At 40.4% G+C, this 70335-nt stretch overlaps 8 protein-coding genes across 8 annotated transcripts in view; 3 read left to right on the top strand and 5 right to left on the bottom strand.

Annotated features, from left to right (window-relative positions):
* The window catches only part of hrob (homologous recombination factor with OB-fold), a gene marked incomplete at its 3' end in the record, with an annotated part of 9544 nt that extends 4426 nt beyond the window's left edge, over positions 1-5118 (bottom strand). Inside the window, exons 1-7 of the mRNA XM_083895865.1 lie at positions 5085-5118; positions 4868-4918; positions 4704-4779; positions 3865-4628; positions 3495-3578; positions 2442-2576; positions 741-849 (exon numbers count right to left, since the gene is read on the bottom strand). Coding sequence (XP_083751991.1) covers positions 741-849; positions 2442-2576; positions 3495-3578; positions 3865-4628; positions 4704-4779; positions 4868-4918; positions 5085-5096 — 1231 coding nt within the window. The 5' untranslated portion in view covers positions 5097-5118. The remainder of the gene's footprint in view (positions 1-740; positions 850-2441; positions 2577-3494; positions 3579-3864; positions 4629-4703; positions 4780-4867; positions 4919-5084) is intronic.
* Positions 5119-7817: 2699 nt separating this feature from the next.
* On the top strand, positions 7818-10828 carry asb16 (ankyrin repeat and SOCS box containing 16). Its single transcript, XM_083896655.1, has 7 exons — positions 7818-7957; positions 8122-8466; positions 8571-8838; positions 9193-9601; positions 9726-9809; positions 10122-10232; positions 10324-10828. Exons 2-7 carry the CDS (start codon positions 8127-8129, stop codon positions 10507-10509), a joined length of 1398 nt encoding a protein of 465 aa, XP_083752781.1. The 5' UTR covers positions 7818-7957; positions 8122-8126; the 3' UTR covers positions 10510-10828.
* Positions 10829-11469: 641 nt separating this feature from the next.
* tmub2 (transmembrane and ubiquitin-like domain containing 2) lies at positions 11470-15578 on the top strand. The gene is made up of 3 exons (XM_083896592.1): positions 11470-11563; positions 13405-14051; positions 14465-15578. Exons 2-3 carry the CDS (start codon positions 13423-13425, stop codon positions 14841-14843), a joined length of 1008 nt encoding a protein of 335 aa, XP_083752718.1. The 5' UTR covers positions 11470-11563; positions 13405-13422; the 3' UTR covers positions 14844-15578.
* Positions 15579-17492: 1914 nt separating this feature from the next.
* Positions 17493-25303, bottom strand: atxn7l3a (ataxin 7 like 3a). Its single transcript, XM_083897037.1, has 14 exons — positions 25214-25303; positions 24192-24231; positions 23959-24058; positions 23257-23389; positions 22475-22646; positions 22299-22396; positions 22172-22194; positions 22044-22089; positions 21891-21928; positions 21716-21784; positions 21551-21594; positions 20840-20911; positions 19486-19625; positions 17493-19040 (listed from the first exon to the last, which is right to left on the bottom strand). Exons 3-14 carry the CDS (start codon positions 24007-24009, stop codon positions 18814-18816), a joined length of 1113 nt encoding a protein of 370 aa, XP_083753163.1. The 5' UTR covers positions 24010-24058; positions 24192-24231; positions 25214-25303; the 3' UTR covers positions 17493-18813.
* A 2614-nt stretch (positions 25304-27917) lies between these two features.
* ubtf (upstream binding transcription factor) lies at positions 27918-35751 on the bottom strand. Its single transcript, XM_083895923.1, has 21 exons — positions 35123-35751; positions 33270-33328; positions 32390-32565; positions 32215-32298; positions 31973-32128; positions 31830-31894; positions 31612-31738; positions 31409-31519; positions 31181-31314; positions 30957-31098; positions 30835-30876; positions 30599-30709; positions 30327-30482; positions 30075-30221; positions 29803-29913; positions 29631-29722; positions 29346-29535; positions 29207-29254; positions 29063-29116; positions 28875-28970; positions 27918-28778 (listed from the first exon to the last, which is right to left on the bottom strand). Exons 2-21 carry the CDS (start codon positions 33304-33306, stop codon positions 28659-28661), a joined length of 2199 nt encoding a protein of 732 aa, XP_083752049.1. The 5' UTR covers positions 33307-33328; positions 35123-35751; the 3' UTR covers positions 27918-28658.
* A 2673-nt stretch (positions 35752-38424) lies between these two features.
* slc4a1a (solute carrier family 4 member 1a (Diego blood group)) lies at positions 38425-47270 on the bottom strand (the record flags this gene model as incomplete). The annotated part of the gene is made up of 21 exons (XM_083895864.1): positions 47193-47270; positions 46121-46192; positions 45749-45804; positions 44877-44938; positions 44744-44790; positions 44481-44646; positions 44228-44363; positions 44079-44148; positions 43918-43960; positions 43650-43834; positions 43342-43549; positions 42044-42247; positions 41800-41948; positions 41507-41701; positions 41161-41400; positions 40946-41035; positions 40177-40343; positions 39808-40049; positions 39549-39718; positions 38596-38769; positions 38425-38502 (listed from the first exon to the last, which is right to left on the bottom strand). The coding sequence occupies exons 2-21, from the start codon at positions 46145-46147 to the stop codon at positions 38425-38427; spliced, it is 2709 nt and encodes a 902-aa protein (XP_083751990.1). The 5' UTR covers positions 46148-46192; positions 47193-47270.
* A 4924-nt stretch (positions 47271-52194) lies between these two features.
* On the bottom strand, positions 52195-55774 carry LOC310933185 (migration and invasion enhancer 1-like). The gene is made up of 4 exons (XM_083896610.1): positions 55725-55774; positions 54527-54624; positions 53781-53857; positions 52195-53692 (listed from the first exon to the last, which is right to left on the bottom strand). The coding sequence occupies exons 1-4, from the start codon at positions 55751-55753 to the stop codon at positions 53609-53611; spliced, it is 288 nt and encodes a 95-aa protein (XP_083752736.1). The 5' UTR covers positions 55754-55774; the 3' UTR covers positions 52195-53608.
* A 2727-nt stretch (positions 55775-58501) lies between these two features.
* On the top strand, positions 58502-62978 carry LOC310932536 (uncharacterized protein; the record flags this gene model as incomplete). Its single annotated transcript, XM_083895862.1, has 5 exons — positions 58502-58526; positions 58868-59554; positions 60369-61073; positions 61206-61844; positions 62212-62978. 5 exons carry the CDS (start codon positions 58502-58504, stop codon positions 62976-62978), a joined length of 2823 nt encoding a protein of 940 aa, XP_083751988.1.
* Between the last annotated feature and the right edge of the window lie 7357 nt (positions 62979-70335).

Here is a 70335-nt window from a genome sequence, read left to right as displayed (position 1 = left end):
ATGTTTAGTGTGTGTACATGTATATTTATGATCCTGTTTGTGTAATTGAGCATATTGTGCTTTCACACAACGGGGGAGCTCAATCTTTTCCTTGACACGTCTCACATGTAACCTGTTCTGTGTTTTCAGAGAGCTGTTTCAAATGTATGCATGTGCGCACAGGCCCGAGGTTCTGTTCATACTATTACAAGAGTCTGTGTCAGTCTGGCTTTGCATAATTGCTTAGTTGAAATTCCACTCCAGCAGTGGGAAATTCTCAGCAACCCTCACGTGTGCGTGTCCTTTTTGAGTGATGGGTACATGTGTGGGTACTGGACGACCTCACATAACCTCAAGCAGGTATCTCCATAGTTACCGTCTTCTTCATTGTCTCTTATTTATTGCCATCCCACCAACTGGACTGTTATTCTACAGGAAGCATGCGCTGTTATGGTCCATTAGGGCTCATACAGTCTGTGCAGATATCAAACTGGATGTGTGGTCGTGTACGTCCATGTAGGGGAGTGCAGGCCATCATAAAGACGGGCAGATGGCAAAATGTACGCCATGTGGACCCTAGCAGACACCCAAATACAGAAAGTATGACCTAAGCCTAAAGCTAACACCACTAACATCTCACAGTTTTTTTTGTCTTTTCTTTACAAGAGCTCACAGCTCGAGTCTGGAATGTTTTTTAATCAGCTTCAAGATTTCATTATTTCTCCTTTTTTGTAGACTTATTTGTGTGTGTTGTGTAATACCTGTTGGGTCTTTGAATACAGCCTTGGCATCGGCATGTGTGAGGATGATGCTCTTCAGAATCACAGCCATGTTAGGCACTTTGTTTTTTGCCAGCTGTTTCAGTGCAGCCTGAGAATGAGACACACATTACCTTCTTTAGTTAAAACCTAGTCATATACAATGCAAAAAACAGCATAAATGGTGATTTTGGACTGATCAAATAAACAAATAAGTAAATTCAATACTTTAATTTGAGTGCTCTCAGACATTATTATGTGCATTTTATAACTATTTGTAGATAAAGCAGCTATTTGATGGCTGTCACTGCACCATAAAACTATTTATTCAAGTTGGAATAACGTGACTCAATCAATAATCCTGTAGGCAATTACTGATGTTTTCAGACATGAACTATGTCCAAAACAAAACAAATAAAGGTTCTGCTCTCACGTCAGCATCTGAGCAATAACAAAGCCGTTAGCCATCATCATGAGGCATAGTTATACTAAGCTTTTACTTAATTTATAAAACTTGTTTCAAGTTGATTCAATCACAAGAAAACAGAAAAATATACCCATCTCTATCAATAATACTCTCCTCATGCAGCTACCTTTTTAAATAATTCAATCACCTCAGCCTCAAATCTCACCACTCTCACTTTTGGCTTAGGGTTGTGGAGATTTACTAATGTCAACAAATAAACAGCGAACAGCAGTATTTACTGTCGAGATCATTCTCTCTCCGTCTCTCTACTGCATTAGATGATCTGCGTGATTGTTCAATCAACAGAAACAGGGAAAGCCTCTGTGACGGGGAATTTTCGAGCTCGATGTTCACGTAAACAGCTTAACCTGACGGGGCTAAGCCAGAGTCCTGCCAGTGAGTGTGTGCATGTAAATGCAGCAGGTGACAGGTCAGCATGACATAAAGCCAACATGTGTAAGCCTCCAACACGACTTCCATTCTACATCACTGATAAGTTATTCAGCCGAGGTTGAGCAGATTAACAGCAGAGTCTCCATTACAGTGATTCATTAATGATCTCACTGTTTATAATTACAAAACACCTCCAGTAGAAGGAGTCATTTGTCCTGATTATGTCAGCAGACTTCAGGTAGTGAGCCACAATCTGTTATGATGGTGGGAGAGATAATTAAAGAAAAGTGCTTTACCTAAATATCAGTAAAATCAATCAATAAATGTTTTCTTAATCACAATCAAATACAGCATTTCAGTAGTTGAGCATGATTATTCATATTTTTAAAAAGTCTTTACAGTATAAAGCATTTTTACCAATGTATCTCCATTTGAGATTTAAATTACTGCAAATAAAGCTACTTAATGAACTTGTCCTATTTGATTATTGCAATGAGTGCAATGAGGTTACACAATGTCTACTTCTCATCTCTCAGCAGAGCTGCTCTTTCATTTATTTATTTATTCACTTCAAGTCAAGAAACTGTTTTCCACTTTTCTTAGTTGCATACATCACACAACGGTCACCAGCCATTTAAAAAAAAAAAATTTTTTTCTCTCTCTGAGCGAGCAGCTCCAAAAACACTCAGTGTGTGAAGAACATACTGTACGTGTGAAACACCACACACAATGCATGCGATCAAAAGTTGGCCCTTAATAAAGCACCATCAGCTAATTAGTTGAATGTATTTTCTATCCTAACAACAACAATGAAAAAAGACATGTGGTGGCAGTGGAGGGATTACCTTTCGAAGCACCATGACCACGCTGTAGGAGGACAAGAAGCATGATGGGTTCCTCTCATCCAATCCCATCTCAGTCTTCATCGCTGCCCAGGCGCCGCCACTGAACTCGTCCTCCTCCGTTTGTGAGATGGAAACCTTCAAATCAAAGAGAAAGAGATTAAATGACCACCTGCTTGGCTAACGGAACTCTAGACTTGGGGTTCGTGCGATGTAATGACGTCGCACTGCTCTGAGCCCACAGCTGTCATTTTCTAAGGCATTTCCTGTCATTACAGTTTTCACATGGCCAGTTTGATTCTGATGTGATCAGATCGGGTGAAAATTAATTTCACGCACTGCAGGCCGGATATCCTCGCTGTCTGGGTTTGAAGATACAACAAGCATATAAGAAAAACTAATCAAAATAAAAACTTAAACCCAAGCATACTTTGAAGTGTATGCCAACATGATGTTAAGAGTCAATCATAAAATCCAGATATTTCAATGAGCGTTTAATGGTTTCCCATTAAAAGCTCATAATTATTACTTACTGCCTCTGTGTTCTGCTCACAAAAAAGCATCATTCATTTCTATTTTTATAATAATTGCACAAAAACATCAACTCTGTAAATGCAAATTGATCATGTTTTATTATTTGCTCCACTTTCCTGTTGTGCACTGTGAATTCATAAAGCTTCTCCGAACATTCGCTCTGCGAGAGGCAGTGTAGTGGGTTAATGTCTAAATGCCTCTCCTCTGTTAACTCGCTGGGAAAAAATTTAAATGAATCACATCTGCTACATTTACACCTGCTGTAAAAATCTGAGAAGTATGGAAACTCCACTGACCCCTATTTCAGTTTTTAAAACCTTGTGCGTTCTATGAAAAACAATCAATGGCAGTTACCATAGTAGTATGAATGCAGCCTTTCAGACACTCGAATACCTGGGCTTAGGCTTTAGGAAATTTTGCCCCTATACTCTTATTTTCCAACTAAACTATTTTTTGACTAATCGAGAAAATCATCAAAAGATACATTTCCAAAATTAGTTGCAAATCTAGTCATTTGATTACCTGGCTTGGCAACCGGGCCACAACACCGTGAGCAGGAGTGTGAGGGACAGAAACCACAATGTCGTCCAGGCTGTGACCCTGCGGCTGAGAGAGAGAAATTCAATTATCACATGGCACCATGGTGGAAAAACAAACACATAAATGTTGGATTTCTTTGGCAGTTATTTCATTAGAGCTTACATGACAAATCTACAGAGCAGAGGCTCAAATTCAGACTGTAGCAAACACTGAGTCAGTACAGATTTTATTCGATTGCTCCGATACTTTTATCTGAAAAGTGATAACATTAAGGCACAGCAATCAGGAGGATACAAACAGACATATTTCATCTGTATGACAGAGGAGGAGCACCAGGTCTGGAGACACTTACCTGCTGTGGCAGGAGTCCAGCAGGACCAGGGAACCGTCGTGTCCTGGGTATTAGAGGCTCAGAGCGAGGCCTCTTCTTGGGAAGCTTATTTGAGGCAGACACCAGCTGGACCAGGCGGTTAGTGAGGAAAGGGGTGTGAAGGGGATGAGGGCTCAGGATGGAGGAGTTCACAGACGACGAGGAGGGTGATGGGGAGATGGTCTCAAAGATGCCACGTGGGTGAGGTGACGGTCCTGGAGTTGACATCAGTCTCTGTGGGTGCTGGGGCCTGATGAGTGTCCTGGAAATGGGGCTCATGGTGGGAGAGGTCGCAGTGCGGCCAGGAAAAACACAAGGACTCTGTGGAGGGGCTAAGGGAAGAGTGGGGCAGGGAACTGCAGGTCGCACGGGAGCAGCCGAAAGGGTCCGAGGAGGTAAGTTATGAGTCCGATTAGGTTGTGTCTGAATCCCTCCACATGTTGGGGGTCGAAGTGCTTTGGTTGAAAATGCAGGTGGAGTGGGAGGAGCTTGAAGCGGTGGTGCCATTTGACATTCACTCTCATCCAGGTCTGCCAGGTCAACGTCCCAATCATCAAAATCATCCTGAGACACACAGGGCTTCACTGATGCCCCAGTGTTGGCATGACTCTGTAATGTAACTACATTAACCTTAGTGTTTTTCAGTGTGGAGGGAGACTGTGAGGCAGAAGAAGAGGAGGATGAGGAGAGCTGTCTCAAACCAGGAGTGTCCCTGTTTCTTAATGCCGTGTCTTCACACAGAGCAGCTGATCCCTGTGCACTTTGCTGGAGGCATTTTCTCTCTGGCTCTCTGTGGACTACAGAAGAAGGTCGCAGCACACAGGAGGGCCCATCAGCTACCGCAACATCGGCTCCTCCAGACGCCGGGGGGACGGTCCAGTCAGTTCCGAGCAGGTCCTGGGAAACACACGGATGGTCGTTACTGTATGTCACAGAATGAGAGCAGTTAAATGACTGATAAGAGCAGGTGTGCGCTGAGACTCACCTCATCATCAAAGTCCTCTCCTGTGCTGAACAGACCGTTTATTTTACAGCTCTGTAATAAAAATGACACACGCATGACGATCAAGTGCAGATGGTATAATGCAGAAATTCGTTCAAATAATCAAAAACTATAGTGTTGCAAACTGTAAACAAACATTTCTTTAGCTCATGATATGTTAGCCTAGTTAGCTTACACTGGTTTTAGTTTCCTGATTTACCATCGTAGACATTGGATATCGCGATGAAAGTCGCCCGTGATCACGTATAGCAGCAGACCGACTGCCATTCAACAAACATGTGAAAATATTTGGTTGTCTTTTCTGACAAATTTGTTTTTTTTTCCTGCACAAACAAACTCCGGAGCTGAACAGGGAGAAGTTGTTTTGCATCGGGTGCTGCTCGTTAACCCCGCCGCCACGTTCAAACACGACGTAACGACGTAACTACGTACATACGACCGTGTATACAAAGAGTATTAAAACAGATTAAGATGGTTCACTCCTCCACCTTTTTTGAAAAGCCCGTTGCTGACTTTGCTCGACCTGCTTACGCCACTGCATTTTAACGTTGGCGATTAACGGTGTTGACATTAACGGATGTCAGTATTTTCTCAGGTGGTACTTGGTATAAAAAGTGTGAGAAGTACTGCATTCTCTTGTAAAAATAAGAGTTGAAATATACACTATTGAAGGTTTTTCTTGCAAGATAAAAAGCACTGCATAACAGTCCCTGGTGGTCTAGTGGTTAGGATTCGGCGCTCTCACCGCCGCGGCCCGGGTTCGATTCCCGGTCAGGGAACACCTTTTAGACAGCACCTGCAACACGCGTTTATGTGCGTGTTCGCTACTGGTGTAGAATAAGTTAAATGCACAGGGTAAATCACGATCACCACGAGGTGTATACAGTAGAAAATAACACTTACAAAATGAAATTTGAAGCCACTGAACAGAAAGTACAGCTGACGTTCTGCGATGAGCTGATAACTGAGATCGAAGGATATGACATCCTTGTTCCCCGGGTCCATAGGACCTTTTATTATTAGTATTAGTATTATTATTATTATTCTAATAATCCTGCGTCGGTATTTTGGACAGCTCCATCATTACCTGACGCATCAAACAAAGAAAACTATGGACTATGGATGGATTAGCGGATCATCAAACGGCTTGTTAGTCCCAGTCCGTCCCTGATTTCATCTGTGTTAATTAAAGGCCGAGTTTCCATTACGCGTGCCTACAGCCTTTGATCTGACATCAGAGGCGACGGGACAATCGATATAGATGATATATCTATAGCTGATTCAGATAGTTACATTAAATAGTGATTGTTGTGATTATTTATTGCATTTAAATGTGCCCGGAACTGTGGGAACCTGCCTGTGAGGTTTTGGTGACGTTTGCGCACTGTGCCACCTGCGCTTCGCCGTGCACCGAGAGTAGACCAGGTTAGAGCTGGACCCATTATGGTAAAGCGGGGTTCCCCGTTCCTCCGGTCTTAACCGGGGAACAAAGGTGCGACTCCTCCTTGGACCACAAACTGCAGACCAAGGTAAGCCCATACCAGTACAAACACACATTTCTCCTCTGGATATCTATATTTAAGTTTTTCATATATACCAAATAAGAAATGAATCTGCGTCATCTGTGAACGCGTAGTTGAACATGCTCTGGAAAAGCGTAATTTCCTGATTTACAAAAAGTATTTTTGCTTATGGATTTCTCAGAGAATATGTGCGTAACCGCAGCCATGTGTGCGCACCGCTGTGCCAGTTAAGACCTGCCTTTCAAACGTGTTAAATATAGACGCAAAAATAAGCACCGCAATCATTTTCAGGTTTGATAAATCACTTTGCGCATGCTAAAATAACATATTTACATTTTGTCCTCCCAACGCACGTAAAATTGCGTGTAAACGACCCACATTGCATATGCATTAAGACAAGAACGCTACATGGGCTGCGTGCTATTTTGCCCGTGTGAGGGACACACTCCTAGTTGCGCCCTGTTAGTAGATCAGCATCAACGCAAATGTGCGTGTGCAATCCAGTTTGCGCAAGTTTTTGCACATTCACACCAAACTGGGTAATGCCCACACGGAAATAATTTACTAATCTTACTGTTCCTGAGACCCAAGGCCATATTTCTCCTTTCACAGGCGCCTTTTGTGTGCTACACAGATAAGTTCATGATGTGAGAACCGGCTATAAAACTATGTATCTTTCTCTGTGTGTCAGAGCCATCTTCACTCTCTCTTTGCAAAGAAATCCTCAACAATCCATTTAACACTCAAGCTTTTATGTCCTCATCAGACATCTTAAGACACATTTTCCCACAACAGTGTGTGTGCAAAAATGCCTAATTCTAAATACAGGATTTTCTTTGGTCTGATAGAACATGTAACAAGGGCAACACATTAAATGTTAATTAATAGAAGTAATGTCAACAAATTATGATCATTGTCATATATTGTCTGTTGGGTCTATTTTAAGGTCTACTGGATGTTATGAATTGTTGCTATACAAATACAATGTAATTGAAAAGTGATTAAATTTTTCCCCATATGGAATGATTTTCATCCATCCATCCATTTTCCACCATATTTTCCTCCACATGAGGGCCTCACAGTGAAAGGCAGGGTACACTCTGCTCCGAGTTGTATCATTTATCAATTTAAATCAAAACCCTGTCATCTTATATGCTAAAGCACAATGTAACACAGCATTATAATTGAAAATACTCCATTAAGCTTGATTTTAGATGGGTGTTGTGTAACATTTCTTTGGTGCAGGTGATTTGCTTTTGAGCAGATAAATGCTGGAGCAACGTTGCCATCTAGTGGCTAAACTGGAGAAGTCAAGTGTCAGCTTGCATTCTGATCTATAAATAACAAGTGCTGAAGTTGAGACTGAGCCACAGACTTGTGAGCGTGCTCACAGAGGAAGGACGTAACATTTTGAGGGTTGTTGTTGTTGTTTTTTGATATGCTTTAACTTGAATAAGGAACACAGTTGGTTTCTGTTGTAAAGGGAAAGTAAAAGTCTTTACTTGACCTTTGCTCATACAGTTGTGACTCACTGCATTTCCAGTAAGGGGTGAGTAGTAGTTGTAGACTGCTCTTTCTTCACACAGTATTGCTCAGCAAGACCATTTGTTTCATTGCTTAACTTAATGTATGGAGTAAAGCATTACTTTTAAACCAGGTGTAAAAAAAAAATAAAAACAATTCTAATTTTTTTTTTCTTGTGCTGACTCCAAGGTGTAATGTCAAGGGAGACATTTCCGTTCACTTCTACGACACTGCGCTCTCTGAGAGTGGAGCAGGAGTTTCAGGAATGGGAGGATGCTCGACGAGCGTTGGCCCAGAGGAGAGCTTTGACCAGGATCCCGCTGCCTCGAGCTCCAAGGCTTCCACCCAGGCAGCAGCGGCATCTTCAGGAGGTCCGGGCTCCTCCACCCCAGATGCGATGTAGGGACACATCTGTCCACAACACCTTCATGTGTGGAGACATGAGAGGAGTGTATGCAGTGCTGAAGGACCCAGCGATGGTGAACGCACTGATGGAAACAGTGCATGAGGAGATGGCATATGCTCCAGAGATGGGTAAGACTTCCAAAACGTCTTTTTTTAAAATTATTAATATTATTATTATTATCTTACATTAATGTTTTTTTGTTGATATTTAACAATCGCCATTCCTCTGTCAGGCATGTGGACACTGAGCTCCAAGGTGAAACAAAGCTCAGCTTTACGTCTGGCTGCCAGCAGAGGACATTCAGGATGTGTGGAGGAACTGCTGTTTCGTGGAGCTGAGGTGAACGCAGACCCTGGAGGCAACACAGCTCTCCACGACGCCTGCATAGGTGGCGATGCTGTCTGCGTCGGGCTGCTTCTCTCCCACGGAGCAGACGTTGAACTGCTGACCGCAGATGGTAGTGCCGCTCTTCACCTCTGCACATCTGCACAGTCCTTCCAGTGAGTTATCAAGAAGCTGAGATCGCCGTTAAAGGTTCATCTTAAAGGTCCGGTGTGTCACATTTAAGAGGGTTTATTGGCAGCATATAATGTACTTCACAGAGGCATTCATTCTTGTTCTGCCATGTTTCTAGTGGATGAGTCAAACCAGCTAGAGCATGCATCTTGTGTATGTGTCACTAAATCTTACACACTGGACCTTTAATGTTGTAATCTTGGTCTGCCAAAAATATAAGAAAATTTAATATTTCCTAAAGGCTTTTTAAATACAAAACCTTGGATCATGCACCACACACTTTTTGTATTGTCAGTAATTGTGCATGGCTTGATTCGAAAACTGGTACCTTGTTTCAGCTGTGCCGAGTTGCTCTTAGAAGGAGATGCCGAGGTCAACGTGAGGATGAAGGAGTCGAGGCTCACACCTCTGCACGTGGCGGCTCGGCGAGGCCTGGAGGAGCATGTGGAGCTCTTCCTGAGCCATGGGGCAGACGTGTTGGCCACAAATCGGGAAGGGGAGACTCCTCTGAACACTGCTTGCTCTGGAGCCGAGAGGCCGTCGGAATCCGGCCACTACCTCAGAGTGATTCAGATGCTGCTGGGTGCAGGAGCCGACCCCAAAACTGCAGGCAGGAAGAAGCACACCCCACTGCACAACGCCTGTGCAAACTGCTGCTCCAGGATCGTAGACATCCTCCTGCAGCACGGAGCAAAGGCCGATGTCGCAAACTGTATCGGATACACACCAATGGACTGCCTGTTACAGGTAGTAAATAAGGGCTGGGTGAAATTTAAGTAAGGGCAGTTAATTTTAGTATTTTAAAGGGCAGTTGTAAAATATAGATTTATGACCATGAATATTATAATATTTTCTTCCCTTGTGTCTTAAGGTGGTGGAAGACTATCTGGACCAGCAACCTGAAGAAGTAGCACGGTTGCTTTTGAACTATGGAGCCAAGTCTGTTTTGCCAAAGGTCTGGAAGAGAATATGTTAACACGTACATGTAAAATTAAAGGTCCAGTGTGTGATATTTAGGATTTAGGATTCAAATTAAATTTGCTACCCATTTGTATGATTGTATGAGGTGTAAAAATTGCTTTTTTGACTTTTATACCCTTATAATGAGTCTTTTTTTATGAGCCTATTTACCATCTTCTTCCAGAATCAGGAAACTGAAATAATTTTTTTGCAGTACATCAAACAGTTGACTGTTTGATGTACTTTAAATGTATTTTATCTTATTTAAGTGCATAAGTTGATGGATTTGTTCATGTCCTCTGTACAGACGCTAAAGCAGTGCATCCTCTCTCCTGCCACTCTGGAGGTGATGCTGAACTCATATACATGTGTTCCTCCCTGTGACTGGATGGACTCTCTTCCTGCTGAGATAAATGAGGTATACAGTATGAGTTATCTGCTGCGTTAAACCACTTCCTGTTTGGTTGTTCTTTATAACCAGTGCCTCGGTTTCTTCCTCTCTACCTCAGGAGCATCAGGCTTTCTTTGACTTGGTGCGTCAGCGCAGTGGACAGCCTCGCTCTCTGCAGCATCTCTGCCGATATGCGTTACGCCTGCACCTCGGAGCCCGGTGTCACTCAGCAGTCAATAAACTGGACATTCCCACTTCTGTGAGGGATTATGTGCTGCTGCGTAATGATGGAACACTCCAGTGACTGTTAGTTCTATAGAAGAGCAGCAACGATTTTATCGCAATCGATTAATCTGTAGATTACTTTCTCGATTAATAAGGTACTTATTTGGTCCATAATGTCAGAAAATGTTGATTGGTGTTTACCAAACCTGGAAATGATGAGGCTCTTGATTGTCTTGTTTTGCCCACAAACCAAAATGATTCACTTTTAATGATTTATTTGTCACACAGAGCAAAAACCCCCAGAAATGATTCACATTTAAGAAAAAGAGGACGATTGATTTAGTTATATATTAACAATCAATTAATCGAATAATGGTTGCAGCCCAAGTGTTGTTGCAGGGTGGTGCTTGTTCAGAAATATTGTCTGAATTGTCTGATATAAAATATATATCTTCATTTTCTTCATTCTGTTTATTTTTCACTTGTTTTTGCAAACTTTAAAGTATTTTAATGTTTGCAAGTTTTACAAACAATGCATAATTAATAATTAATTATGCATTGTTTGTAAAATAATAATTTTTATTTGAACTCTTTGGAAGAAAAAGCACATTTGGCTTATCTTTTTTTTTTACATATTTACAAGGAATGCTTGTTGTTGGTTTTGCAGTTTTACTTTAATATCAGCATTAAAGTGCTGTTATACATCTAAATATAATATGGAGTTATACCATTGCAGCAGTAAGAAAATTAATGTATTTTTCTTTTCTTTTACGTTTTTATGTGTGCAGTTAATGTCTTGTCTAATTGGCCTGAGTTTATCAGAAACAGAAGCAAAAATAGCGTCATACTGGCTTTTAAAAATTTAATTACTAATGCCTGTGACGTCATTTTGACTAGTAAACAATGAATTCCAGATATCTGTAATGGTAATTCCAGACAGTCAAACCTGGCGATCAAATGTTAAAACAGCTTGCTAAACATACAAACCGGTGTGTCCCTTAACAGAAACAAGCGCTACGTCTGTCCCGGGATGACGTCACACCGCCTGCGCTGTGTTTATTATGTGGGGTTTAGCAAATGCTAACTAGTGTTTAGCTCCGTCTTCAAACATGCTCTGAGCTAGCTGCGGGCAGGTAAGGTCGCGTCATTTCTACACTAAAACAACTTTAACACATCCACACAAATATCGTACATTTTCAGTTGTTTTTTTGTAAGACTTTGGCGCAGAAACAAACCGAGCAGCGAGAGTCGTTAACTACCGAAGGACGTTTTTCGGCTAGCAGTGTGGGCTGGCGAGCTAGCCCTCAAGCTAAAGCCTACAGCTACAGCTTAGCTCGCTAAAGTGTGCGGTAGAAGGAGGTGAACTTAAACATCTACATCTGGTGCACGGAATGGCTAAGTCGAATATAACGACATACGTATTACCACGGAGCGTTGTGTAGGTGTATCATAGTTACAAGACAACAGCTGTGGAACAGCGCCTATGGTTGCTGTTGCTTCGGGTCTGAACTCAGTGCAGTCGTTTTCATGCTAAACAACTTTTCTACATGATCACACCTTAAGACTGGATCGCAGTTTGTCTTCCATCTTGTAACCAAAACAGCCGGTTATGATTTGCTGCTCGGCATCGTGACTTTCATGGACTGAAACACAATGACTGTGTAATGACTGTTTCATATAGAATAGCTTTGATCTAAGGTGCAAGGTCAGAGTTCACGTCATCTGAACTATGCGATTATTGTTGCACATTTTCTTTCCCAAATTTAAGAAATAAGACAAAAGTGAAATTTGGTTTCATATTATTGTATGTTCTATTTTTAAATTAATTACTTGAATATAATGACTAGATGTTTTGGGTGTCAAATAGATATGCTGTTATGCAGGGGTGGGTCAAAATATCGATTTGGTGATATATATCGTTGTTCGTCCTCATGCACGGTAATCGATATCGATATTTTAATGAATCAATTAAGGCACTCTAAATTAAACAGTCCCTGCCAGTTTGTTTTCGCACAGTGACGCTGTTCAAATGAATGAGGGGGAACTTGGGCAGAAGTTACCTTGCTGAAAAAGAGGGAGTTTGCAGCAATACATAGACTTTATGCACTTTGTTATCCGTGTAAATAGAGAAATCCTGCACTTTTAACTTTTCACAGACGTTTTGTTTTCTTCACGGATCCATTTGCTACTTTTCATTAAGGAGCAACGTTTGGTTTGTAGTTCAATTGTCAGAAGTTGTGAAAGCCATCAAAACAACTGATATTTACTGTCCCACACTTTGACACCCTTTTGTTGTAGGGATTCCCAGCATAGTGGTCTGTTGCCTAAAGGGTGGGGTGGAGTTGGATACACTGCAATTTGAATTTGAGATCGGTCAACAGAGAATGCAGACAAACAGGAATGGGGAAAACACATTATGACAGAGAAAGGATTCTTTATTAATTAATTATTTTTTTGTTTCCATTTAAAGTAGAATTCCAGCACAGCAGTGTTAACTGTGTCATGTTTTTCCTCCTTGAGTTTATTGGTGGGCTACACTGTGTCACACTGATGTGATGATGTCACATCGAACTGCACTGTACTTTGGTGGAAACACAGCTTTCGGTGATGACACGTTGTTAGAGCTAGGTATCGAAGTTCAGCACTACTTGTGGTATCGGCCGAACTTCCTCAACATAGAAAAATGCATTGTCATTCAATATCGTATGAAGTTGATCTAATTAGTTTTGATGAGCCAATAGGCAAACTACTTTGAGTCTGTTAACATGTTAGCGGAAAAAAAATCAAATAAAACAGATTTGACAGTAATGCTAATTTACCCAAAAATAGATTTCAGATCAAAAAGTATTCCAGATATCAATATTGCTACCATTTTAAATATTTTAATCAACACCCAGCTCTTCAGCTATGATTAGGCGTTCACTGCATTTTGATTGTAACATTGTTTGCGTTTTTCTTCAATTTCTGTCTTCAGCAGGTGAGGAAGACAGAGATGGCAGTGTGTGCACTGACCATGTTGGACGGGATGGAGGGGGAGGTCACAGCAGCAGGGGGTGTGTTGCTCCTGGTCCTGGCCCTCATCATGGCTTGGCTCTCAACTCATGTGGCCGATCGCGGAGACCACATACTGGGCACCATCCTCACCGTGGGCGCTCATGCGTCTCTCATCGGACTGGGGGGCCATGACACTTACAGCGGAAGCTCTCCCAGCGCCGATCCCCCTGAACAGCAGACTCCTCCACCTTCACAGGAAAACAAGTCGGATGACGGTGAGCCAGGGAGTGAGAGAGGAGAGGGGGAGGAAGCGGAGGGAGTTAGGACAGATCTTCTGCTGGACATTCAGAGCAAACAACCACAGGCTGAAGGACTGCATAATTCTGATGATGAGGATGAAGGTGATGATGATGAAGATGATGATGAGGAGGAGGATGAAGAACTGGAAGAGATGGAAGAGGGAAATAAAGGCGTCATAAAGTCTCTCCCTGTTTTAACCAGTACCGTTGCCCCCACCACGACCACCACCATGACTACAACTTCCATTTCTGTACGGCTTAAGTTCTTAAATGACACCGAAGAGTTGGCTGTTGTCGAACCACAGGATACAATAGGAGAATTAAAGAGGTAGGTTTAAAACATACACATTACATAGGATTGAGAAAAACATCTATACTCAAACACTTATTATTGCCGAGTAGCAATTGGTCACAAGGAGGTTTTGCAACTGGGAATGCAGACAAACTACAACCAGACATGAATTGTACTATATCAGCTGTCAATCACATTGGTGTGCACTCGTGCCATGCTTCATCATCCGTGTTTCTCTAATTTACAAAAGTGACACCCTGTGCTATTGAAGAAGATCTGAGACCAACTCCTCAGGAAAATGTTTATGGATGTTTTAAATCAAGTAAAGAGGCATAAGCATGAAACACATGAAAGTTAGGTGATGTTCTTAACACTGAGCTGGCTGAACTTAACATACAAACTTAAAATGGATACCTTTTTAATGGCTCTTCTCTTCTTTTCTTCTCCAGTAAATACTTCTCAGGTCGGGAGCATCAAATAAAACTCATCTACCAAGGCCAGCTGCTGCAGGATCCTAAGAAGACTTTGTTAGCCCTAAACATCTCACATAACAGTGTGATCCACTGCCACGTCTCCCCGGCTCTTCGCGAGGTCAGTCCAGAGGAGGGAGCCGAGTCTGGGGCAGGAGTCGGGCCTGGGGGATTCAGAGCTGCAGGTGTGGCCATCAGCACCAGCAGCCTGGTGGTTCCTGTGTTCGTGGTGGTGCTGGCTGTGGTGTGGTACTTCCGTATCAACTATCGGCAGTTATTCACTGCCCCTGCGACCATCTCCCTGGTAGGAGTCACTGTGTTCTTCAGCTTTCTCATATTTGGGATGCACAGCCGCTAAAAAGGCAGAGATGGCACACGCTTGTAAGCTGAATGTTTTGTGGTAAAAATAAAAATAACCACAGTAGGTGGGGGGGTATTTGTAGACATGGACTAATCAAAAAAGGCCTCTGTACAAACACAGGTGACTGGAGTGTATATGTATGTGTGTATGGGTGGTAAGCTCAGACTGTTTGCGCATGTTCCAAGATAAGATGGGTGATTGTACAATATATGTGGGTAAATAATCTACAGTAAGTGAACATCTGCTTAAAACTGAACCATAATTTAGCTTCTCTTCAAAAACGACTTAGTGGCTCACACCACGTTTTATGCTTTATCTTGTCCGCTTTTTTATTTTAATTGTTAGTCCAGTTTCTGTGTTTTAAGATATAGAAAACCAGATAAATGCAAGAATCTATATCTTCTGGAACCACTCTCTGTTGTGCTGTGTGCCAGTTTGACTTTTTAACGTTACTTTGCATTATGTGAATGATTCAAGTGGTGTAGGCAAATACAAACTGTACAGCTACGTCAATGCTGTGCTCAGAAACTAAACTAAACTAAACCATAGTCTTTAAAAAAAAAAACTTTTTTTTGAGAAGATATTGTAAATATACTGTATTATGTATTTTCTGTAAATAAAAAGATCAAATGAATCGGGTGAACCTGCATCTGGCACTTAAAATTGGAGGGGGATATTCAGCTCTCCTGATAATGCTGGACTGCTCTGGCTTCAGTGATGTCTCAGATTAAAGCATTTCAAACCAAACCTGTTACAGTATCTGTTTGTGGTCCAAAGAAGTGACCTCTCTGAGTGTGATGTGTTTATTTATATACAAACATAGCTATGCATGGCAGTGACAAAAAAAAACCAACATTCCGTTTTGTTCAGATACAACAATCATTCACACACGCACCCATGTGAAATTGTGCGTGAAAAAATAAATACTGAAAACCCACAGCATTGTATTTTCAGTCACTTCCCACAGAAGTTTACCTTTAGTGCACGTCACAGGACCTCACTGCAAAAAAAAGATTAAAAAAGGGCACAAACAAACGTTACTGCAAACACATGTGGAAAAAGTAAATTCCATTATTTTGATCACACTGGAAAAAACGAAATATGCCTGATAAAATACAGAGTATACAAAAACACCTGGGTACCACATGGCCGGCAGAACACTTTACTTTGATGGTACAGGAGGATAGTTAGTTTTCGTTTCTAATATATTGAAAAATAAAACAATGCTGAAGAAGTGGTTGTTTGTACATTAGAAGCCCTGCTTCACCGGAATTGTTGGCTTAGTTGTATTGTGGAATTTCAGGTTGTGCTGCATCATGTAAGCAATACGAGTACGATACGTAACTGCGATTGTACACGTGCCTTGAAGCCTGGATATTTAATTACCATAACTACTTGGATCTCGAGATGAGCCGACAATACTCGGTCATAGGTATTGGTCGTATATGCGCAAAAAACACTGTATATGGGTATAAAATAAAGAGTAACCAATACGATATTGTAAGCGCAACTACTACACAAACAAAATGCTTTGAAGGGAGGTCCACCACGGTCATGTGACATGGACATGAGTAAGAGCTGCATTATGTTGAAATGGCTGCTGCTGCTAAATGCATCAATGCAAATATATTGACAACTAGGTTGTTAAAAGAGGCGAAACACTATATTAGACTGATACTGATAGACTGGTATTGTTGTGCAATAAATGTTGATATTCCCAACATTTACAGCTTTCTGTACATACGTTCACAAGCACGGCAATAGTCAAGCCTTTTAGTGAAGAAAATAAGACCCCTTTAACATCAATTCTGAAAAGTTGCAAGAACTAGATTTGTTTTTAAATAGTACATCCGATCGCTAAAGCAAGTAATTCATCTTCACCTCTAACAACACACATTGTTTATTACAAGATGCAGATGCATCGTTCATGACCACAAATGACAAGCAAGAGTTATAGAATTGACCTACTTAAATGTAGAATCAGATTTTTTTTTTTTTTACATACAATAATCGGGCTAGTCCTGAAGGTAGGAAAATGTCAGAATCATGATTACATTTTTTATCTTTCGTCATACGCATGTACTATACATGTGCCGTAAAAGCCTGTTGGCTCGTCAAATATCAAAATCTGCATTTACACACAAATAATAATAATAATAATATACACATCACTTATTAGGCAGTGACAAATTAAAATTTAACCTTATTGTTGATGTAAACACTTAATTTTTTTTGTTTTGTTTTTTAAAATGGCACGTACCAAAAAATGTCACATTCTAGGATGCATAGTTTTATGAAAATATAAACAGTACACAAACACAGAAGTAAGTCGACACACACACACACACACACACACACACACACACACACACACACACACACACACACACACACACACACACACACACACACACACACACACACACACACACACACACACACACACACACACACACACACACACACACACACACACACACACACACACACACACACACACACACACACACACACACACACACACACACACACACACACACACACACACACACACACACACACACACACACACACACACACACACACACCTGTGCAATACAATGCTAAAATTAAAAAGCTGATGATGGGTACTACAGGATACAAGTGTTGAATTAAAAAGCATGTCTCGTCACGACCGGGCGTAAGTGAACAGTGTCATAAAAAGGAGGTCACGACTAAGACAGAGTACCTGAAGGTGTCAGAAAGCCACATAGAAGACTTTAACATTTTCATGATATTGAGGGAATGGGTTTAGAGCCACAAAGAAAAACTAAAAGCAGGTCATTTGACTTTAAACAGCAAGATGAGCTCAACACGTAACAATAGCTGAGGCACACAACACAGCCATGACTGTAAGAAAGCTGGACAATCATGTTCCTATTTATGTGGCTTTCCTGCCGTTTCATGTACTGTGACACCCTCTTATGATAGATGTATAATCGGGTAATACAATATTTACTATTGTACAGCACAATTCTCTCCTTCAGCTGATTAACAGGTAGTAGGATTTTTTGCAGCCATTAAAACATATGGAGCCGAGCCTCGACCACAACACAAAACACTTTCAGGATGCGTCAGGATTTATCGCCTAATATCAGTGTTAGATCTCACTAAAGCTTTTTTGGCTGAAAGGGATAAACAAAACCCTGCAGCAAAGTCCCAGAAGCAGATGGAGAGACTTGTTTCAAGTGAGGAGGCTCTGTTTAAGTCCACGGTTAAAGCTTCTGTCGATCAAATACTTTCTTTCATATCTGTGGTCCACAAAACTTAATTCGACACAAAGAAGCTTTGCTCTCTGGTTTGTCTGACTCACCAAACAGGTTCATGACATGACGTCGGGTGGAGGGAGTGGTAGCGGCAGCAATGGACAGGAATTTACCCAAAAGTTGGCATTGCTGACTTTAACTTTAAGAAATTTAAATGCTGACAAATCCGCTAAGGGTGTAATCTTCATCTGTGTGCATTCTTTTGGTGAAAGTGTAAATAGAAATAACCCGATGTTCAGCTTTCCACGCTTTTAAGAGCAACTATGTTGATCAACTTATCGCTGTAAATCACTGCTTGAGTTTAAAATGAGCAGCTACTAAAGTGCCACATAGGAGTATTGTCATGTCACAGCACTCTTAGTTTTTTTTGTCATTTTGAACAGTGCATGTAAAGGACTCCAGTTTCCTTCTAAGTACCTTCAGACACTCTGACTGGAATCTGACCCATCTTTTTTAGAACACTGTGTTCATGAGCAGGACAAAATGTCATCATTAGAATGGAGATGCCTTACTTGTTAAGGCAGACTGATTAAATTAAATTAAATTAAACTAAACTAAATCAAGTTCAATCTCACCCTGTTTAGACCTATAAATGAAGGGAAGACAGGAGGGATTATAATCAGAGGAGGGACAGAGTTTGTCAAACAAAAACGGGGCTGTTGCTAGTTTAAGTCATCATAGATACTTGAAATGGAAGGTCCTGTAAGTTTGGGCCTCTTTTTTTTGGTCGACAAGCTGATGTTGCTCTGAGAGCTGCTGCCGCTGCTGCAGCCTCCAGTCAGACTGCCTCCTCCTCCTCCTCCTCCTCCTCCTCCTCCTCCTCCACTATTCAAACTGAGAGACGTCCTCTTCTTCTTCTTAGGCTTCCTTGAATCTGAGTGGTTGGTGCCTGTGAGAGGTACAAAAAAAATTAATTGTCAAACTCAGTTTAGATCAGGGGCCACATACAGCGCCATCAAGTGGGCCGGACCAGTAAAATAAACACAAGGAATAAGAAATGTATCCCTTTGGTTTACATTTAATGAAGTAACTTCTCTTGAGGAAAAATATGTTTCAGTTTCAACAATATTATGCCCAAGTTTACCATTTAATCTTGTGCATTATAACTAACAGATGATCTACAAAGTGACAAAACATTTAGTCGCAGGTATCTGGAACTGATTTCACATAATGGTTAGATTCTAATCATAATGAGAAATGTTCACAAATTCATCCTGTGGGCCAGATTGGACCTTCTGGTGGGCCGGTTCTGGCTCGTGGGCCGTACAGTCGACATCCCTGGTCTATACAATTTAAATAAATGATTTTCAATGCACTGCACTGTGTTTCCTTACTGGTTTTAGATGAGGCAGAGTCAGTGGGTGAGATATCCGGAGAGTCTTCCCACTGCAGACGACTCATCATCAGGGTCTGTCCATCTGGAATGTCAAAGCTGTCACTTTCCACCACTGGGTCTGTGTCGGGCAGGGGAGGCCTGTTACGATAAAAACAACAACAACAAAAAAACAGTCACACAAGGTGAGACTGGTGCTGACAAAACTCTGTTTAGACCTGGTAATAACATCCATCCATGCAGACAGTGCCAATTACAATTCTTTAAATGCATTCTAAATGTGACCACATGTGACTGGATCTCGCACTGTACTCAAAAACACACGATCGACATGTCGAGAACAAAAAGAGGTTTTATCGACACACTGCTTAACACAAGATACGGTTTTGGTCATAAGAAAACAGAAATAATGTGTCGATCGGTGTCAATATTGTGATGATAAATGTACAAAATACTGTGAAGCAGGTCAGAGGTCATCAACTGTGGGCAGTGGTCTTTAATGTGTCCTGCAGCCACATCTATCTGTACATGTTCTTGCTGATATATGTTTTTTTTTTATGATTCTGTGGGGTTTTATGATTAAGATTGTGATCCTGAAAATTGATTATTTTGTATAGTATGTACTGTATGACTGTTTGTCTGTAACCTTGTTGTTGTACTACAATACTTTGTTCGTTACTGTGCTGCTGCTGCCTGTCTTAGCCAGGACACACTTTAAAAAGCGATTTTGTTCTTCTGGTTAAAAAAACTATAATAAAATAAAACATGTATCCTCAAACTTTGTTGTTTTGTGACTGGATCTGAGGATGCATTCAGGATGAATGAAATGCATTCAGGCACACACTTCTGCTGTCTGCATGTGACCTGAATAGTCCACTACCAGGTCTAAATGGGACCCTAATCACACTTAAATACAGACACAACTGAAATACAATGGCTTTATGAAATAAAGTGAAGCAAGAGCTAAAGAAAGAGTAACATATGAATATAATGCAGACTTATGCAAACAAGCTTTGTGATCCAAACATCCATGTGGCTTACTACACCTACACAAATCACCCAGGACAAAAAACCCTCAATTTATGATAAAAGGTCACAAAAAAACTCCCTTGAGCAACAGTGTACTTTTCTGTTGCTGAATATACACAACTCAGCCTTTGTACCAGAGTTATTCACAACACTGGCTACCAGCATTGTTCAGCTCCTGCCTCTGGTCATGATCAGGAACACTGAGCTTGTGTCAGCAAGCACCTGCACCATCATGGTCAAAACACTCATTCAAACATGGCTTTTGTTAGGGGACACTTTTGGGTGAGGGGAGGGTGACGAAGGAAGGGGACAGGGGGCACACTCACGCGGACGGCCCCAGGAGGAACACCCTGACGGCCCTCCTCTGTTCGTCCGTGTGCTGGGGACACCGCTGAGACCTGGTGGGACACAAGGTGGCATTATACATCCCCGATTGTCGCCGTCCACGTCCCTCACACAATTACATGAACCACCCTGCTTCTCACTACAGCCACAGGGAGCGGTGGAGGGATGGAGGTGGAACGGGCTGCTGCGGACTCAGTCAGTGACCAATCACAAGAGGAGGAGTAACAGTGAGATTGATTAAAAGGGTGATGATGATATGTTAGTATTTGGTCACTGACAGAGTCGTCCATGGTCTGATTACAAATGTATCTCTGCGTAATACTTCTGCAGAGAAAGCAAATCAATCACAGGTATAATGAGTTGCCACTTGTGTACCATTGAGTTAGTCTCAACATATAAGATAGATGAAACTGATCATGTTTCCAGCGTTTACATGCAAACATGAACTTCAGTTTCAGAGAGCATTTTTTAAGTGGTTTAGTGCTGAACACTCTCAAGACAAAGTTTCACAGAAGGGAAAAACTAAAAAGGGGCATTAAAACACTAACCTCAAAGTACAGATGACATAATGAAAGGTGTTACAGTACCTGAGTCTATCATCCCGTATTAACCGAGATCTTAGCTAGACAAAAGTTTTCCCAGTGTGAAAAGATTTTTTTTGTCCATGTGTCAGTAGATTATACAGTAATTACCTGGTACACATCTTCTTGGTGTGTTCAGAGATCACCCCACATTGCTGTGGAAACAAACAAGTATTGAAAAAAGAAAATTCTTTATTATCAAATACAATAGAATGGGAGGAATAACATTTTTAGAGAAACACACAATGCTTTCATGGGTTAATGAAAGTTCCTTACCGTCGTTAGAAGGGATCTGACTTCATCAGGACCTAACGATTCATAACTGATGCCGGTGCTGTAGTTATACTGGAAACAACAAAGAGGCACCATAATCACAACTGTGCAGTTTGTTTACAAAACAAGACAGGAGAGACAAGAACTAAGCAATATGACCAAAGAAGGGAAGTGTTACCTTGTAGGGCTCTGTACTGATGCTGCTCCCAAGTTCACCTTGGACAAAAAATATCGGTTAGCTTTTTTGTTCATTTAAACAATATCATATCACACAAGTTATTCTGCTGTGTGTTGTGACCATATTCAGAAAATAAATACATGACTCACTCACCATTTTTGTGTTTTAGAGATTTGGATCTTCTTGGGGAATTTTGATTCTGCATAAGACAAAAGACTTGTATTAAAGTAAACAAAATAAGTATTTACCTTAATACCAATTAGAAAAAAAAGAAAACATACCTTATCTGACTTTCTCTTCTTGGCTGTAAAAGGGAAATAACAAGTTTAATAATTATAATGTGAGATCAACCATCTTAATTCTCTATACACATAGTAGATTGAAGAGAAATTATTTTCAGATGCTGACCTTTCTTTTCTGCCCCATACGACCAGTCATTATCATTGAGATCATCGTTGTCTTCCTGATCACTCTCTGATTTGCTCATGTTATTATTGCTGGCTAGCCTGTTAAAAATAACACCATCAGATCATCACACACATTTAGTTTGCGTCAACACAACTACAAGTATTTCCCTGACTGACCTGCGGTTGGCGATCCGACTGCTGTTGCGTCCCATGCCGAGGCATTTCTCCAGGTGCGGTGCGAAGCGAGACGCCGCTATCAGTCTTTTGCAGTTCGGACACTCGCACTCTTTATTTTTCCACTGATTGTACACCTGCCCGAATATGTCCACTCCCGGTTGATCCACAATTTCTACAAGAGCAGTGAAGGGAAAATGTGAGCAAACACCGCAAAGACAAACGAGCAGCTGAACAGACAAGGACAAACTTAAAGGTTATAAAATGTATGTATATGATATATTCAATGCCACTAGATGTTGCACTTGCCCCAGAACTTCCCCCAGTCTGAGTCTCACTTATAGGTAAGTGATTCTGACAGTGTCTGAGCTTTTGAGTGAGAGGCTTTGGTCTGCAGAGCTCCAAGAGAATAGCCATGTCATGCTGTATTAAGACCGTAAACTGTATAAAAATAAAATATATCCACTCTGTTTCAAGTTTAGTAGTGTGGTGTTAGGCATGTGACAGGTGTGTTTACAGTAACTGTGTGCTGTGAAAGACGCCACAGGAAAAGGAGTTAAAAATAGCATCTCAGTCCAGGTGTCATGATTACATCACCACCGTTTGGAGCAATTATGCATTGAGGGTAAACAGTTTCATTGAAGTGGACCCACATGTGGCGACATGCACACACACACATCACAACTCCAACACAAAGGCAGTGTGATTTCACTCTCTACTCAGGATTCGCTGCGTCTTTAGTTCTAAAGTGAAATGTAATACAGAGGACAAGGCAGGACACCAACCAAACTCTTTCATGCTCTCTTGATCCGTTTCATCCAAGAAGAAATAGCCCTGTTTCACGGCACGGTGTACTTCAAAACACAGGCCCAAACAGGCATCTTCCACCAGTTCAGAGTAGATGTCATGGACCAAGGCCTATAACATGAAATAAATCATTTAACACAAATATAATATTACAGAGAAAGAGAAAATTAGAAAAAAAATATCATTCAACATATTATTATATTATGTCTGACTGTATTTAAATCTCTTCAATTTTGGCATCTATAATGTTCCGGAACAGTGAGTCTTTTCTCCCACCTCTGTAGTACAATATGTTTGAGAGACAAGTCATTGGATTCAGGCCCTATTTACACGAAGGGAAAACTCAGATATTTCCACACGGTTTGGCCTCTCATTTACAGTTTTTTACCTCAGAAAATTATAATATAAAACCAATAAAATTATTATTATTATTATATTTCCAAAAACTCCTGCCAAAGTGGAGATTTCGGAAAACGCCAGTTATGTGTTATCGTGCCAACTGGGAGAAACCGGGTTTTAGGTTCTCAAGCGTCACTCGTGTTATTCATAGTTGTTGATTCTGATTGGCTTGCATGGCTTTATCCTCCCTACACTGCTGCCCATAAGTTTGGCGGCACTCGACAGTGTATTTATGCGGTTTGATCAAATGACAACTAATTTAGTATCCATCAATGTCTGACCTCCAGCTTGGTGTTGTCTGGGCCTGACAGGGGCATATCCTCCATTTTCATTTGAAAATCTGTTTGGGAAATCTTGCTGGCAAGGTAATAAGATGACGACCTGTGAAGTGGGAACAAAGACACAAATTTCGGTCAGTGTTTTTAAACGTACACAATTTTAACAGATTGAATGCTGATAAATCCAGTCCATCAACAAGCATTCAAGTGATAAGTTTATACTACTGAATACTTACTTTTAAAATAGCTATCAATGGTTGTAGGTTTGTCCTCGTACTGATGAACAGAGGAAAACATGAGTCAGATATTTGAAGTCGATATTCTCTAATAATCCTGGTATTTCATTCATATACCTACATATATCTGCAGTGTATGTACTTCTTATATTTCTATATTTAGTTATTTTAAATAATATATTTTTTCAATTTATATTGCAGACATTTCCCAGTTTGAGATCAAATACACCCATACATCTAAATTCCCTGGACAAGTGAGAGCCAGGACTAATAATGTCCAGCCAAAGGTAAACAGTTGACTATCACAAAAAAAATCGCTAGCAGAATCATCATAACCCACCTGAAAAGGAGAAATAATAATAATTAGGACTAAAACAATAGCCCGATTAATTGATAACTATATTCATTTTCAACTGTATTGATAATCCATTAATTGGTTAATTAATCTTTGCGAGAACTCAGCGTCTTTAAATGAGAGTATTATGTGGATTCTTTGTTCCATTATATTACAAAGAAATCACTAAAAAGGAATAATTATGGTTTGTGGACAAAACAAGACATTTGAGAACCTCATTATTTCCAGGTTTCAGGTTTCATTTCCATGTTCAACGACATGTTATGGACCAAACAATGAATCAAGTGAAAAACAATCAACATCGATTAATAAAATAATCGTGAGTTGCACTACTAACAATATACTACAAAATATCTGTCAAAAATTATAGAAATAAACCCCCAACACTTATTAAAATTCGTTATTAACACGGCAAACAACAAACAATTACAGGCATGGAACAAAAAGCTCTGAGCGACATAAATAAATGCAGCTAACGTTGTCGTGAATTTGTTAGCAAACTCTCTCGTTACTTTTCGGCTTTTACATTTGTTAGCGAAGCTAACCACACTATTCTGCCGCTAAAGGAGACGCATTTTGTGCCTAAAACATCCTTGTGCCGTGTCGTCAACACACTGGTGTTTTTGTTGTTGAATTATCCCCCTAATAAACAACAGTTTCCTCTTACCCAGTCATAGCGAAAACTCAGCCAGAACCCGGCAGTTTCCGTGCGGAAGGCAACATCACCGCAGTCCGTTCACGGTAAACACGTTAGCACGACGACGGTTCTTCGGACACAGCCATCATTACATCACCGCTGAAACATCAAATCCTCTCGATTCAAATTGACCACAGTCGCAGGTGTCGGTTTAGTTGACGCCAGAAAGCAGTTTGACGAGGAGGCCGACGGAAACAGCAGAGGAAAACACACAAAATAAAACAACAAACATCCGGTTCCAGCTTTCAAAATAAAATACTGATTAAAAACAAAAACCCTGCTTCTGTTTTGCTTTTTCTTTCTTCTTATGTTATGTGTAAGTTTTCACATCTTGAACTGACATGTGAATACTAACATGTGCTGCATTAAAAGATTTAGAATTTTAGATTATGATATTAATTTTGCACTTTAAAATAAACAAAAATTACATGTTATGTTTATTATACCTCTTATAAATTGGTTTATTCCACAACAAACCTATTAACAATTCAAATAGCCTTATTTTTATTTCGGCTTCCCATTCAGGGGTTGCCACACCAAATTATATCATAACTTTTATTGACATACTCTTCGTTTTATACTTAATTTTAAAGGTACCATGTGTAAGAATGTGGCCAAAAATGGTTACTACATTCAACACATGCCAAAACATGATTCCAAAAAATAAACATGATTTGCAATATTTTGGCTGTACTGATAAAAGTTAACATACAGCTCTCACAGTTGTATATTACTACTGTATCAGATTGAGACTGCATGAGACATCACTCTATCCTTGTTCCATCTATATTTAGCCAAAATTTTCCAATAAAAGCAGTGGTTGCTAGGCAATTTGTATGCTGCAGGATGAAGCTAAGGCCTTGCTGGTACTTTATTGTGGAGGCACATATGCATGTATGCTCCTTGGTAGGCCAAGAGGTTTACCTGTCACATCACATCAGCTCTCAATAAAAAATCACTATGGAGCAGCAGTAGCAGCCGCAAAAGGATGACTAGTTATGCTCCCTTTTGGTCAATGGTAATACACACACCATTAACCATTTAATCACCTGCAATAGCAGTCTACTGCTGTGGACGCACTGGCCAGATACCTTTGGCCATTTCAGTAGAGACACACAATTCAGTCTGTTTGTTTAAACAATACACCCTTCAAATTGTTAAAGATTTTTTTATTTGCCCAAATACTTGAACTACAAGGACATAAGAGCACCCTCAGCTATAGAAAACATCAAATTTTGTCAAATGATCAGCAGTACAAACTTGTAAAGCTTTGCTGTCTTAGATATCTCTATAAACCAACGAAAGGGAGAGAAGAAACAACAAGTGAATGGAACCAAAAATTCTCCCCACAAGTGAAATCACAGATGAGGGTTTGCCAAATTGAAGTACTAAACAATAAGCACTCAATACAAAAACAGTATTTACAAAAAATTACACGTTTTTTTTAAACCCCAATTTCACTGGCAACGTGGTTCCCCCAAACCCCTTTAACCAAATTCAATCAATCCATTTACCTACCCAAATTATTTAAATAGTCCACGCTGGTTTTATTTCAGTTTGAGATGAGATTGCTTAATATCAGTTCATCACTAACAGATTATTAATAGTTGCCATGGATTCATTTGTCGGCAGACTTAAAATGACAGCAATGGAAGTCTATTCATTTGTCGATTCTCGAACAAATGACTCGACAGCGCAGAGACGAATTACTCAACAACTTTGGAGAGAGAAAAAAATTTAACAATATCTACATTCATGATGTTGTACAACGTCCCCACACAGGCAGAAACCTGCACGCTGCAGTCATATTATGGTATATGCAACAAAAACAGCGAAAAAAAAGCAAACATTAAAGCAAAACAAGAAAAAACACCCCTATATATACATAGTTCTGTGCATGCATGCACGCAAACTTACAGAGGGGCAGATTTACAATAAGTGCACACTCTTTTTGGATAAGCAACAAACTAATAAACCCAGGAAGATTGAAGTCAAAACCATTGAAATTTAGAATAAAAAAAACAGATGAAAACCATACAGTCCACAAATGATACCAAGTGGATCAGAACACAACTGCTCACAAATAAACAAACCTATTAACAATTAAAATAATCCTTGAATGAAATGTAAATCGATGTTTCCAAGAGGAGACATACGCCAACTGTGACACTCTATAAAAACAAGACAGCTCAGTCGGATTGAGTGGAGAACAAAGTGATTAAACTGTCGATCTAAAAACAGTTTTTCACACTCACACCAGACTAAACTGAATCAACCGGGATTGTTTTCATACTGATGAATATTTGCACTACAAGACATTTTGAAAGGGGAAAAAATAGATCCAGGACCTGCAGTGCCTGTATACAATATTCAACCACCAAGGAGCCTTCTGAATCTTAAACACTGAAGCGCAGCAAGGATAGAAAAGGCTTTTTGACGTGAACACTTAAAACTACTTGACCAATATCAGGCAAATGTTTTACAACACAAAGACTAAATAAAATATAGCCAATAAAACCAAGTCGAAACAGTGAAACAAGATAAAGTGAAACATGTTTACTTAAAAAAAATACATTTAAGAGAAGAATGCAGGGACAGAAGAGCCTGCAAATGACAGGAAGTCAGACCAATTACTTGACTGCTAAACCAAACCTAAATCAAGAAGACAATGCAAGGGGATTGAACATTTTATAGGCACTGCATCTTTCAAATGAGAACACAGGTGAGGAATAAAGTTCTGAAACTTTCCAGCAACAAAAAAAAGGACATTCATAATGGCTTAATTTTTTTCCTGAAAAAATACCACCTCTTTAAGAACCAAATGATAAAACCTACAACACAAATTGAGATACAAAGCAACAATGTTCTGGAAAAATAAAATAAAATTAAAAAGGAAACATTCTCAAGAGTGCAATTTTTCAGTGCCCTGCAAACCCCTCCCTCCATAAAGTGATCCCCCATTCTTAATATTCTTTGGCTCCACAAAGCCAGTTCACATCTCATGCCAAACTATTAATCCAAATAAGAGAAGAAAAAACTGGAGGGTCGTTTTCACCCCCCCCGACATTAAAACTCTAAAGTTAAACCAATGACCTTTTAGGTCAAGATTGAAACCTGTGGCAGAAATGTTCATGACATCACCAAACCAGTGGGATGCTGTTTTTGGCATTATGTCAGCAGCCCATCACAACAGGGAGGGAATGAAACAGACTTTGGACATAAAGGCAAAGTCTCTCTGTGAGTACAGACCACCAACATGGCAATATAAAGCGGATGAGTGTGAAATGGATGAGGCAATGCAGGGGCTCCCTCTGGTGGTGGGAGGAGAGCAGGGTTGGCACAGTGGCAGAGCTCCCTGGACTCTTGGCTCAGCTCAGCGCTGCTCAGTTCGTCTCTGGGTGATGTCGGCTTCTTATCAGTCTGAATCATCAGAGTCTGACGAGCCCCCTGAATTTGACTCGCTGCTGCTGTCTTCAGACTTGTTCTCCTTGTCCTCTGCCTCATCGTCGTCCTCGTCGTCGTCATCCTCATCCTTCTTCAAAAAGAAAACAAAAAGATAAAAAATTATATTCAGAACAAACAACATTACGTTATTTCTCCCACAGTTAGCCAATATAAAAATGTCACTTACATCGTCATCATCTTCCTCGCTGGATGAATCTGCTTCAGAGGAGGCCTTTTCTTGCTCTTCGTTGTCATCGTCATCTTCCTCCTCCTCCTCCGTGTCCTGTCGGAGAGACATTCATCAGGTCCGGCTCACATGAAATTTAATTTTGAAGTATAATGACTGCAAACGGAAGAATCAGAGTTGGCACGTACCGATTTTTTGAACTTTGCCTTCGGACCTCCTGGTTTTGCGGTCGATCTTCTTTTCTGAAATGTGAAAAGGGATGAACGTTGTTTTTATTATGTCAAAGAAATATCACAGCGGCACTCTGACGACAACAGAAATAAATGACTCACTTGTGAATGATATTCTTTGTAAGTGTTTCTCTCTTGTGAAGATAAGCTCTGTAGAAAGATGGAAGCGTATGTTTAAAAATAAATACTTTAAAGATATTTTAAGGCTTCCCCCAACCCAAAAGGAACAACCAATCCTTACAGCGAGCCACTGTTCCAGTATGACTTTATACTGCCTCTGTTTTTCCTCAGCAATCTTCTTGTAGCGGTCTTTATCCTTCAGCTGCAATCTCTGCCAGCGGCTGCCTATCTCCGTCATGCGCTCCTTCATAGGGAGATGATTCAGCTCTCCGTTGGACAACATCTCCTGAGAGAACTTCTGATATCCATTTCTAGAGTCAAAATGGAGACAAAAAGTGTAAATATTACAGTGGCAGTAGCTTACAAACAGCAGGCTGTGTGGATGAGTCGAGTGAGACAAACGTACGACGGGGGCTTCTTGGGTTCACCCTCAAACTTCATTTTCTTCCCTGAGGCAATGGCGGCAGCAGCAGGTGAGCGCATCTCGCAAAGCTCTCTCTGTGAAAGACAGAACAGACAGTCAGTGGTACTGAATATAAAACGCTCTAAAACATCCTGCTGAAAGGGGACGGTGATACCTCATATCTTTTCTGATCCTCTGCTGCCTTTTTGATCCACATTATCTTCTCTTTTTTCTCCATCGTGCTCCACGTCGCTTCCATTGCCTTCTGTGCCTTTGGACGGTCACTCTACAAAACAAGATGACATTACATGAGCCGATGTGTGATGATAAAATTGTATAATACACGCAGTCGCTCAGAGTACTGTTCAATAAATAAACATGAACAAAAGGAAAGGAAAGAAAATATACACTGAATGGATTCATTTGCCAGTTTAATTTCATGTTTACCTTAAATCTGGCCAGGTAATCTCCAATGACACTCTGTTGCCAGATGTCCTGAGCAGTCTTGGGTGGGTCAGGCAAACGACTACGATCTTCCTTCTCTTTTTTCTCAGACTCTGCCTTTAGAACTGTTTCCAGGCGTTTATATTTCTCCTGAACAAGTAAGACCAAAAAGTAATTTTAATAAAAAAATCAACAAAAAAAATCACAATTCATAGATTGACATTTCTTCTGCAGTTTAATCCATTGACTGGTTACCTTCTTCTTATCTGGCAGTTCATTCCACATGCGTGCCAGCAGCCTTGTGAGCTCACTGTCAGAGAGGTCTGGACGCTCCTGCTGCAGCTTAGGGCGCTTTTCCTCAGAAAAGATGAACATAGCTGAGATGGGCCTTTTAGGTTTTTCTGGTGAAGCCTAGATTTTAAAGCAAAGAAAAAAAATTACACAAATGACCAGAGAAAAAAACCCCTGAAAGTTGTGACCGTGTTAATGGACTGTATGTGTGGATGTAGGTGTATCCTCAGTCTTGCCTTTGCTCGAGCGTTTCTCTTCTTGGCGGCAGGACTGCCGGCTGCACCGCCCCTTCTCATACCCATCTTGTCCTCGCCCAAGACCCGCTGCTGTTCCTCCACTGACAAACTCTACAGATGACCACAAAGAAGAAGAAAAATAAACACCAAAAACTCAAATAGTAAAGCATGAAAATGAAAACGATAAGGGATGTGATGTAAAAACTCAGAGCACAGCAAAAAGTTAAAATACTTACACTGAGGAATCTATTCATCTCAATTTCATATTCTTTCTTCCTCTGAAAAAGAAAGAAACCCCACATTAAAACAAAGCCTAACGCCTTCTTCTGTACAAGATGTGAGTAGAATCTGAACTCACTTGTTCACAGCGCTTCTGATAGGCGTCCTTCTCATTCTGTTTGAGCAGCTTCCACCGCTGGCTACACATCACCATGCGCTCAGTGCTGAGTACGTCCTTCATACTCGACATCATCTCGGCGCAGAACATCGAGTAACCATTTCTGAAAGCAAACACAAATTAAGTTTCTACACAAACCGGTCAACGGGCAGTGGCCTACGAACACAGGGTCGTCCTGCACTCACGGTGGTGGTTTGTCGGGGCGGCCGTCAGATTTGTCCTTCAGGTGCCTTTCAGCCTTTGTCAGGGTGGACTTCACAATATCCTCTTGGGTCATGTTTAACTCTGGGTGCTGCTGGATGTAGCCCCGCATCGTTTCCTAAAAAATTGAGGAGGACACAAACAAATACAATAGGTAAAAATCCTTTTACAGAATTTGCATGTTGTCATTACAATACTCCCATGAGTCTCACCTCGTATTGTTTATGCTGCTCCAGAGACTTTGCGATCCACTTGAGTCTTTTTTTGTCAGACAGCTGTGTCCACTGTTTGCCAAGACTGTCCTTAATATCTTTGGTGGTCGCCTGGTGTCACAAAAAACATGAGTAAAACAACAACAACAACACATTACAGTTTAAGAGGCTGCATTGTTTATGCTGTAGATGCCTGCACTTACATCTGGGTGTGTTTTGAGGAAAGCCTTTTTTTCATGGTTGTACCACAGCTGTTGGGGTGTCTTGGCCCTCTCTGGGACATTTGAAGCCTTCTTAGTCATGCTCTCCATAAGGTCTGGATGGTCTGTCCTGCATTCAAACATCATGAAGCAGCATTTAGTCAAAATGATCATCCTAAAATAGGCCGGAAGCCATATTCCGTAAGTAAAGAAAACATTACCTGAACTTCATCATGCTTTGCACAAATGACTCTTTGTCTCTTACAAAGTCGTCAACATACTTTTTCTGTGGAAAGTAAAGTTCTGTTAGAGCGCGTTATAAACTACACCACAGTCAAACTTAGTATATGTGGCTTTGACCTACCTTCTTTTTGTCAGGCAACTCTCGATACTTCTTGGAGAGGATTTTAGTAAGGTCTAGGTTGCTCATCTCAGGGTGCAACTTTGCGTACTTGGCCCTCTTTTCCATGAAGAAGCGGAAGTATGGAGTCAAAGGCTTCTTGGGGAAATCCGGATGTTTCTGTACATCACAGGTGAAAAATGTGAATTTCATTCATTAACTACTAGATTTTTAAGAGCTAGGTAAAGTGTTATGATTTTACTGACCTTGATTTTCTTGCCCTTGTAAGGATTCTTTATGTAGTCTTGAGCATCAAAGATCAGTTCTGTCAGAGTCCTGAATTTACGAATCTGTTGTTTGAAACGGAAAAAGTTAACAAATATGAACTGAAACAGATTTTCGGACAGTTCGCAGACAATATATCTCACTCTCATGGCTCACCTCCTTAGAGACCTCCACCCATTTCTGCTTACACATCTCAGCTGTGTAGGAATTGAACGCCACCTTCTGCCAGTCGAGGTGGGTCTCTGATGTTTTGTATTTAGTCATGTCTTTCTGGGGCAGGGCCACTTTCATGCACTCCAGCAGTCTTAAAAGGTCCTCCTGTTGCCAAACTGCTGTAATGTACAAAATAACACAAATTACACACCGGCAGTTGAAAAGTTAACATGTCTTTCATAAAGCTGCACTTCTGACTGTAACCGATTACACCGATAATTCAATTTCTCTTAGGTGTTTAGTCCAGGGCTGAATGGTTTGTATTTTTTTTGACAGAAATTGCTATTGTGATATGATTCACAACATGAGAGCGAATGGTATTTTTTACACAGATCTGTGAGAAATAAAGGTGTTTTCAGCAGGAAATGAGGTGTTTAGACCAAGACATTATTTAATCTAAAATGGTCATTATTCACACATTTTGATAAATTGCACCTCCTGCGATTAGAGAATTCAGCCCGTTTAGTCTATGCAATAGTAGAATTGACCATTAGGTGTTATCACATCATAAAACATTAAAAGCTTTTCTTTTATAAATTAAATTTTTATTCATCTTTTCAGCTCTTTGTGTACTATTTTCCTACACAAGATACATCACAATTTGGGATGTATCGGGGATTTGGGAATGAGATTGTTGTTTGGTGTTTCAACAGTTGGCATCCACAATGCTTCTTCTTCTCTTCCATTTATTTTCATTTCTGTGGTTCTTAATGTAATCTACCAATAATAATTTTGAATGTGGTTTTGCTCCAAATACAGTAAGTAACATCACTGCTAATTGGCAGGTGAATATGAGGAAATAGTTGTCCTCCAATGCAAGTACCTTGGTTTTGAGTGGATGCCTCCATTTCTCCATTCATTTGTGGTTGTACGGTCTTTTATCTACAAAAACAACAAAAAGTAGTTATAAAACATGTTACCATACAGTAATAGGAACTTAAAAGCAAATATTAATAACATGAGCCACAATTTGCATACACACCGGGAATATGCGTTTCTTTCTTTTCTTTTTTTTAAATGTAGATATTTTTTTTTATTTTTTTCTCCGTTTAAAATATCGTATACTTTCATTTCTCTAGTTCTGTGTCATGAGTACGATGATAAAGTACAAAGGTGGTGCTTTCAAGTGTTGGATTTTTAAATTTGCCTCGAGATAAAGGTTTATGATCATTACACCGCCCCTTAAACGTTTACGCTACATGGTGAGACATAGGCTATTTGCTTGTGACGGCTTCAAATCTCAAATAACACTGCGGAGGGCTTCAACTAGCACAACTAGCCTCGACAACAGCAGTCTCCGTCGCGCAAATGTTGCCAGTTGGAATTTAGCGCATTAGCGATGTCCCTTTTTTCCCTCCCCACATTAAAAGTATCGTGGACGCACAGGAGCGACCATTTTCTCGTCTGGTCCGCTCGGTAATGGAGGATTTTCTGTCGCAGCGCGGAGCTTGGGGAGGATCCACGGAAGGAGGAAGAGCGAATGGACGTGGACGGACAAGCAGCTGTAGGCAACCAGCTGACCAAGGACGGGGGATATGCTTTCGGTCTCCGACGAAGGGGGAATGGTGGCTTGGAAGCACTGCAGCCAAATGCGCCACACGGCAGCAACGCCTCATCACCGCTGGACGTGGATGTAGCTCCGCCACGCAAACCTGTAATCTTCTCCGCAGGTTTTCACCCACATGGGAGCGGTATAAATCAATATGATATCCGCAAATACGTGTTTTTATTGTGTTTACAGGCGGTTTTAACACAGGTTTTCACAGTTTAATGCCGGAATATGAGCGCAAGACATAGTGCATTCTTCAGCGAGGCGTAGCCGATTCGTGCTCCAATGATGGCGGCTGCTCGTTGTTCGTCGTGTCCTTGATGGGGGCCCAGCTCACTATGGTGTCCACGGTGTGACCTAGCGTCATTAAAACCAACGAGGCCACCATTTTAAATCACCCTAGAACTGACACAACGCTCACCCGGGGCTTTTAAAACATAAAAATGATAGGTTTGGCAATAATTGCAACATATAAATCTGTTAAGTGTGGTATTACACAACCAAGGACAGCTTGGTTGTGTTGTGGCAAGACAAATTTTAGTTTTAACTTGGTATTTCTACTGTCTATTCATATTCATATCTGTTATAAAAATGTATTTCACAGAAATACATGCATGCATTTCATAGACATTTTAAACTTATTTGCCTTCAACAACAACCCTCGCTTCAAAATACAGCACAAAAGATAAAACGCATTAAAACGACTGGAAGTGTAAATATAGCATTAAAACACGGTTAAGTACAGTCATAGTATAGTGTTTAATCTTTTAAATAATATAAATAAGTGAAAGAAATATCTAAAATGGCAGATATCATTCATGGTGGTGGGCTGTAAGAAGCACTTGCGGAGGCACATGAAGAAAGAAGAAAAATGGAAAATATTTTTAGCCACTAAACGATAGCGCCTCGACGACAACATTGGAATACCATATCTGTTATAACTGTAGCTTACAATAGTACACATTTTCTTTAATATTGCGCGGTTAAAAGTGTACCGAAACAGATGGTTACAGCTCATAGGAAACACGATTACAGCCGAGGCTGAAGCAGCTTCGCTGGCGCGACAAACAAGCCCCAGGTCCGCCATGCTTCAGCTCTCTCTGTGTGCTCGACAACGAAAAACCTACCGTGACAAGGTCCAATGGCGCACTGCAAACTCTGGAAACCCAGCCTGAACCTTAAAGCCCTGGGCGTTGCGGACTCCCTTTCTCTCGGTGCAAAAAAACAAGCACATAAGCGAGGACAGGAAGGCGGGTTCTCCGCGCTGGGTCGTCGGTGAAGCTGTACTCGCGGAGAGAGAGAGGGGGAGAGAGAGGGCGAGTCTCTGCGCGGTGAGATATTAAACCGAGATCCCTGATGGCTGACCGAGAGAGGCGGCTGGCTGTACCGCCAACAGCCGCATGGAGGTCTCGGCGCGGAAACCCAACGGTAATTCCACCACGCAAATAATCCGGTCACAGCACGAATACTCGAGTTTCGATGGAAGCAGTGAGCTCAGCGCGTAACCTGGGTTGCAGTTTCATGAAAAATAATCACATTTAACCTCCGGGTATTACGTCCACACTCATCCCGCTGTCGAGGACGATACTCGGGGTATGGCCGACCTCGTCTGTTCGCTGCCACAGCGGTCGGTTTATTTCGCTACCAGAACAAGTCTACCAACCGTGGTGCTTTGTACTACAACAACACATTTATTATCCGCGTTTTGACTTTTTATTAATTTTTGCCTTTTTATCGTGTTTACCGCGCTGTTTTAACAAACCGAGCGGCTGTTGTGCTGGCTTACCTGTCTCTCGGCGTGAGCCTTCGGCGTCGCTGTGGAGGAGGAAGGGGAGGGTTGAACGATAGCCAGCACTGCGCCGTCGGTCCTGGGCTCCAGTCCCCGCAGAGATGGTCCTTCCCCCCGCCTCCATCTCTCTCTCGCCGTCTCCCTCCATTCAGCGCGCATCGGCTCCTCTCCATCCAACCATTTCGCCACACGGAGACATCCACATTTCCTCCCCCTGCTCTGTGTGAACGCAACCGCGCCGCTGCCATTATTTTTTTCATTCGCGGAGACCGAGCTTCTCGCCTCAGCTGCTGCCCAAGTTTCTAATGTCTTATTGGGAAGCGGAAAAGTTTAATATGGAAGCCAAATATATGCCAATTAATGCGTGTTAACATGATACGACTGACTAATCATATACTCATAAACAAAATATAAATAATATAAAGGCAATTTAGTGTACAATTAGAAAAAAAAACAAAAAACCATAAAAATAATCAGTGTCACATTTGACAGACGGCTGGCTAACCGGCTACTTGTGTGTCTTTTCACATTTTTTTTACCAACTAATATACTTTGGGACTGTTATGACAGCATCTTTTTAGCCCAACATGTTTTTTTCTCCTCCCCCCCCTTTTTTTTTTTTTTACTTTGTAACGCCACTGTGTTTGTGGGAGGAACCCCCGGCCGTCCAATCCAGTCAGTCCAATTCAGGGAAGACAAATGACTCTGAAGCACTGGGCCTTGTTAAACCGTGCTGCGTTCACAGACTGTGGGAACACTGAATTGACACTGAACCATTTTGATTTATAGTAATGCTGTAAAATGAACACACAGGTGAGACACCCCAACACTTAATCTTGATTAAATGAGCTACCCTTTTCTGTTACTTGAGTAGGTTTCTTTTTTTGCCACTTGTACTGAAGTAAAATTTCAATAAACTAATACAACTTTAACAGAAAATGTGAGTACTTTTTCCACCTCACATTGCAGTAAACAGTGCATCAGCCTCTTCTGTTGCTGACATGTTCTTGTGTAACATTCTCCACCTTGATTTGATGGGGCAATTGTTTGCAGAGTGAAATGATTCATATCCATTTTCTTGGTCCTGCGATAGGAAGGTGCACCATAAACATGGGTACACCTATAAGAATAAGAACTTTTTTTTATTGTAGTTGGTACAATGAAAATTTGTTCAGCAGCTCAGAGAGACTAGCAGCAACATACAATACAAATTAAAGGATAAAAGGAGTCAAATACAGTATTATAATACAATACAACACTACAAAAATAGAATAATAATGCAGGATTACCCTGTCTAAGCAACCCATACAGATGGATTGGTTATATCTGATTTGATCGCCTGCGATTAACATAACGGACAGTCTGCAATTTGCCTGCAGTCTGAATATAACCATAGGCATTATTGGTCACAATATGAATGAAAGTTAATATGAAACAATTAACTATATTAACAAAGTAAACTGGATTAAATGAAACATTTAATTAATTCTGAGCTGATTATGCCATCTGCAATGGGATTCTAACAAATGCAGATTTGGTCCACTATAAAATGCGTCATGTCAGTGCCTGAGAAGAAGAGTTGTTCATGATGTTTTTTCAAAGAGGTATAGTACGGTGAGAGTTTCAGTTCACCTGATTACATTGAAGGCAGCGTGTGACAGGTACCATGGTCCAATTGCACAACCTCTTGTAGCAATTGGACAGAATACAAAATGAAAAACAAATACTTTTTACATTTCTTTTATTTTAATAAATTGTAAATCCAAAGGATGTACAGTGTGTCAATGACACACACTCACACGTATAATGGGTAACACAAAAGGTTTAAGACACTTAAACAAATCATTAGCTCAACACTTGGCTCAGACTATTATTTAACACTCATTCCTGCAGATCCCATTAAATGTAAGCAATCTAAATCAATCTTAAGTGCATTACACATACTTCTTTTCACATTCTAAACAGGTCACCTGAACTGGAAAGATCAAATAATTCAGTAAATCCTACACAATATAAGAGTCAATGCAAACTTGAATAACACTGCTTGAAGCATGTTTGAGAATAATCTGTACTGCATGGAGCAAAGGCAGGAGCCACGGTCCCACAAATGCACGTAATAGCTTAACTTAAATAGTAAACATAAGGTATGGTGAAATTGTATTTTATAAACACGAGTAGGTCTAGATGGGCAAGCACTGGTTATCACATCAAAGCTAATGTAAACTGCTGATAGGCATGTAAAGGAAGAAAAAAAAATGTCATAAAGGAATTACCTCATGTCCTCAAAGGAAAATATCTCTAATTTCCAAAAGTTCCTCCCCTGAATCAAACACACTGAATTCCACATGAAAGGATGAAATATTAAACTGAAACGTAGACAATGTTGGAAAAGTAGTTTCATACTGTACGTCATGTAAATATGGACCAATTGTTAGTTTTCTATTGTAGCTGAATGTCGGAATTCTAGAGATGAGAGGTAATTTCCTCCAAAGATCAATAATAATAACAGAACAGTTTGAAACTGCAAAAAGTTGTGTATACATATTTTCCGAGACACCTGATATTCAGGTTTACTTGTTATAATAAACTGACTTCATGTAAAAGTCTGTGAATTCAATATTGATTGCATGCTGCTGATGTTTATGGCAGTGGGGACTCATTGTAAACATCCTCCCCTGGTTCTTCATCTAATGCCACTTTGGCATCATCTGCATCCAGCTGCAACATAAACACATCCAGTTATAAAACAAAGTTATTTGATTATCAAATGAAATGGCGATGTGTGCCTGAGGTTATGAGAGAGGTGCTTACACATTTCATCTCCATGACAGAGAAGAGCCTTCCGGTCATGAGCATGCGCAGAGGGACGGTTAGAATGAGAACAAAAGGCAGAGCCAGGGAGAAGGCACTCATCTTCACCACCCACAGGACAGCCAGGCACACGAGCTGGATCAGAGTGAAGAGATGCATCCGCATTGTCGCAACCTGCACATACGAGACAGAGGAGGGTGTTGGCGGAGGAGAAAATTGTTTATTTTACATGAAAATGATCAGATTGGGAAATATATAGTTGTACAAGGGAAATTAAATCTGAAAAGTAAAGATATCATAGGCAAATTGCAGTTACGTCTAATTTTTTGGACCACAAGCAGGCACAAAATGACCACAAAGATAGTCAGAGTAAGTATTATTACACTGCCATTAGATGCAAAACAACAACAACGAGAAGCAGAACTGCCATAAAGATGAAAACGTGACATTAAATGATGCACAATGGCGACAAAGATTGGTAGTAAAGTCACAGAAACCTGAATCAACCACAAAGAGACACAGACCAACCACAGGTACACAGAATAACTATGCAAAAAGTTAGCAAATATGTAATTGAAGAGGCATGAAAGGACCACTGTGATGTGGAATAATACCAGAGACCTGAAGCAATGGAAAATGCAACAGCAAAGGGACAAAAAACCCCACAGACAAATGCAAAATGATCATGGACTAAGATAAAGTCATAATTTTGAGAGTCTCTCTTTGAATAACAAAGTGTTTTTACTTCATGAAAACAAGTTAGAAATAATTCTAGGAAAAGTCAAGATTATCCTTAATACTGTGTAGATAGCTGAATATAGACAACAATCAAGTGCATAAATACTTGGGGGAAAGAAAATCGGACACTGTATTTAATAAAAAAACATATAATAGACATCAAGAAGTACCTCATTAAAATATATTCACAAACATTATTTTAGGAAGTTGCATACCCTGGTGGCGTAGGCATCAGAGGGATGGTATTTCTTTGGTGTGATCAGCAGCAGTATCCTGTCCCACATCTGGATTCCACTCAGGGAGGTGACACCCATGTAGAGGAAGATGCCAAACAAAGCCGTTATGGGAATCATCTTCAGGAGAGGCTCCATGAAAATGGAAGCACCTAGAAATCAAAGAATTGGTTTAAGGAAAAAATCTCATTTGTCTCATTCCTGCTGTGTTTGTATCTGCACTGTAGGTGGGAGCCCTTACCAACAAGGATGGCCACAATAATGCCACTGATCCTTTGCTCAACCACTTTCTCAATCTCTGGTTTCGGACCCTTGGACATGACAGTGAGAGCGTTGGCATGGGTGACCGACCGCACAGTGGCAGCGCTCAGCCAGGGAACCCCGAAAAAAGAGGAGATGCCTCCCATGGTGACCAGGAGAAGCAGATCAAAATGGAAACCAGATCCTTTCACCATCTTCCTCTCAGGTTTGCTCACAATCAAGCTGAGGAAACCACAGAGACAATTAAAAGAAACTCACTGTTTTATCTTGATGTTTAAGTACACTGAGTTATGGATTAGTTATGGACACAGATAAATGGAGTGTAACAGCATCACATGTAGTCACTCACGTAGTAATCTGGGACTCGAGGAAGATGAGGATGAAGACAAGCAGAGCAGGGACACAGCAGGCAGCCATCATCCAGATGGGGAAGTTCTTCTTCTCTCCCGTTGGGTTGATGAACCAACCTCTTGCACTGGGATTAGTCACTTTAACGCCATCCGGCACCTCCAGTTTCTACAAGATGATATTATACACAGGAGTGTAAATGTGTCTTTTTATGGCAAATATACTCGGTGTACACTTAATACCAACAGGAATGTAGGTCATATGATTTTCTGTTGAAGGTTCAACAGTAATTCACAACAGTGTGATGATCATGTCACTCACATTTAAGATAGTTAAGAACATAAAATGCTCATGGTCATGTAAAACATGATGGATTGCTGATGGAAACATCAGTCCAAAGCTTAAAATAAATGAATACACCTCTAGCAACAGCAACATATCCATCCATCCATTTTCTACCGCTTTATCCTCCACATGAGGTTTGTGGGGGGATGCTGTGCCATCTCAGCTGACATATTTAAGTATAAAATCAAATAAAAGTTTAAACTGCAGATTAAAATAAACATTAACATGACACAGTCAAAAGGAAGGCTCAACAATAATGGTTTTTGTCTCTGATAACTGAACCAAATCCATGACTTCACTCCTTTTAATAGCGATGGATAATTTTACATAGCCAGTGTACAATGTTAGACCATTTTAAAGGCATGCAGTTAAACCATTGATATACGCATTTCTGGGAACCTTTTCAATGTTTTCATAACACGTACCTGAGTGTAAGTATCCTTAATGCTGATATCTATTGCTATCATGATGAAAATTGCAATGGGTACACCGAAATCTCCAATCAAACGTCGGAGCTAGTGAGGAAGAGGGCAGAGAATAATGTTGTTTTATTCAAAATTACAGGTAGGGATTTCTCCTTCATAATACTTCAGAGTCTGGCACAACTACACCATCCCCAGGGGGAGAGAGCATGTCTTACCGGGCCAGGAAGGTAAGGACCAGTCTTAAATTTACGGAGGAAGAATGCAATGAAGAAGCAACCCAACATCAGGCACATTGACAGCAGAGCAGTGTTGGCGTAAGCCCTCGGTATCTCTTTATGTAGGGTCATAGTAGTGTTGCCTTTAACCACATTATATTCTGTGGTGGCGTAGAAGGGGTTTTCCGCCGTGTCGTTCAGAGGTTCATAGTTCAACACCAGAGGGTGGGCTTTGAAGATCTGTGCAAGATAGAGGAGGTGTCAGAGGTAGCCAAAACACAGCAAGACAACAGTTGAGCGAGTGATGGCATAGAAATGTGATGTGACTTGGATGAGGTGAGAAAACCTTAAAGAGCTTAGAGAAGGTCTCATAGATGAAGATGAGAGAAATGAGGATGGAGAAGATTTCTTGAGTGAAGCGGGAAATGAATCGGACCAGGAAGCTGCCTTCCACGGCCACGATGATGAACACGATGACTATCAGCCATATACCAACCCAGACACGACCCACGATGTACTCATAGCCCTGGGACTTGCAGAACTAGTGTATGATTAATAAATAAAAATGGTTGTTAATGGAGGAAACATGCTTTTCCACACACAGATTGCAGAGATCTACATTTTACAACATGTACGCACAGCAAAGAAAGCTTCCTCAAACACCAGCAGTGGTCCAGAGAAGCCAATGACAAGAACAGGCTGGGCAGCAATGATACAGAAGATGACACCCTGGATGCTGGTGGAGATCATAAGCTCTGACACACCCATCATTTTCTCTGTTTTGTCCGCTATGATAAGACAACAGACAACAGACAGAATTATTTGAATGATCAAAGGTCAGTAAACACCAGTGAATTAAAACAGCTGGAGAAATTAGACAGACCCAGGAGTCCTCCGAAAGTGATGGCCGGAGACAGTGCAGCAAAGTAGATGAAGATGATCGCTGCAAGGACCTGGAGGTTCAGAGCATCTGTGTAGTCGCTGAGGTAGTGACGGTAACGACGCTTTATGTCCTTCACCATTCCACCAAAAGGATAGCCAGTGCGGGCCAGAGGATCCTCCCTGGGCTGCTCCAGAGGTTTCTCAACTGAAGAATCACACACGCCACATATATGTTAATTGTATTGTCTAACTCTAAATCTGCTGATTTTATAAGCCACTTTCTCACATTGTTTGCTCTGCCTTTTTAGTGGTTTCTGTGTACAAATTAACTAAATCTAAAGGTAGTGAAAAGTTATATGAATGTCAGAGATGATCTTCTTAAAGGTGCCATATGTAAGAATGTGGCCAAAAACGGTTACTACATTCAAATTCAAAATACCAAGGTCTTTTAGCTTTCATTTTCTGACGTAACTGGCAACCCGTGGTTGCTCGGCAGCTGAGACTCTACTGACTGCAGTGATTGGTAAACGGCGGTAGGCGGCGCCACATGCCAAAACATGATTTCAAAACATAAACATGATTTGCAGTCTGCAAAATAATGTTTTAATGCAAATATCTTGGCTGTACTGTTGTTGTTGGTGAGTTAAGTATGTTTTATGAACATCATTCCTGAGTCTCTGTGACATATTAGGAGGATTTTATGGTCAGTTGCTTTAGATTTATTACATAATGCACCTTTAAAGAATATGAAATAAATAAAGACCTCATTTTCCATTACACCTTCCATGTTGGTGATTTTAGACAGAAGGATAATGCTGCCTAACCCTCTCCTAATGTTTTACTGCAATACTCTCAATAAAGTATAGCAAATATACAGTTCATTCATAATAACTGAAAGATGCCTCTTGAATAAATGAAAAAATAAAAAGGAAATTATGATTTGGTTCTAGATACTTTGAATTACAGTACAATAACATCATCATATTTCAAATGCTATATCCAGCTTGTGTTAATAAGGACATGATATTACAGTAGTACCATGTTATTTCAAAGTATTAAAGTATCACATCAAGGTGATATCCTGGCAGTGAGAAATACTATTGGCTACTATCAGTGTAATATGTTCACATGAAAGTGTTTGGAAATCAATTACCATATTCTAAAGATGAATGCCATTCTCGCCTATTTACCATATACATTTTCACTGTTATTACCAAGCTATTACTTGCTGATAACTATAGAAATAAGATGACATTACCATCTATCTAGTCTAAACTGTGTGCCGTGCATTAAGCTGACCTTTGATCCTGTCGCCAAATGCGAGACGTGTGTCAATGGGACGGACTCTGTCACGCAGCATCTTCTGCTGGAAGTTAATGACTGGCTCCAGCATTGCCTTATCTTGGATCACAGTGGGAGGAATCACAATGCTGCAGTCCATGAAGTCAGCAACGGCGTTGGTCACATCTTTGTCAGTCTTCGCCAAGAAGGCCTCCAGACTGAACACCTGTCCAAACAGTGATCCAGCACATTTTAGTTCACCTGCACCTGAGTGTGTTGTGTTTTTATTGGCTACATATTGCTGAGATGTTGAGTTTCTCTTTTACCCAGTCACCCATCAGAGCACCCATGGCACGTCCACTCTCACTGTAGTCTATTCCGCTCTGGCTGGGGCCGACCAGGATAAACACAAAGCGAACAGGAATGGGAGACTCCAGAGCAGACTCCATCACCACAGAGTCACTCAGCCTGACAAAAGCCACCACTGGTTTCTGCAGGAATTCCAAGACACCTATCGGAAACAACAGCATTTAGCCATATCTGGTTTAGCGCTACATAGAAAAACATGAATACCTCACGATAATAAGAACATACCTGAGAGGACAATCGAGGCCTCCATGCTGTCAGCGCTGTCCCTCTGCAAAAAAAGGAACCAGTAAGTTCACTTAGTGCCAACTATGATATGTTATGAACATGACATGTTCACGACAGCCAAATATTTAACAGTTGATCAAATTGAGTAAAAACAAGTATACCATCTTGGTCACAGAGAATGTTTGCATCTGAATTTCTCCACTGGATGTGACCACGGGGCCTCCATTTTGACTAAAAGGACAAATAAAATTAGACTTATAATATATTTTACAGAGTCACTGTTAGAAAAATGATAACTCAAGTGTGTTACCTGCGTCTCTGGAGGAGAGCCCTCAGCAGGCCGTCCCGATCAGTGGTGCGAATCTCACTCTTGAAGAGGAGCTCATCAGCTACCCTCTCAGCCACAGCAGACAGACTGGTGGCATTCAGGTCCAAAATGACAGCCCCTACGGTCATGTGAGGTCATGCATGGTCATGTGTTACTGTGGCCTTTAAGTCATCATTCAAAAGACTAAACCACACTGATTTCAGTTTTAATGTATTGCATGGTTCAAAAGGTTCACCTGTAGTCATGATCTTGCGAAGCTGGATAAGACTCTTAAAAGTGAGAAAGGAGACGTGAGAAGGACCCCATGTTCCTCTAGCGAGGTTGAAGTTCTCCTCGTAGCCCAGCCAGCGGCCGGTCTCCTGCCAGCTGCTGCCCTGGAGCTCATTTAACTCCACATAGGCCTGTGGTAATTCACCAAAGTTACGTTAAGTTAATGACAGTAGTTGATGGTGGTTTGTGGCAAAGAACATCTTAAACTTTCAGGAAATGTGAACTAACTTGAGCATCCCCTCTTGTGGTGGCATTGGTGTTCACATTCAGATAAGCTGCAAGAAACAGATGAAAAACGATCAAGACACAGGTTTAAGATTCAAAACCAGCAACAGAGTCGTAGACCGTGAGGTGATTTTACCCTCTGAATCACTGGGGATGGTAATGGTTGTCATAGGTGGCTCTTCCTCCTCTTCTTCCCTCCTCCTTTCCAAGTCATTGTTGTTGATGTGGCCTGATGGAGTCCTGTTGGAGTATGTGAATTTAACTCAAACAAACAAACAACCAACCAATGATTTTTGAGTTAAAGAAATGAAAACATACATGCATTTCTGTAATTGTATTTTTTCAGGTAAGTTTGTAACTGTAGTTAGTAAATGGCCTAATTTACTTCTTAACCCTAGAACACTATCGCTCAAATTCAAAACACCATCACTAACGCCGGGTGATTTTTACTCGAGATAATAAATACACCCAATAAAAAGTACTTGAGAATACATGACAAATTTGAGTAGTGTTCTTTTATTTTAAACTGTGTCATGTCTAACAAAATGAAAGAAAAGCATCATGAGGGGACCATATAAAAATGCTCCAAAACTACTGGAAAATTAGGAATTTGGGAACAAAATTCCCAAAATAAATAAATAAATAAAAATAATAATAATGAAGATGAAAAATTGGTTTTCATGAAAATCACATAAATGTATTTACTCTTACGTTGCCACTATTGCCAAATTCTGCTGTTCCTGCTATTATATTATTGACCACTAGAGGACATGGTTTCACAACTTGTTTGACTAAACTTCTCAGACTCCCAATGACGTCTGAGCTACTCATGAGGGGCGGTACATCCTAGGAGCACTCCCTGAGATGCTAAGTTCAAGACAAGAAGGCCTTTTCAGGAACAAGATGCAGATTTTCAGTGAAAATAAAAACCACACTTGCAAAAGAGAGCAAGATCAACCTGCACAGGCTGCTTAATCTGAATGACTTTACAGAAGGAAAAGAACTTACAGTCTAACTGGAGAGGGGAAGGATGTGTCATTGTCTTCATATGACATATCACTGCCCTATAGACAAAGGGGAAAGGCACAAAACACTTAATGGATGTATGATGAAAATTGAACCATGAAGAGAATATAGTTTTTGTTGCAAGATTTGTTGAACAAATCAGTGTCCAGTTTTCCAGGAGAAAGACTTGGAGCACGTATTTAACTGAACACAATTTCAAAAGGGAACATTTACCACCAATCGGTCATACTAAAAACTGCATTTTCATGTTATAATGAAACAATTGTGGAGTTTTATTATTGGAATAAAGCTTAGCTTAGCTTAGAGCTCTCTACATTCAAAAATTCAGACTTCAAACAAGGGCAAAAGACCAACCTCCTCAAAGCTGAAATTGTTTTCCATTGATGTTTCTTGGATTTTGGACTTTCAGCTACTTTTGTGCATTACCTAAGATGGACAAAAAATGAGCAGAGAAAAATATAAAAACACAAGGTACATCAGTATTTTTTATTTCTATTTTGTCTAATAAGAAAAGAACCACCAACTCAGTGTGGATGCAAACAGCTGCACCAAAGGTACAGGTTTTGTGACAAAAACATATGAAAACATTATTTACAATCTAAGATATCATGAGAATGTGGTCAACTATCAGGCTTGATATGATGAAAAAAGACCGCCATCTACCATCTACCAGCTGCTCTGAGTCTGTCTGCAGAGCCACAGCTCAGGACAGATAATCAGTCAGCCGTTGAGAAAGTGAGCTCTGCTGCAGTTTAAATAGAAGACGTACAGAGCCTTATCTTTGGGTTACACCCTTTTTTTTTCAAACTGGACACCTCTGTTCTCTTCAGCAACATTAAACAAGTGTGAACAACAGTAATATACAGTGTTAAATGTATACAAAAAGACACAACAGTACACAAATTACTCATAAATTACGTTATTACTTGACTAATCTCCTGTCTATTTCACAAACAACGCATCAATCAAAAAAAGATAAAATAAAAAAAAGGCCAAGAGCAAAAAACCAAATGTCCTACAGTTAAAAAATGGTCAAGGTACGATAAACATTCATATCTAAAACAAACATAAACATGGCCAGTGCATGCAAATATACTAATAAATCTTCCTCTGAGTCTTAGAATATACAGATATTTAGCGCAAACCCACAATAAACAGGTGTTTAAATGTTTAAAACATTTCTCACTGACTGACATTTCCCAATGATGATCATCCAATATGACCTTGACCTCAAATGTTAAAATGCAGAAAATATTTTTCACCCAGACAAGAAATTGATCTCAAGCATATAATTCACACTACTGAACTCTTAGCCCTAAACAGAACATTTTAGAACATGGTTACAAAATTATGCTCAGAAATCCATCTTGTTTGACCTCTACCTATAAGTATGACTGACCCTTTCCTGTGTAGGTCACACCCTTACCTGCGTGTAGGTACCCACACCTGGTCTCCTGCACTGTAAACAGGACGATCTGTGCGCTGTCAGCGTAGTTGAACCTGCTGATAAAGTAAAAAAAACACAAGTGTGGTCACGGAATCAGAGGAGCAGGAACACCCACTGGAAACTACGTTGACGCGAAGATGCGACGTACCCCTAAACCTCTGGTTGCTCAGCAACCTCACGAGGTTTGGTGGAGATAAGACATGTGTGACTAACAAGTCACCCTATCAGACAGGGACACCTTGAGACAGGGATATCCCAGCCCTTTTTTCCTCTCCGCCCTCTCATCGTGAACCAGGTCCATGCGTGGCCAGGGGTGTCGAGGAGAGACATGCAAGGCCCAGCAGCCTGAACCTCATCCTGACTGAGGGGGCACACAGGGGGTGAAGAGGGTAGAGAAGGGTGCAAGGTTCAGTATCAGCAGTAGAGCATCTTACAACATCATCTTGTTTACGTACCGGGGATTCCCTCTCCATGATCAAGGGGTGTGGTGTAGGTGGGTTCCTCTGCCCTTGACCATCTCGAGGAAAGTGATGCAATGAGCAAAGTAAACTTTTCATTTCGGCACTGAAGCTTTCTTTGTTTATGGTACATGTGACGGGGTGAGACATGATCACTGGAGCTGGAAGGCGGTGGTGTCCCAACCTACAGATGCAGACACAGGGATGCAGGGCAGACTGGTGAAAGACATTATAGATCAACACAACAAAATCATCCAGCTATCAACAATATATAGTCTTTGATTTTTTGGGCAGGGGTCTGCAACCTGCGGCTCCGGAGCCTCATGTGGCTCTTCAGCCCCTCTGCAGTGGCTCCTTGAAGTGTCTATTTTTATTTTATTTTCATGTTTTTTGACACTTTATTGTAGAGATAAAGGCGTATATAAAAGCGTTTTGATATTTTGTGCATTACATTCGATGTCTACGTCAACTGCGATATTGAAAAACCTCGAAAGCTGTTAAATTAAAGTAATGTTTACATGAAGAAGTACTCAGTCGGAGTCATAGGCATAGACTACATAAAATCGTTTCATTTCATTTCAAAGTAATTTCTTTCCCCCCACACTTTATAAGAGGTGTCAACAGTTTTCTTTTTGTAGTTCTAAAATGTCATAAATGGGCTAAACTGTAGTTTTATTTAAAAATAGTATATATGTATATACAGTATATAAAAAAAACTTACATGATATTAACTTCATTTTAAGAGTCAAATAGTTTTTTTTTGTGGCTCCTTATTGATTGTATTTGGGTGGAGAAGTGACAGAATGGCTCTTTTAATTCTAAAGGTTGCAGATCCCTGGTTTAGGGGAAGGATACCGAAAGATATCTCAGAGATTTAAGCTCTCAGATTCAACTGTGAGGAACATTGTGAGGAATTGGAAGACCACGGGCGCAGTTCTTGCTGCAGATGGTGTCACTGTGCATCGTTTAACTATTCAGCACATTTTACACAAGGAGATGCTGTATGGAAGAGTAATGTAGAAAAATAATTTTCTCTGCACCCGCCACAAACAGAGTCGCTTGAGGTATGCTAAAGCATATTTGGACAAGCCAGCTTCATTTTGGAATAAGGTGCTGTCGACTGATGAAACGAAAATAGAGTTATTTGGATAAAACAAGGGGCGTTGCGCAAGGCGGAAAAAGAACACAGCATTCCAAGAAACAGCTGAAGTTGTGCTGGGGCTGGATCTTTCACCAAGACAAAGACCCTAAACACTGCTCAAAATCTACTAAGGCATTCATGCAGAGGGACAAATACAATGTTCTGGAATGACCATCAGTCCCCAGACCTGAATATTATTGAAAATGTGTGGTGTGATTTAAAGCGGGCTGTCCATGCTCGGAAACCATCAAACCTGACTGAACTGGAGATGTTTTGTAAAGAAGAATGGTCCAAAATACCTTCCGCCAGAATCCAGAGTCTAATTGAAAGCTATAGGAAGCGTTTAGAGGCTGTTATTTCTGCAAAAGGAGGATGCACAAAATGTTTATTTTGTGGTGTTTTAACTTAGGCATATGCTTAATTTTGTTTAAATAATTCTTGCACACTTTTCACTTCTCAAATATCACTGTGTTTGTCTCCTATATGATATATACTGAGGTTTCTTATTCAAACAACCAATGATTTATAAAGGAAAATCATGAACATGTACAGGGGTGCCCAAACTTGCAAACCCAAAGAACAATTACAGAAATTTTTTTAAAGCTTGTAAAGCATTGAAATGATGTCTCAATGTGGGAAACCCTCAACAAAGACTCATTGTAGCGGTGACACTGGCTCAGGGCAATTCAATCTGAATGTTTGAAGTATTACAAGCTGAACTTAGGTTAGTAGCCCATGTATTAAAGAAATAGTGAAAACACATACAAGTCAGTGTGATCCCCTTAGTTAGAGCTACGCAGCATGTGTAGGGTGATAAATCAAGATAGTTTCACAGACAAAAGGCTCTATTTTGTCACTCAAATCAAACACATTGTTGTTGATAATCGATTTCAACTTGCAATTTCAACCAGGCCATATGACGCACTGGGACGTCACTAATTTGGCTGCGTGGATGATACAATCTTTGCCTCTTCTCAAGAGCAGGCAGTCCTCACAACATGGAGGAAACTTTCCTTATCCAATCTGATTACCTGTTAGCACATGGGGTCAGATTACATCTTGGTGTTTTGTCATCAAACCATTAATGTATGTGACACGAGTTCTAGTCCCGGTGTTTTAGAGAGGTGCCAAAACTAATAAGGAACGGAAGAAAGACGTGAAAGAAGTAACTGTTGACTGAAGCAATGCTAATGTAGTTTGTTAAGGTCATTTTCTCAAGTACTCTAAAATGATTTCACAGTATTTAATGTGAAAATTCAGACTTCCTTCTGAACCTGATGTAACAGTTCTATGTAGGCTATTTAAGTCTTCAAAATATTCCAATAATTCAATATTTTTGAACAATTCCAGAACATATGAGCCAATGACGCTGGTGCAATAGTTTTCTTAGAATTCATCTTGAAGGCAGCACAACTCTCCGAACTGAATTTCATGGAGAATATCAGGCATTTAAAACTGCGCGGACTAAATGTTCCACAAACTAAAGTTCTTCAACGCTACTTTACTGACACTTGCCACACAGACAAAAGCCATGAAGACTGCAAACCTCAACACCGCCACAAGAGACACCGGGCCCCAGCTCAGCACTAGAAAATAACTCTTATCACCAGTAGTAGAAGCTATCTGCTGTGTCCATGTGTCTCAACATTCAGTGTGCCGACACTCCCATTCTGCATTTAGCATTATCTATAATTAATTGAAGACATTATTTGGGGGGAATCTAAAGGAACACAAAACACAAGATTGTATACTGAAATTTAGACACATTTCCAAATCCTGCTTCACACACTGCAAGTAACAACATGCATAAAAGGACATATAATTGATAGCATGCCTTTACGCAGCCTGATTTAGACGGGAATTTAAATGTGAAGTGACTGATATGAATGATTTGATCCATCATCCTTGTTAAGGAACGACTACAAGAGGAAGTTAAAGTTAGGAAAGAGAAGAAACTGTTCATCGCTGTGAGACAGTGTTTGTAGTTAATTGCTTTGAGAGCATTGTGCTATAGGATGTATATCACTCTTCACTAAGTAAAGTTCAAGGTAAAAACAAATATGAAATACTTACCTTCACATATTCATAATAATAATAATAACAGTAGTAGTAGTAATAATAGGGATGCTTTGCATAGTTTCATTCAGTTTCACTCCGTAAATGTGGAAGCTTAGAACAAAATGCACGAAAGATTTTCATACCTCTTAGTATATGACTAACTATAACTTAAAGGCAGCACAGAGTACTCCCTGTACGCTCATATGCTCTATCAGCATTACAACAAACAGGCTGCTGTGAGTTATCAATGAGAGCCAGAGACAGAGCCAGCACCAAAGACCCACCTAGTCACAGTGAAATAACCACACAACATGCCATCCATTAACAAGGGCTGAAGTCTTGTCTATATTGACTGGGGTTCACACTAAGTGACTCTTAAATTAAATTAAGTTATTTTGATTCAATATTATTAGAGTAATTAAGAAGATTGTTTTTCAAGCTTTTGCCTCATGGCCGAACGACTTGGTGCTTAATTATGTTTGGAGCATGCGCATTTGCAAACCGATTTTAAACGACATGCTACCAACTGGTGTCTGCAGAAACATCCATTTAGACTAAAATGCAAAAAGATCGTTAAAGGGATATGGTAACTTTTGTCACACTGCTGCATTGTCATTTAAACTCGCTCTCTCTCTGAAATAGATTGCAGTGCGACACTGTCTTATCTTTGGCGTGGAGATGCCTGAGGCCAAATTCCACCTACGGTGAATGTGGCGCCCCTTAGTGTAAACAATTAAATGTTCCACGGCTTAATGATTGACTTGTGGTTTGCTTATCATGATAAAAGCCCTACATGATTAAAATGAAAACATCACATTATCTTGTTTAGTTATCACACAATTAAGACAGATTCACACTTAATAAATAATTTAATCAATAAATAATCAGACTTTATTTTATTGTCAACATTGAAGCATAATAGTAGTTTGTTACGATGCAGACGGTCTACAACAAAAAGTGAAATTTGTTTTAAAAATGTACTTCTGATTAATAGGCAGTTGCTGGCAAAATTAATAGGAGAGTGACGCAAATGAGCAGCTGTGTGTTGAAATGCACCCATTCTTTCAGGTGTAAGGTGCGCCTTGCAAAACAGGTAAGACGGACATATACAATTAAACACCTTTTGTGGCTATAGTACCTACAATACATTACATTCAGGAAGTTAATTGCATAGAACATTTATATAGTTTGACTAAAATTGCAGGAAGAGCAACCCAACTTTAAAAACCATTGTGTGTATACTGTATATTCCAGTGATGTGAAAAAAGTGACAAAACAATTGGAATTGCATAACCAGTACTTTTATTTAAAGTTTGCAGTTTGAACATTTGGATTGAAAGAGAAAGATGACTTTGATAAAAAGAGCTGACATCATTAGAGTGAGCAGAGAGACCAGTGGGTAGTGGTCTTCAGATGAACTGCTGACAATTACTCAAGTACTTGACCAATTTAAATAACAGGAGATAAAAAAAGAAAGAAAAGAAAGCGCACAAGACAAAAATATCGAGCTCAATGTTACAGTAGTCTCATAGGAATCACGATTCTAAATCGATTCATAAACTTCAAAAATCGATAAAAAACAACAAGAAAAACCCACCAGTTTGTGTTGTGTGTACAGTTTATTTTTGTAACTTCTGGGAGAAAAGGGCAGCTAGCCTAAGCTTTTATTTATGCAAGTTTTTTTTTTAAACAGTAAGTAAGTTTATTTGTTTTGAATTAATAAATGTTAACTTTTGTCTTAAGTTTGCCTTTGTGTGATCACATTATCTTATACAAACTTTATTGTTTTGATGCCATAATTTGCCTTAATACTCTATGCATTGTATACATTTTGAATGAATCGAATCGTGAGCCACCCAAAGATTCACATCACTAGTAGTCTCACATAAAGTTGGGATGTTTACAGTAAATGGTGTTCTGAAATTATCAACTCAAGGACACATCTCCGCCAAGGCAGCTCAGTGCCTACAAAATACACCCTGCCCACACGCCTGGGTCAGACAGCAAGTGTTGTAACCAGTGATAGTCTGTGGATCGCGCCCAAAAATCACTCGTTTCTGGTCCCATTGCAGACATTTCCTGAAAATTTCATCCATCAGTGACTTTTCGAGTTATGTTGCTAACAGACAAACAAACACTGGTGAAAACATAACCTCTTTGGCGGAGGTAACTATTTGAGTTAATAATAATATTAATAAACTGTTCTGCATTGAGGGGTGCAGAGTCTCCCTTTATGCTCAACTATGTGACTGATTTGGGCAGTCTTACATACACTGAAAATTGTTAATTGCATGTGACATGAATGGTCTTGCAGAAAAATTAAAAACAGGTAGTTTGAGGATATAAGAAACAAGGCTATGGTCTAAGAAAATTAAAGTCAGCTCTTTCTGATTCTCTTCTGCAAAATCTTCACCTCATCTCTGTTCCTATAAAAATTAGGGATTTCCCGGAATGGATTCATCAAACCATGACCCTGAACAGTTTAAGCCACAGTTATCATTAACAGCCTCGAGCACCACTATGGGAACAGAGAGGAGTAAGAAGGCAGAGCAGAGTTGGCATAAGAATCAGTGAAAGCAGCTAGCCGTTATGATGCCACCATGTTCGTTTCGGACAAACCAAGGTTTTACCCGAGCTCGTTTTAGGAGGGTTTGTCCAAACCAGAGGTAACATTGGCAGTTTACAGTAGCACTGGCCTGTCTCTATACTGCTGATGTTAAAGCAGGATAGAGGGAGATTTACATGATGACGCATGGTGCTCTGCTTTTGGTAACCTTTTGCATAGGTTTTCCCTGAGAGGCAGCCTGGATTGTATCCAAGATCTGTAGCAGAAAATAAAATAAAATTTGAAGACATTATTGATGGATTTAATATTGTATGGACAGTTAATGCGACTGTAAAATTACTCACATCATCCTCATAAGGGAAGCCACCAGTTTCCATCTTGGAGAAGACGAGCTGCCCGTTGATTACGATCTCAAAGCTAGCTAAAACACAAAATAAGGGGAGATGATCAACCGCATGCCTTCCAGATTAACCTCTGTGAAAGTTGATTTGCTCTTTCATATACACTACTCACAAAAAGGTAGGGATATTGGACATGAATATCCCTCTGAAAAGTTCATACTACAGTGATATTCTACCATGAAATTTGGGTATTTAAGTAGGACGATGCAATGGCAATTTCTTTATCTCAAACAACAGTGGTGGCAATACCACAACAAAAAAAACCTCAATGTCTCAATAACTTGATCAGTTTTGAAGTGTTGTCTTGGTTTCACAATGCCAAAATTTGAACATCGTGATGAAGACGACTGTTTGAATACAAATCGTCACACAACCAGAACTTTTAGTGGTTCAATAATATAATTGCTAATATATATTAATATATTAATATATATTAGCAATTATATATAATAATAATAATAATAATAATTGAACCACAACATCAGACTGTTTTTTGCGGTTAATCACCTTGTTATAGAACAGCATGCTATTAAATAAGTACTGAAAAACTGAATGTGCATTCAAAAGTTTAGAGAAGGTTAACTTAAGTTCACCTGTGTAGGTTATAGTGCACTTTAGGTGCATTCTGAAATTGAATCCAAAAGCCAAACATCCCTAACTTTTTGTGAGTAGTGTAAGATAATCCTTACCTCTTCTTCCCACGAAGCCTGAAACATCCGCATCAGGATACTCGCCCTTGACAACACGGGCAAGCTCCAGATAGCGGGGTTCATACCCTCAATTACCACTAGACGGAAAAGAAAAAAAACATCATCATATGGCAAAGCTATGTCGTGGACAAAAAAAGATTATATGACTGATATGACCAAATCCTCCGAGTGAAAAAAAGGATAAAGCCAACACATAGTAGTCAAGGCAACAGTTGTGTCAGGGTGTAAGAGACAAACAGTATGTCTCCAAGGCAAACTTCTACATGGGATCATAGCTTTGAAAATCATAAACAACAGAGGAAGGGATGAGGTAAGATTGTGAAAGTATAGATAAGACTGCACAGCAGTAAATTATGACCATGTTTTGATGGCAGTCTTTGTTGGATGACTGTCAGCCCACAGGGAATAATGACCGTTTAGCTCCAATGGGATTAACTAGCATGTTAATGGTTTGCAAATGTTGTTCTCATAATTGCTAAGAGTCTAAGTCGTTATTATAACATTTGACGATATAATGTGTGCTTTAATATTTGCCAGTTACTGGACACCCGAGTTTAACAAGACATTTTTACAATTTCAAGACCAGGACAGAATGAGACGTGACAATGAACAGATTAGATTAGTAAATGAATGGGAGCACATCACACTAAATTTACAGCTTTGCACTGATGTTCGTCACAGTTTACACTAGTATTAGCAGCATACGAGATGTCGCATGACCCAACTAACAAAGCACTATTTTACCATAGGATTTACTCCTGCTGCAGAGAACAGATGATTTCACCGTATTTTACGGCACTAGGCGTAAGGTGAATTTCCTTTGCACACGACACGTTAGTGTTCTAAACCCGTTTACACACCTCGCAGTTAAAACTCAATACCATGACTTATATTCGAATTTAAATTGCACATTAAGATAGATATATAGTCCAGATCTGAACTCAACCTCCTCAGATTAGCATACTATAATATTGTTGCATCTATTGTCGGGTAACTTTAAAATTAAGCCTAGCTAGGATGCTTAGCTGTGAGCTCAGGAGGCTAGCGCCGCTAGCCTAGCGGTGGCTTACAGTCTTTAACTGCATTTAAAATAAAGACCCGTGAGATAGACGTGCAGACCACGTTAGCCTGAAGCTACATATGATTTTAAAAAAAGTGTAATATAACACATACATACCAGTATTCGACTCGTATTGTCACCCCCATTTTTAGCGTTGTCACGTCGGTTTAGCCAGCGGACAGCTCTGCTAGATACGGTGCGTTCTCAAGTTTTATAAGGCTGGTCCGGAGAGAGGGGCGGAGTTAAGCAAAAAAAAAAAAAAAAAAACAGAACATCCACCAGGACAGCTGACCGCAATCCCACCGAATCCAATCTAATTCTCTTTAGTGTCTTCTCTGTCGCATTTATGACACCAGATCACAACATGAAATCAGACAAAACGTCCTGGTAATGCCGACTTCCTGTATCATCTGCATGCACAGATCTGAATCTTGCTCCCATGTGAGTTTCACCTTTGAAATATCTAGACAATCTCACTTTTGAATCTGTTAATGCAACTTTAAAGCTGTTGTATGGTTCAACGTTTATCCAAAACACAGTGACTCTCAATGACTTTATTGTCCTTTATGTCAAATGTTCCTCAGAAGCAGAAAGTTTCCAATTATTTCTAATATTTCTACTGATTCGCTCTCTATACTATATACTCTATACTCAGTGTAGTAAATGTAAACATACATACAAGTTCAGTAAAAAGTCAAAATACTTTATTACTTAAGTACAAAATTCACATATCTGTACTTTAGGCTACTTCGTTGTTTATATTTCCTGCAAGTTTTACTTTTACTCTACAACATTTCTTAAATAAACTGTGTACTTTCTCTTAAATACATTTCCTCTAATTATTTTTGTTACTCATTACTACCAAATAAAATCAGAAGAAGAAGAGTTGCTAATGGTTTGTATTTATATAGTGTTTTTCTGGTCTTGATGAGCTGCTTTACACTACAGTTTTGTCATTCACATGGGGTCAAGTGTCTTGCTCAAGGACACATTATAGACTAGCAGAGCCAGGAATTGAACCCACAACCTTCCTCACCCTACCACTGACACCACTATATCAGAAAATTATTTTTGATAATTAAATGCATTAAATGTCATATACTTTAAGACTTTCACTTTTACAAACGTCATTTTCTGGTAAGATATTTGTACTTTTAAATATCAAATCAAATATCCCTTTTAGGTACTTTAAATAAGACTGACTATACTATATATTTTCTGTTACTATATCTGTTCTGCTGAGTATTGTTCAATAAATAGAAAGCATATCTTGGACACACTTTCTGTATAGTTTCCAAGGACCCTGTGTTCATTCCTCTGCATGAATATGCTGTGGTAAAAAAAACAACAACACGTCAATGTCTCAAACACAGCTCTGTGTTTTAGCAATAAAAAGGCAGTCAAAACTCCAGTGTACTCAGGGAACATGTGACATTAAATAGGCCTGCAGCAGATGACAGTGTGAATGTCTAAAACCTAAACTGGTTTTATGTCTTCTGATTCCAGAGACATTCACTTACAAAGTGTATGTAGTTACAAGGATTTCCTAGAGCAGCATGTGTATCTCACTTCATCACTGATAACAATAGTCAGAATTCCCACAGTCTCTTTGACAATTTGAGGAAAACACACAAGATACAACATTAGTTCCTTGTTTCCAGCTTTTCAAAACATTATGCTGAGCTCCAGACTGTGTCTGATTCTCTGGAACCAGTGTTTTTAGCTGTTATGGTTATTGATGTATTAGTTTGAAGCATTTAACTGATAAGCTGAAGTATTTCTATGATTCCAACTTGTCTCTTTTCTCATCTGTGACAGTAAACTGAATGTCTTTGGTTTGCCGGTTTGGGGAAAACAAAATTCCACATTTTGACAATTTTCTATGTTAATCAACTAATCAAAGACAAATAATCAACATAACAACCAACAGCAGTTAGTTACAGCCCTAATCCTGACTATCTTATCAGTAGTCCCTAAGGGTTGAAAGAGTCTTGCTTCTTGGTAGCTTTGTGCCCACATGACTAAAATCCCTCAACATTTCAAGCTGCATTTGTTAAAGTAGTAAATTCCATTTTCCTGTCTGTGACTTCTCTTTGGCCAGTCCTCTTCAAAGAGTGGGGCGGGCCCCCCTGGGGGGGCGGGCGTGTGTGACCCCGGGGAACATGCCGTTTTTGCCATACTAGTATAAAGTGTATTGATGCACTTTAAATATTTTCTGTTACAGACTAAAAAACAATGTTAATAAAGTTTTTACTTAGTTGTAAGTTGATCTATATTTTGTTTTCTTTAATGTTAATAAGCATATGTTATGCAGAGGTGTACTTATAACAATGTTCCAGACAAATTATACTATTTATAGCAAAATGTTTTCTTCATCCTAAGGGGGGCATAACAGAAAATAATTGAGAAGCACTGTCTTAGGCCCACCCACCTTGCTTTTTTACGATTTGTGTGAATGTGAGACCGATAAACAACCAACTGAGATTATTTATTTCAATCTTTAACATATTACACCCCAAAGTCAGTGCCCCGTGTGTTTGTACTTTCACTTTTAGAATTTAAATTTGAATATACTATATATTTTAACCTCTAGATTCAATGAAATGACTTCTCTACTTCGTTTCTCTGGGTGAGGTTCAATGATAAATGCTGCACACACCCTTGTTATGAGTGGACTATTGACCTGTCGCTGTGACGAGTTGTCTTTACAGTCGACTGCGGGGCACGTTTATCCGATTACGCATTACAGACAACCTTCAGACTCATAAAAACATAAAACAAACGTCTGCTGCTTCCACTCCTTCAGCACAAGAACACAAAGAACGATGAAACACGAATGTGACTTGAACTGAATGTTTCTTTCTAAACCGATTATAAACAACACCAAACGAGAGATGGCAACCTGCAAGCTTTCAACATGTAAGTTTTAGTTTCGTATCTTGTAGAATAACTGCAGCCATGATTGTGTTGTGTGTGTTTTTGTTTTATTATGTGAAGCACTTTGTTTCACATTTAATCTGTATGAAATGTGCTATAGATCAACTGATTCCATGATGTTTTTAAACTGTCATATTGTAACAATTAATGTTATCTTTAAAAAAGCTTAAGCTTGTGATATTGTTTACATTTGTGCTAAAATAAAATAAAATAAACATGGATTATGAATATGGTTGCCAGTTAAGTTAAGTACAATGAGTACAATGAGGTTTATCATTATTATTATTACTTATTTCACTAATTTCATGTGTTTCCTTGTTTAGGGGAAGGCTGGTGCACATCTCAGTTAAACGTCATCCTTCTTGGTGGCAGAAACTCGGGAAAGAGCTCTGTTGGGAACCTGCTCCTGGGAAAAGAGGAGTTTGTCACCAAAGAGAGGACCTCCTGCTCTCGGAGAGTGGGCATGGTGGCCGGTCAGCGGGTCACCGTGGTGGACACCCCAGGCTGGTGGTGCGACTTCAGTGCTCAGGACACATGTGAGCTGGTGAAGAGGGAGATTGTAAGCAGCGTTTCTCTTTGCTCGCCGGGCCCGCGTGTATTTCTGATCACCATCAAGGTGAGCTCGGCCTTCTCAGAGAGGCGTCGGCAAGCCGTGGAGGAGCATGTGGCCCTGCTGGGTGAGGGAGTGTGGAGTTACTGCATGGTTGTCTTCACGACCACTGACAGGTCGAAGCACATCGAAGCAGAAGAGCATGTACGTTCGGCAGGAAAGGTTCTTCACTGGTTGAGTGAGAAGTGCAGCCAGAGGAGTCACATTGTCAACTTGACCGATGACACGGAAGTCGTCGGGCTGCTTGAGAAAATTCTGAAACTTGTCAGAGAAAATGGAAGCAGAGTGTTTGAAATGCAGGAAAACATTCTGGAGGTGACTGCAGAGGAGAAGAGAAGAGTGGAGGAGAAAGCGCAGCAGAGGATCATGCGAGTTAAAAAACACAGATCTCTGATGCAAGGTGAGTTCATCGCTGTGGTTTCATTTGGATTTTAAGGGTGGAGGGTTAGTATGAACACAAACGTCCAGCTGATAAGTCGCTGGCTCTAGCTTTAAGGTCTAATGCAGTGGTTCTCAAAGTGCGGCCTGTGGGCCAATGGCGGCCCGCAGAAACATTTCTGGCGGCCCGCAATGAATTTCAGTTGAGTTTTAATCCAGGTGCTACTAAGCTTGTTAAATGTTTATTAGACATTACCATGACCAATACATGTAAACTGTAGAACTGCATTGCATATGCAATGGGATATCTTTCTGTTTTTTTTTCCTTTGGCAGCCCTCAGTCCAATGTTGGGTTCCTAAATTGGCCCTCAGGTATCAAAACTTTGAGAACCCCTGGTCTAGTGTTTAACATTTGCTCATACATTTTTTGGTATGGGTGTCCCTTTAAAATAAAAATGACTTGGTGTCACAGCTTTTAGTATAAGCCTTTTAAATGTAAGCCAAGTGCTCTGCCTTACAGAAGCCGCTGCCTTGCACTACCATGTTTCTATAGCAGCACAAATGGACAAACCAGCCAGAACATGCATTTTTCAGCAGCATTGTATTAATCAAAGTAGAGCAACAACATTTTTGCGTTTGCCAGATTTACTTGGGAAGGCACAGTTCTCTCTTTGAAACAATCAGCAGTTCTTAGAAAGTGTGAAATAATTTCTGTAACCGAGACATCTGCTGCCAGTCATAAAATATAAACTATACGCAGAAAATATAGTCAATATAAGTCAGACAAAGACTCTCCATTTACCCTGTACTACAATTTTATTTTTCTTCTCTTTCAGGGAAGTTGAAACCATTTACTGATATCAGGATTGTGTTGGTTGGAGCAAAGGGTTCTGGGAAGACTTCAGTGCTGAATACATTCCTGGGCAAAGACAACACCCAGCCACGCAGGAGAACAGCTCAGTGTCTGGTTGAAAAAGGAGCGGTGTTTGGTCGAGACGTGACTGTGGTGGACACTCCGGGCTGGTGGATGAACTACTTCTGTGACGAGAGCACCGTCTTTGACCAGAGGGAGCTGGTGTTCAGTTTGTCTCTCTGTCCTCCTGGGCCTCATGTGTTCCTGCTTGTGATCCGCGTGGACAGGGCCTTCACCGAAACCTACAGGAGAGCAGTGCAGGAGCACCTGCAGCTGATCAGTGACCACATCTGGAGTCGCGTGCTTGTACTGTTTAGTGTCGGGGACTGGCTGGGAGGCACAACGACTGAGCAATACATTGAGAGTGAAGGAGCGCCTCTGCAGTGGGTTGTGGAAAGATGTGGCAACAGATATCACGTTCTGAACAACAAAACTAAAGGAGATGGATTTCAAGTCAGAGAGCTGATTGGAAAGATTGAATTAATGTTTGCTGAGGGTTACCATTATTATGAAATCGAGAGGAGTTTGGTGGAACAGCTGGAGGTGAAAAGGAGAAGAGAGAGTGAAAGAGCAAAGGAGAGACGACTGGTGAAGGAGAATTTCAGGCAGATGGCAAAGTCTCAGTTGGGTGAGTTAACTCCATTAGGAAATTATATACAATGTCGGCATGTCGTGTTTTTGTCTTGTTTTAAATTTTTGGATGCAATTCAACCCGAAAGAGTTTGTTTACTATTCGATCTGTGAAACTTCCTTCCAACAGAGAAGCTCAACCATCTTCCAGAAATGAGGATAGTGCTTGTTGGTGGCAAGAAAACAGGCAAAAGTGCATGTGGAAACACAATCCTGAGCACAGAGGGCTTCAACGCAGACACCCAAACCTGTGCTGAAAAACAAGGCAACATTAACGGCAAGATGGTTACAGTACTGGACACTCCAGGTGGCTTCCTTGTGACCTCTGAACTCCTTATGGCTCCCTTGTCATGTGCTGTCCTTCTCGTTGTTAACGCGAGTTCCTCATTCAAAAATACTCACAGGGAGGAGCTGGAGAAACAGCTGGAGGCCGGAGGAGGCCACGTGTGGAGCAGAGCTGTTGTTCTGTTCAGCTATGGCGACTGGCTAGGTGACACTAACATTGAGCAACGTATTGAGAGTGAAGGAGAGCCACTGCAGTGGCTTGTCGAAAAGTGTGGGAACCGATATCACGTCCTGGATAACAAACACATGGGAAATGGAGCTCAAGTTGACGAGCTGATTGAACTGATGGAGGAGATGCTGGTTGAACAAAGGCTGGCAGTTCTTCACCAAGGTGATCACATGTGGAAAAGTGTTCCAGCAGCATGTGAGGAGGAGAGACACACTGTGACACCGTGTGAACAAGATTTAGACGTGTCCTGTGAGTGTGAGTAAAACTAAACCTGTAATAACATGCTTGTTTTAAAGAATTAGTTCTGGGATTCATGGAGGTCACAAGGGTGAGATACTGGAAACCCATGGTAATCAATGATCACCAAGAATGATAATCAAACAGCATTAAACCCACAGTCACATGAAGAAGTGACCTAATTTCGAGAGGTCACAAGATGGAAACGTTGCAGATACAATGTAAATACCAACAGACAAACTTGTTGACATTTGAGGACATGAATGATGTGGTAGCCATGTCTATGAAAGGGAGTTATTTTTGTTTGATCTTGGAATGGGTGGTTAAAGGATTTATTGGAATTTCTACAGCTCACATAAACTCCTCTGTGTTTTTTTTTCTACAGTGACTGAATCAGACATTTCCACAACACAAGCAACACAGAGCTGCTCAGATGTCACACCACATCCTGGCGGTCAGATAGTGGCATTGCCGACAGGAAGAGCAAGAGGACGCAACATCCTGGACAGACACAGGTTCACGTCCACCTTAGCCTCTCTGCTCGCTCATAAAAATGGTCTGAGGTGGACTGCAGCTGGTCAACAGGGATTAACAGCAAATATTCCCATTTACATCTCAAACGGTGATCCTCACAACAGCCTGAGAGTGAGCAGTGAAAGCCAGGTGCGTCTGTTCTCGCCTGCACGTCCAACAATGCTTGTGCTTTTACCTCAGATACAGAACAGGCTGTTAACAGAAGAAAATGCCACTCTCGTGCATTCCCTTTGCCACCCTGTCCTGAGAGAACGGACCCTCAGGAGGCTCACAGAGTGTGGAGGCCTGCAGCAGCTTATCGACCAGTGGGGTGACAGCAGCCTGGAGGAACTGGAAGCCTTCATTGATGCATACTTTGAAATGGTGTGGGAACAATCCATGGGGTCATTTCAGCTGACTGAGTCTGACTCTGCTGCGCCAGAGCAGGACACTGTGGTCGGGGAGGATGGCCAGGAGGAAGTGCTCTCATCCATCGACAGGAAACTCTCAAAACTTGAGCTGCTTGAAGAGATCAGGACTGATTTGTCAACACTGAGGGAGAGTCTGGAGCACAGCTGGATGGCCATTCAGGAACTCACACGTAAGAGTAAAGAAGAACCCACCAATAGTTCATGTTAATATGAGGAAATCAACAAACAGCAGTTGGGGAAATATAGCTGGAATTATTCATGATGCATACTATAGCTTAATAATATAAGATTAATCCTTTTTTTTTTGTTTCTTCCCATAAAATCAATCAATCAAAAAAAAAAAAAAATACATACAAATAAGCATAAACATTCTTAAATGAACCCCCCTCCTGCTAAAAAAAAGACAAACAAATAGGAATTCAATTCAAAGCCTTCAGTCTTCCCTCACATTTGAATCACTGTTGTAGGGTTTTTATCACATTTATCCACAAGGGGGAGCTCTTGTATAAGTATGGGTTTTGCTTTTCCACTGATCCAATGGAATTCCTGTGTTTGATGGAAGAAATTAAAGAAAGTTTGATTTATCTTATTGTTACCTCATGGTACCACATTAAAGGAAAACAACTGATTAAGCAGATTTTTCTCCTGCATGTACAATACACTGTATTGTACTCAATCAAAAACATGTAGAAATATCACTCAAAATTACAAATCCTGTGTTTGTGTATTGATGTAACTGAAGAAAATGTGTGGTGTAATTTTTTTTAAGTTTCCCTTACCTACATTGAAGCATGACAACACCACAAACAGCCTGTGTACAGTGCAGTTTCAACAGCTATTAGAAATATTAATGGACACCCATATGTGAGTGTCAAAATGTGGGCATTCAAATGCACATAAATCAGCCTCTGTTCACGTGAGAAGGTTCTCTGCAAGATTCTGTGCAAAAGAAGATGTACTAAAATCCATTACAAAGAGGAGTGTCCTGTTTGTGTTTGTGTGTGGTCAGAAGCTACTGACTTTTATATAAACAGTTATAAAAAAAGAAGTGCTGAAATAAAACATTTGTAGCCACAAAGTAGCACATAAAATCCACTGCAAAGATGTGAGCAGTGTTTGTCCAAGGTAATAATACAACATAAAATTAAAATAGGAAAAAAGGAAGGAAAGGAAACGATGTAACTAAGGAAGACGTACATAAAGAATGATGAAGACATCATCATCTACACTATTCATGTGTAAACACTGTCAAGTATAATTGTTCCCCACAACTTGGCAGCTTCTTGCACAGGCATTAAAGCACTGAATGTATGAAATGATTCATCTGCGTCGGTGAGTTCACAAATGTATGCCTCCTCCTGTTTACAGCCAAAACATATACTGTATTGTCTCATTTTCAGGTATATGACATTTGATGAAACAGGAAGTTGACTTAACTGACCTTCTTTGTAGAGGACGCAGATTCTGCTGCTTCTATTTATTGTTTTTTTTTTTTTTATTTCTATAAGATTTATTACAGGCTTTAAGGTGAGTCACAGCAACACAGGCACATACTAATGTGAAATTCAGAGGCTAATAGGGCTCCAGGAGAGTTAACAGTGTGAAAGTCTGCAGCTGTCAAGGTTGATTTTTAAATCCACGAATAAAGATATATGGTAAGACCAAGGAGCAGGTAGTATATATGTTGAGGTACATTCGTTTGATCTTCTCTTCTGGTTCAGATGCATGTACAAATATGAAATATGAAACATATCTGAAAGCATCACTCTTCCATTTCACATTGAATGTGTTCATTTTTCGCTGTTCATTGTGTTTCCCCCTCTTATATTAAAGCTCACATAGAGTGGTCCTGTTGCACATATATGTTAGTTATGGAGGTCTACTTACATACATTAACTTGTTTTTATGGTCAAAAACCTCCTAGTTGCCTCAAACGAGATGATAGAATTTCTTTTTTCTGAAGGTGTTTCGAGATTTGAGACTCAACTCTCACACCCAGAAGTCAGAGTCTTGTGATTGGCCAGTACCCGGAAGTGACAGCACACCCGGTCTCAGAAGTGCAGCTCCCCCCTCTGGAACGGTGAATGCACTGCTACTCATTATCAAAACATTGTTTTAACAACACGACTCCCCGCCACAGTCCCTTTTATGACTTTGACCCGGAGTCAGACCCAGAGTCAGAAGACACTGTCGCTCGTGAAACACCATTATTCTTCTTCTGCGGTTCAATTTACACAACCGGTTGCGCCCGGACTAGTGCCCGGAGCAGGAGGATCTGCTGTTCCGGAGAACCTGTGTTTACGTAACCGGACCGGGTTTTTTCAGAGATCTCGCTGAGCCCGAGATTACAATAAACCCAGCGTTCTCAGCAGTGGCTGAACTGTTTGTTTAGAACCTTCAGGGCTTAGCTAACAAGGTAATGATGCAGATACACACTAAAAAACAGCGTTAATTGGAACTTCCGGTCTAGGTCCGCTTTAAAGTTGAATTAAAGGGCAACTTTACAGGTTGGTGGACAAAGTCAAACCTCAGCAACCGGATATTAAGTAAATGAACATTGTGATGATTTATACAACTCTTACACACTTATATTCTACCACTTTATCCTCCACATGAGGGTCACGTCGGTCGCTGGTGCCTATCTCAGCTGACATAGTGAAAGGCAGGGTACACTCTGGACAGGTTGACAGTCCATCACAGGGACACATATAGAGACAAACAACCACTCACACGCACACAGTCAATATAGAGGCATGTTCTTGGACTGTAGGAGGAAAACCCACGCACACACGAGAAGAACAAACCAACTCCATGCAGAAAGGCACTTGTTGCAAACGGATCGTGAACCTGGGTCTTCTTGCTGAAAAGGCAATAGTGCAAACCATAAGACAGGCATGCGCCTGCTAAACACAGGGGCAGTTAGAGAAAACCCATGCACACACAGGAATGCATAAATAAATGTATGCTACGTCACAGTCACGGCATAAAGACTGTAAGTAACTTTTTATTTATTTGAGATATGACGTTCTTACTCAATGGGAAAATTCTCCCCCCCCCCCATAAATGTTGTTTTGCAGAACTTCAAAGGGTAAAACAGCCTAAAATGTTGTGATAAATGTGACAAAAAACATCTCAAATGGAAATGGACAGAGACATTTTGAGGATGGAGCTCGTGCAAGCATATCAACAAAGGAGCGACTTGGCATTTACCTATTTGAATATCATGACACCTTCAATCCTTCCCCTCATGTTATGCTGCTGCTCATTTTCTCTCTGCCAATTCTCATTTTTCTCTTGGCCCACATCTCTTCTTTTCTGCAATCCCATTCTTTCTGCAGTTCTTCATCTGGTAGTCTCCCTATCCCTCTCTCAAATCAAGGTGTGATTGCTCAGCACTCCCCTTTCATTACAGGAGCTCTGCTGCCCAGGAGGAAATGCAGGATAAACGAATCTATCTCTCCCTCTATCTCTGTCTGTCTCTCTCTCTCTCTCTCTCTCTCTCTCTCTCTCTCTCTCTCTCTCTCTCTCTCTCTCTCTCTCTCTCTCTCTCTCTACCTCACTCTCTTTCTGTCATGGAGGCTGTTCAGGAGACAATTCTGAGTCCACATCCATCTCCATTAGCGGGACAGCGCAGTGACCAGTGCGACCCCCCCCCACCCAACCGTCCTGTATCACGTTTCACTGCCTGCTATTTTTCCAGGTGGAAAAAGAAAGCCAGACACAGGGATGGGCAGATGCTGGTAACAGGGATGCAGAGTAAGGAAAGAGAGGCATGATTTAGACCTTGTGTAAAGGAATCATCCATCCTCCACTTCTCGTCACGCATCATACAATGACATCCCCTGAGAGAGATGTCTGGGACACGACACAGCGTCGACCAATGCACCTCAGTGGAAAGACTGAACTTGTCTTTGTCTCCAGCCTGTGAATCATGACCTCTCAGAGATAAATATGTTGCTAACAGATTTAAGGTTACAGTACAGAGGCAGCTGATTCAGATGATCATGCCTGATCATTCTCATTATTCATCGACGCTGAAATTGCATTCAGGTCACATCCAGAATAAAAAAAACAGTCTTAAGGGATGCAACAGGAAATGTGGGCACTGAGGGTATTTGGGAATTGTAAGAATGTATTCCCCTGAAGCTGGAGTTGTGTTTATTTCACATTTATGCCAAAAACAATTTCCGACCACTGCTGTTGTAAAGCATTTTGGGACCAAGTCCAAAGTCTCCAGTCTGTCAAAACAAAAACAGCCATTTGAAACTAATCAAGTCAACTCCCCAAAGGCAGCTGGTGAAACACTGTACTGTATTCTGCATAGTACGGCTCACATTCTCTCAGAAGTAAAGCTTAATTAAGCACTTTATTTTCTCCTGTTTATTCACCTTTACAAAGTGTGAAGATGCAATATGTAACATTTCTGCCAAAAAATGTTGTTCAGTTATGTACTTACATTAGCCAAAATGGAAGAGATGAAACATCAGTGTATTTTCCAATGCACTGCAAATCTACACTACAAATCTAGATGTCTGTATTTCTATGAAGGATCGCTTCATTACAGTCGCCATTAAAAGGCGTCATCTCTGCTATAACTTCTGGGTCAAACCTCCTATAAAACATCAGAGCGAGGAAGGAAATATTTGTATTTGTCACTGACAAAGAACCACAAAGGCTCATTACCTGTTTCCAAATAAATACACAGATGAAACCAAACAAGTAAAACAAGACAACAATTCTCATGATCCCACGCTGCATCATCAAACCATTAGATTACATGTGCAGTTCAGTAAAAAGGCTGGTCATGCTAACAATATCTACATATTCCTGTGATATTTATGATTTTGTCTGACCAGAATTTTTTTTTTTTTTTAAATGTCAAGTCAAAAGCTTAGGGACTGATTAACCCTAACCCTAACCCTTACCTGGAGCTGGAACTTCAGGGTAGAAAGTTGTCTGGGCTACCCTGCAATGGAAAATGGATGAGTAGATGGATGAATGGAAACTGCTTCAAATCTTCATTAGTTAGGTCTCAGGTATAGGTCAACTCTCACTGCAGCCAAGTCAGTTGTGATTCCCAGTAGTTGTCTATCAAGGAAGCAAAGGACATTAGGCTTCTGACCTGGAGACACCATTACAATGTCAGCCACCTGGCCTAAATGAGAACAACTCCGCACACAAACACACCCGCCAGGACTCCCCTCGTCCATCTTACCCTATTCACGTCTGTCATTGTGTTCCACTAGGATACGTCGGGTCAGGGGAAACCTCAAGGGCAAAGTTCAGGAAACAATTAAGGGGAATAACTGCACACTGGAGGAGCAAATTCCAGCTTCATTTTGAATATATGTCTGTTTCTCACAAGGCTCCACTCGTTAAATCATTAACCCCCACAACTGGAGACCACAAAAGAGGAAAAGCAACACACTTGTGTGTGAAAAAATTTAGACGACATCTGCTTCTCAATTGGCTATTACAGGAGCTATTACAGAGAGGGATGAGAGGAGAGCCCCCTGTAAATCAGTGGAGGCTTACCGGGTTTGGTTTGACCGTGAAGTCCACTTCACCTTCAGATACACAGCTCACACCGCCAGCAAGGCAAAAATGCTTTCACAGCATTTTATCATTGCAATATGTCAGTAGCACTTAAATAAGATGTATATCTTAGACATTCTAAAGTGCTCAAGCTTTATAGCATTACCATTTATGACATTAGCTAAGCATGGAGACTAAGCATATTATTTGGATTCAAACACACAAATGACAAGAGTGATGTTGTTGTTTTTTTAACGTAAATGACAAGAGTGATGTTGTTTTTTTTCACGTAAAGTGAATAGTGAAGTGAAATAATTTAGTGTTGCTGGACAGATTGCTGTGAATTACATAAATCCTTATGGTCCACAGAATCTAGAGTGTAGTGACTTTAGTGATCCTTTCACTTTTCCACCAAAACATCAACATTTTTTGATGACATAGTGTGGAAATCGCGTGGAAGAACATGCAGCATTTGATAGCATTATTGTTGTCATTATTGTTACGTCCTATACCTTGGATCTTGTCATTAGAAAGCCTCGTCTCACTGGAGACTGAAGTTTGTGTTGCGTTGTAAACCACTCACTCCCTGCACCAAAGAACAGAACATGAAGAATATCACAGATTGCTGTAGTTGATCCACTGCTGCCTCCATAAGGGTGTTATTTAGTGGTGTTTTTTGGTAAAAGCCTTAGCGCTGTTGTACCAAACTAACACAGACGTACCAAATGAAGCAGCAGTAGACCAGCAGCACCAGTGTCCCCTGTGAGCTAAACATGCTGATTTTCTGAATAGATGTTTGTGCAGAAGACTGAGCAGTTTACATAACAGCTGGAAAAGGATGAAAAAAAAAAAACATTCTTAAGATATCATAGACTTAAGCTTATGTACATTTTTATTAAGTGAGACTTTAGTGAAGAGAGTGAAATCTGTTCTCGTGTCCCTTCTGGCAGCTGATGTTTTCACTGAGGGTGAGCGTCTGCAGCTGGCTCCCAGAGAACTGTGTGGCCTTGTTCAAGGAGCTGATTTATGATTTCAGATAAGGACTTCCCCAAATATTGTATATTTTTTATACATTGCACATAAATGAAACGATGGTATTACGGTTGAACTGCGTTCAAACATAAACACATAGTTAGTAATTGCATACCTCATTGCGTCATTTCAAGTTAGGTTTCAATGCAAAAAAAGCAATGTTTGTTTTGATTAATTACATACTAATGGAAGTAATTTCATGAATGGCAAGATCCATGAATTCAGCGACTGATACAATTTAAACTCAATTTTCGATTTTTCGGAAGAAAAAATGTACAGTTGAGCAGAGAGGAGTTCTACAGCGTGAGTGACAATGAGGTAAAAGGGAGTAAAGAGGTTATTGGAATGCAACTTGTGTAAAGGAGATATGTAATGGAAAAAAAAGATAACATAAGACAAAACAAGAGCAGGGTAAACAAAACAGATGAATGAATACAGATTTTCTGTTCAGAGCCAAGACTGAGAGTAACACACATGCATGCAAATGCAAGCACACACACACACACAGTGAAGTTTATTTTCTCTCTATTGAGGATTTCCAGGACATTAACAGCCAGCCGTGTACGCCGGATGAATGAACATGACTGGCCCCAACAAGGTTACAGCCCTCAATCACAACCAGTGAAATGGAATGTATGATATATGGAAACACAACAATGACTACACACATAACACACACACACACACACACACACACACACACACACACACACACACACACACACACACACACACACACACACACACACACACACACACACACACACACACACACACACACACACACACACACACACACACACACACACACACACACACGGCACGGTGCAATAAAATATTGCACAATCAAGATGTGGTTAATACGATAGATTCACATGCACAAAAGTGTTTAATCACCTGAATTAAAGCCTTCATTCTTCAAAATTATTTAACAGTATTGAGCTGTATGTGGAAGCCCAGAGCTCAGGAGGATCACATTCGAGAAGTCAAGGATGCTT

This window comes from Microchirus variegatus (assembly GCF_963457635.1).
Source record: "Microchirus variegatus genome assembly, chromosome: 10".
Classification (NCBI taxonomy): Eukaryota; Metazoa; Chordata; class Actinopteri; order Pleuronectiformes; family Soleidae; genus Microchirus; species Microchirus variegatus.
The sequence above is the reverse complement of the archived record's forward strand: the minus strand, read 5'-3'. Positions and strand labels throughout refer to the sequence as shown.

What these genes read in the sequence shown, in the direction of transcription:
- asb16 (XM_083896655.1), top strand. Translation starts at nt 8,127, where the DNA reads ATGTCAAGGGAGACATTTCCGTTCACTTCTACGACACTGCGCTCTCTG. An exon ending in CAATGGACTGCCTGTTACAG is followed by an intron (nt 9,602 to 9,725) that starts GTAGTAAATAAG and finishes TTGTGTCTTAAG; the next exon opens with GTGGTGGAAGACTATCTGGA. An exon ending in TTCCTGCTGAGATAAATGAG is followed by an intron (nt 10,233 to 10,323) that starts GTATACAGTATG and finishes TCTCTACCTCAG; the next exon opens with GAGCATCAGGCTTTCTTTGA.
- tmub2 (XM_083896592.1), top strand. Translation starts at nt 13,423, where the DNA reads ATGGCAGTGTGTGCACTGACCATGTTGGACGGGATGGAGGGGGAGGTC. An exon ending in ACAATAGGAGAATTAAAGAG is followed by an intron (nt 14,052 to 14,464) that starts GTAGGTTTAAAA and finishes TTTCTTCTCCAG; the next exon opens with TAAATACTTCTCAGGTCGGG.
- atxn7l3a (XM_083897037.1), bottom strand. Translation starts at nt 24,009, where the DNA reads ATGAAAATGGAGGATATGCCCCTGTCAGGCCCAGACAACACCAAGCTG. An exon ending in TCAGATCCCTTCTAACGACG is followed by an intron (nt 21,595 to 21,715) that starts GTAAGGAACTTT and finishes TTGTTTCCACAG; the next exon opens with CAATGTGGGGTGATCTCTGA. An exon ending in ACCAAGAAGATGTGTACCAG is followed by an intron (nt 20,912 to 21,550) that starts GTAATTACTGTA and finishes GTGTCCCACCAG; the next exon opens with GTCTCAGCGGTGTCCCCAGC.
- ubtf (XM_083895923.1), bottom strand. Translation starts at nt 33,306, where the DNA reads ATGAATGGAGAAATGGAGGCATCCACTCAAAACCAAG. An exon ending in ATCAGAAGCGCTGTGAACAA is followed by an intron (nt 30,877 to 30,956) that starts GTGAGTTCAGAT and finishes TTTCTTTTTCAG; the next exon opens with AGGAAGAAAGAATATGAAAT. An exon ending in AGGCAAAGTTCAAAAAATCG is followed by an intron (nt 28,971 to 29,062) that starts GTACGTGCCAAC and finishes TCTCTCCGACAG; the next exon opens with GACACGGAGGAGGAGGAGGA.